The sequence below is a fragment of the Nilaparvata lugens genome, chromosome 10, assembly GCF_014356525.2.
Source record: "Nilaparvata lugens isolate BPH chromosome 10, ASM1435652v1, whole genome shotgun sequence".
NCBI lineage: Eukaryota > Metazoa > Arthropoda > Insecta > Hemiptera > Delphacidae > Nilaparvata > Nilaparvata lugens.
Genome location: NC_052513.1, coordinates 39,985,500 through 40,057,588, shown reverse-complemented (window position 1 = coordinate 40,057,588; position 72,089 = coordinate 39,985,500). Strand labels below are relative to the sequence as shown.

Genomic DNA, 72,089 nt, shown 5'->3' with positions numbered 1-72,089 from the left:
AAATTATTAAAATAATGATCAATAATATATCAAAATATTCAATGAAGATAGAAAAGGATAGTGCTAACTGCTTTTTTTGAATGATAGACAAGGATAGGTCTAGACAACGATTGAAACACCAATGGTACTTATCAAATATTATATATAACTCACTATATAATTATCATACATATTACCATACTACACAATTAAGGCTGTGCAAAGGCTAAAAATAAACTTTTTACTCGTGATATTTTTCAAAGTTTTTCGATTTGTAAATCATCAAGCTATCAAAATGAAAAATTTTTCTCAGGAAAACATTTTTTTTATAATCATTACTTTTTGTGATATGAGCGCCTAAAGTTTACATTTTTGGGACAGAACATTTCAAATTCGGTAAGAGATAAATATTAAAAATATCTATATTAAATAAGTATTTCTGAAAATATCAATTTCTAAGATAGTTATTCAATTTACTAAAAATAACCTAAAGTTTAAATTTTTGGGACAGAACATTTCAAATTCGGTAAGAGATAAATATTGAAAATATCTATATCAGATAAATATAAATATTTCTGAAAGTATCAATTTTTAAGATAGTTATTCAATTTACTAAAAATAACCAAAAATAACTTTTAGTTGAGCTATTTTTGGTAAATTGAATAACTTTTCCAAAAATTGATATTTTCAGAAAGTTTTGTTTTACTAGATCAACAATAAAATTAAGAAATACTTTTGATGATCCTCTAAATCTCATGGATTTATATCGTACCGAATTTGAAATGTTCTGTCCCAAAAATTCAAACTTCAGTCGCTCATATCTCAAAAAGTAATGATCAGAAAAAAAATATTTTCCTGAGAAAACTTTTTCATTTTGATAGCTTGATGATATACAAATCGAAAAACTTTGAAAAATATCACGAGTAAAAAGTTTATTTTTAGCCTTTGCACAGCCTTAAGATACTTTTGATGATCATCAGTATTATCAATGTTATTTAACTCAAAGTAGGCTATCACTTTCCTTCGAATAACTAAGTCTCTAAAACGGCAGTGAATCATCCACAATTTCTCCTCGTGTGGGCTGGTCTTAATTTCAGTATTCTGTGATCTTTTGACCTTTTAATTTCACCATATTAACATACATCTGTCATATGCTGTTAGCTCCAAATCTCGTTCAGTCGACGACAGCAATTATTGCAAACCAATGGTGTCATGATGTCATATTTATTACAGCTAGCATTTTTGCATAATAGGAACATGAATTGTAATTATATTAGCTTAGAATTAATGTAGGGTCCGTTGGCACAGTGTGAGTTGAAACCGAATCGGAAGAGCTAGTGTTCAGAATATATATTATTACATGAATTGGAGGTATTTATTTATTTATTTATTTATCCTTGGATACAATCACAAATCATATAAATATGATTAGGAAGAAGCAACAGGCCCTTATAACGTACCTTGTATGAGCACTTGTTTCAAGTGTTAGTGTTTTGTTTCAATGTGGGAATTAGTGAAGAATTGGAAAGTCGTAAATCAAATCAAATCATTCTTTATTGTTTTAAAAGTAAAACATTACAATAATGTTAAAAACAAACGTCATATAAGTTAAAAGAAAGTCAGTTATACAAAAGTCCAGAATTATACAAAAGAAATAAAGACGTCAAATTCCTAATAGCCTAGCTAGTCAAAGCAATCTTAAAATATAATATAACATTCAAGAACATCATATTTGTCAATAGTGATAACAATCTCAAGCAGGTACCTCATTGAATTATGAAAAAATTTTCATTGACTCCAATCTATTTCGAAATGTTCATCAACAGAATACAAACATTTCTTTATTAATATTTCTTTCATCATGCTCTTAAATTTATTCGGAGGCAGCAATTTGAAATTATCTGGAGTTATTTAATTTTACAGACATGAAGTGAACATTTTTTTGAGATTTTGTGTCAGTTTACTGCGCAATTCTAAGTTTGTGTTTATTTCTTGTGTTAAAATTGTGAAAATTACTGTTTATATTATACTTTTCCAAATTACTATGCACAGAACATACAACATATTAAACATACAATGAGGGTAGTGACAAAATTTTTAAATTTATAAAGAGAGGTTTACATTGTGTATTAAATGGAACATTGCTGATTATCCTTACAACCTTTTTTTTGTAGAACAAAAATAGATTTCGCTTTTACACTATTCCCCCAAAAATAACACCATAAGTGAGGAGACTTTGAAAATGAGCAAAATATACATTAAGCAGGATGGATGTACTCACTGTCACACTAAGTCTGCGAATCATGTAGGAACCTTTTGCTAATCTACCAGATGAGTAATCTAAATGCGCATCCCAAGACAAGTTTTCATCTAAATAGATACCCAAGAATTTAAGGGAATGCTCCCTTAACTCCCTAGTGAATCTAAAACTAATATCAGTGGTTTTACTCTTATTAAGTGGTAGATTGTTTGCTGCACACCAGTCATTTATAATTAAATCACCTGAGTTCGTCTCTCTTTCCAGCTCAATTTTGGACTGACAATTAATTTTTAAACCCAAGTCGTCAGCAAAAAGGTAGCCATCAATATGGATGCTATCAATATTACATGGTAGGTCATTAATGTAGACATTGAATAAAATCGGTCCAAGAATGAAACCTTGAGGTACTCCTTGTTTAACCCATCTATCATTCGACAAGTTTCCATTCTTACAAACAAACTGTTTTCTACCGCTCAAGTATGATATTATAAGCTTAACAGCACTAGGAGCAAAACCATAATAATGGAGTTTTTTCCCTAAAATATGATGCTGCACTGTATCGAAGGCCTTAGAAATATCATATGATCTGAAGCTTACAGAATTACCTTTATCCAAATTGTCAATTACCCCATTAACCACATTTATTACAGGAAGGTGAGTACTTCTACCAGGACGAAAACCGAACTGTTCGTCTGTAAAAATTCCATTGTTCTCAAAATATTCAGACATTTGTTCATGCATAATCATCTCATATGCCTTGGAGAAGATAGGTACAATAGATATAGGTCTAAAATTATTTATATCCTTTTTTGAACCTTTTTTATGCATGGGTAAAACCTTAACATTTTTCAGATCTTTTGGAAAAGTACTTTTGGTAATTATAAATTCATTAAACAAATGAGCCAATACCTCGCAAATATTTACAGCAGCAAGTTTCAAAATCATTGATTTAAATCCATAAATATCTAAACACATACTATTATTTAACTTTGAAATCACATTATACATTTTCTCCACTGTTACTGGCCTGAAAGAAAAACTTAAACTAGGTTGCTCTATTTATCTCTTTCCTGTATAGGGCTACTTGTAATATAAAAAAAAAATCTCAGTATTTCATAAGTATTTCTCAGTAATTCATATGAATTCATATCACTTGAAAATGGCATAAATGACCGAAACATGTTGTGATAAAATATTTTAAAAAAAGGGTTCTGAGATTTTTATTATCTTTATATTTAGGTTGTTCTAGTCTACTCAAATAAAAAGTGGTATCATTAACACTTTCAGGAATATTCATGCTGATTTGGGAAACGTGATCAACAAAGAAGTTATTAAAATCTTCAGAAGACATGTCATTACTTAATATATTGCACCACAGTTATGATTGGTTAGACTATTTACAATTTTCCACATGGATTTACTCTTGTTCAGAGAGCTACTAATTATATTATTGTAATAATTGATTCTAGTACTCTTTGTTTCTCTTCTATAACTTATGTCTTTCTAAATTCCTTGTAAGCATTAAGAATTTCAGTCATTTCAAAAGTCTTATATAGATTATACAGTTGAACACAGTGATCCTTCAATTTTCCTAAATTATTGGTATACCACTTATTAAATTTATTTTAAATAACCTTTATTTGGACAATTTATTTTATGAAATTGGAATGAAAAGAAGTTTTGGACTGTAGTCTGTTTCTTTGTCTTCAAGTTGATTGTAAATGATAAATAACATTGAGGAAGGAAAATTTGAAACAAAATACCTTGAAACTTTTCCATGCTATTATTTTATTAAAAATTCTCATTTTGTATCACAGAAACTTATATTTATTCTGTTTTTGTTGACAGTAATTTTTTATTGTTGTGTTTTGTGTTGATAGGAGTTCCTGAATACCGTAGTGGTGGCCATTCTATACTTCACAGCTTTTGTCATCCAGCTGACGGCTTGGTCTCCCAACTACCAACCTCAGTTCCGCAACCCCAACATCACTGCAGGGGTAAGAAAACGATTTCGAAAATTCTGTCGTCTTCTGATTAACATGATTTCTTCATTCTTTTATTCGATTTCCCAACTATATCATTGATAAGCAACTGGTAGAGAATAAGAATTAGAGTCAAGCCACACGAAGCGTTTTTCAGTACGGTCGACAGGGTAGGAAGCTCTCAGATTGACTGATTTATCAGCTGATCCTCGTACGCCAACCCAATCAGTCAATCAGAGAGCTTCCTACATTAGAGCCAAGCCACACAAAGCGTTTTTCAGGCGTTTTCAGGCGAGTCGGCAGGGTAGGAACCTCTCCGATTGACTGATGTATCAGCTGATCCTCGTTCGCCAACCCAATCAGTCAATCAGAGAGCTTCCTACCCTGTCGACTCGTCTGAAAACGCCTGAAAAAACGCTTTGTGTGGCTTGGCTCTAATGCTTTTGTTACACCTAGTTTATAATCTTAAAATAAATAATCCTTTACTGTATTGCAAAAGCAGAGAATTTCACAAATCCTACTATAGTCTGAGTAGATTATTGCCCACACCTTTCTCTATCAGAGTTCCCAGTGTCGCTCTGGGCCGGCTAAACTCAGTCGGCGACTGGGGAGGGCCGCGGCAGGGGACGGGAGTCTTGGTGGGGCGTCCGTCAACCACCCTCGCTCGGGTTGGGGGTTGAAACAGGGTTTTGAGTGCTTTGGAGGAATGTTTCCCTCTTTCAGGAAAGAGGGGCCGTGCTTTCGCACTGCCAAACAGGGTTGGTCGCGGGAAGAAGGGAACAGGAACCTTGCAGTGTTAGTCGTGAGAAAGGGCTTCGTGTCGGGACTAAGTCTTAGTCCTCGGGCACCGGGTGTCTTCCCGGGGTCCGGGTTGGTTGCGGAGCTCTGGTAAAGGCTTTCCCTGGCCTTCCCAGAGGTCCTCTTCCGGTTCCGCACTGGTTTGGTGCGCTGCGGCGGCCCGCGCTCTGGACTTCCCTAAGTCCTACTTGCCGGGCACCAGCTGTCCTCCTGGGGTCCGGATCGGCCGCGGAGTTGCGGGAAAGGCTTTTCCTGGCCTTCCTAGACGTCCTCTTGCGATCCCGCACTGGACTAGTGCGCTGCGGCGGCCAGCACTCTGGACTTTCCTAAGTCCTACTGGCCGGGCACTAGCTGTCCTCCTGGGGTCCGGATCGGCCGCGGAGTTGCGGGAAAGGCTTTTCCTGGCCTTCCTAGACGTCCTCTTGCGATCCCGCACTGGACTAGTGCGCTGCGGCGGCCAGCACTCTGGACTTTCCTAAGTCCTACTGGCCGGGCACCAGCTGTCCTCCTGGGGTCCGGATCGTCCGCGGAGTTGCGGGAAAGGCTTTTCCTGGCCTTCCTAGACGTCCTCTTGCGATCCCGCACTGGACTAGCGCGCTGCGGCGGCCAGCACTCTGGACTTTCCTAAGTCCTACTGGCCGGGCACTAGCTGTCCTCCTGGGGTCCGGATCGTCCGCGGAGTTGCGGGAAAGGCTTTTCCTGGCCTTCCTAGACGTCCTCTTGCGATCCCGCACTGGACCAGCACGCTGCGGCGGCCAGCACTCTGGACTTTCCTAAGTCCTACTGGCCGGGCACTAGCTGTCCTCCTGGGGTCCGGATCGTCCGCGGAGTTGCGGGAAAGGTCTTTCCTGACCTTCCTGGATGTCCTATCTCGCCTCGATGCCCCACTGGTGGCCTACCAATGGGGAGTCAGGTTTCGACCAAACCTGACGTGTTGTCGTTGGTCGAAACTGGCAACCCGTCGTCCAAACAGGTTAAGTGTCGTTTGACACTCGCCCAAACGAGTGTAGAGCAGTGGAGTTCACTGTGTGAGAGGCTAATCAACTTTAGCCTCGACACAACTCCCGGTCGCTGAAGAAATCGGAGTTCACGTAGTACGGGTGTACTGTGACGTTGCTAGCTGCTCGCTGCTTCCTTCTCACCTCTCTCGACCGCTCGACTTGGCTCTCCGAACTCGACTGCCTCTTGCTGGCCTTTCTCGAGCCTCCCTCAGTGACCGAGAGGGAGGGGTGAGAGGATGCGCAGCAACGCTGAGCGGTAGGCCAGTGGCTGGCTTGAACGTTGACCCCTCAGATTCTATGAAAGATAGCCGAGCGTCGAATAAATGAGCCCTAAATTCAATGCCTTTCTCTAGTTACGATATACATCGTGACAATAGAAAATAGAACATAAAATAATACCATAGAGAAACAATAGCGTAAGTAGATATCCCATGGTATAGGGCGTTTATGTCGCAACTTTTACTGTTATCTCAAGCCGATTACTGTTGATTATTGTCGAATTTTACTGTTTTGTTGGGGTGAGAGTGTATGAACGGCACAATATTGATTGATTGATTGATTGAGTACTTTATTTATGTAGATTACAATATATACTATATACACTTATATACAATAGATTACAATACAGCAAAATTATACATGAATTTACATAATATAGACTAAGGAAATAATTATTGAACTGTATATGATATGAAAAAGTAATTTGTAATATAATAACTATAGATAATTATATTGTTATGCATCTACATAAATTGGCGGAGCTTTGAACATATCAATGTCCATTCTTCGGAAAGAATATTACAAATATCCTCCCCACTAACTCTCTACCAATATGAGAGACTACTAGCGTCACACAGCTTCACGGGAAAGGATTACATGAACTAGCGGCTTGAGATAACAGTAAAAGTTGCGACATGAACGCCCTATACCATGGGATATCTACTTACGCTATTGTTTCTCTATGATAATACTATCAGGTCAGGTAAAACACAATATAATTATACAACATAGTAAGTTATATAGATAATTAGAAAAAAATGCCAATCTTCATGCCACTGGACATGTGTGAGATTTATAATTTTTCATATTAAATGAAGGAAGAAATCCTAATTTTTTCAAATTAATTTGTATTGAGAAAATTAACAATCGTTAACTATTATTATATTGATGTCTCCCTTATTTTATTATTTTCATGTTAAAATCCAAGGAAAATATGAGTTATCATAGTTTTTTTAAATTAGCTGACATTCTATCAATCGTGATAATATTCTATTCCAATCTATGTGAGTTACACGTTATTTTTACTTTCCTTGCCCTATTACCATAGGTAAGTAAAGTATTGCTTTCCGAAAAAAATTAAGGTACCTCAATTTCTAAATTTCTATACGTTTCAAGGTCCCCTGAGTCCAAAAAAGTGGTTTTTGGGTATTGGTATGTGTGTGTGTGTGTGTGTGTGTGTGTGTGTGTGTGTGTGTGTGTGTGTGTGTGTGTGTGTGTGTTGTGTGTGTGTGTGTATGAGTGTATGTGCGTCTGTGTACACGATATCTCATCTCTCAATGAACGGAATGACTTGAAATTTGGAACTTAAGGTCCTAACACTATAAGGATCCGACACGAACAATTCCGATCAAATGCAATTCAAGATGGCGGCTAAAATGGCGAAAATGTTGTCAAAAACAGGGTTTTTCGCGATTTTCTCGAAAACGGCTCCAACGATTTTGATCAAATTCATACCTAAAAAGTCATTGATAAGCTCTATCAACTACCACGAGTCCCATATCTGTAAAAATTTCAGGAGCTGCGCCCCATCTATGCAAAGTTTGATTTTAGATTCCCAATTATCAGGCTTCAGATACAGTTTAAACAAAAACTTTCAAGTGGAAAAGATTGTGCATGAAAATCTCTACAATTAATGTCCAGTTACATTTTCACCTAAAATTGAAAATAAGCTCGAAGTTCGAGAAAATAAGATTATTAAATTAAAAACTGTTGGAAACTGTTGATTCTATTAAATCATTCACTATGAAGAGATAGCAGACTTCGTGAGTCTGCAGCGTTATTGTCCTGTCACCAGCTGGCTTAGATCTTTAAATAGTAGACTTGAGTTGCGCGGGAACACTAGCGTCAGTTGATCAATTTCATAACGGCAAGGAAAGTTGTGTGAGTGCACCACACCAGATTTTCACTTCATGACTATTACAACGATATCAATACCTAATAATATTAAATTACAACAAGAATAAACAACTAGCAAAATTAGTACAAAAAAAAACAAAAATGTCCGTACAAGATGCTAATTCAGAATTTGGTGTAAAGGGGTGGGATTGAAGCTCTTCCAACTATGGTTACCCATGTACTAGGAAGGCTTTCAATCCTTGAGAGGGAAAATGAAGGATTAGGAAAAAGGTGAGGTGGGATGATAGGATAGTTAATTTAATAAAGAAAAATAAATAAAAAGGTCCACACTAGATTGGTAAGTGAGCACACAAAAACACTAAGTTCCTCTTTTACTTTGTTTAATTTACAGGTAGAAAAAATAGTTCGTTTTAATCCAAATACTAATATCATGTTTTATTTTTTAGTCAATTTGCGCAGCAGATATATTCTTCAGGAATTTTATTTATCAATTTAGTGCTTAAATATATAAGTTGTCTTCTGATGGTTTCAATGTTTGTATTGTACATAAGATACTTATTTGAGGAGGGTCTCAGATTGTACAGGTTATTGATTGTGTTATTTGTGCAAGGAAAATTAGCTTTATGTTTGATTATATATTTCGCTACATTTATTACGTACAACTGCCTAACTGTTAACACATTAAACTCTTTGAAAGTCAAGTCGGTTGGGTAAAGTCTGGGTTTATTTAAAATTGTTTTGATTATTGATTTTTGAATTATGAAAAGCTCTTCTAAGTGAGAATTATAACAGCCCCCCCATACGGATATACCATACTGAATTATGGACTGGACCAGTGCAAAGTAAACCATTTTTAGATGTTTTGAGTTCAGAATTTTTTTTGCTTCGTAGAATTTATAGGATAGATATCTCATTCTTCTGCAAATAAATTTTATGTGTATGTCCCACTTCAAATTTTCATCTATTTGGACACCTAGATATTTGGTACTTTTGACTCTTTTTATAGTAGGGCAGGTGCAGTTATTGTTGCAGTTTGAGTGGAGTTTCAGATTTAAATTCTCATCAGGTTTACCAGTTGTATTGAATGCGAAGGTGATGTAATTGGTTTTTTCAATGTTCAGGCTCAGGGTGTTTCTGTCCAACCAATTTTTTATGAGCAAACAGTTCTGTTCTGCAATTTCATGTACCCCAGTCCAAGATTCCCCATGGAAAATAGCTGCAGTGTCATCTGCGAATGATATAGTTGTGGCGTTTTTTAATTTCAGCTTTAATAAGTCATTGACATATAATATAAAGAGGATTGGTGATAGTACCGTTCCCTGAGGCAAACCGTAGGAGGTCATTTTGGAGACATCAGTAAGTCCGTCGATTGTTAAAGACTGGGTTCTATCTCTCAAGTAGCTCTTTATGAGTTCTAGAAATATTCCCCTAAAGCCATATCTTTCGAGTTTATTGTAAAGAAAACTATGTGGTATAGTATCAAAGGCTTTTTTAATATCCAGGAAAACTGCTATAGATTTGTAATTGGAATTCAAGTTTTGTGAAACAGTATTAGAAAATTCAATTAACGCATCTTCGGTACTTTTCGCAGTCTGGAATCCAAATTGATTCTTATCTATTATTTTATGCTTGTTCAAATACACAACTAATCTCTTCTTTATAATTTTCTCCATGATTTTTGCTAGATTACTAATAAGGCTGATTGGTCTGTAGTTACTTGGGTCCAAGGGATCTCCTTGCTTGAATAAAGGTTTTATCTTGGCGGTTTTGAAATGTTTAGGGAAGTAGCCTTGTTCAAAGCATTTGTTGAAAATCACGGAAAGCGGCTGTGAAATAGTGTGGCTTATATGTTTGAGTACTGTGTTATTGAGATTATCCAAGCCTGGGGTGCAGTTATTTTTCAGCTCTTTTATTGTCGCTTGAACTTCATTGAAGTTTGTCGGTCTCATAAAGAAGGAATTCGGTAGAGGAGTTTCAATTACATCGTTGTTGAAATTGAAATTTGGAGAGCTTGTGGGATCATTGTTTATAGTTTTAGCCTGTCTCTCCCCAACATTGGTGAAAAAGTCATTCAACCTCTCGGCGAGGAATATACTTCTCAGTTTTACTTGAATCCATAAAACCATTTATACGATCCACAAAATTGTCAACTAGGGTATCTATAGTATCATCATTTCCAAAAATAGTATTCCAATTTTCTTTTTCCGATTTTTCAGCAATTAGTTTGTAGTTGTATGCAATTTTAACGTTATTTGTAGGCCTGTTTCTATGTGAAGTGGTTTCAGGATTTTTCTCATTACCCAAGTGTAATAGTACAGAATAATGATCAGTTATTGTTGTTTTGAAAATATTTCCAAAAATATAGTTGAATTTGCTGTTATTTTTGAAAAATATGTGATCTATGCACGATTCAGTTGTGGTCGAGACTCTAGTACTCCCATTTATATAAGACTTATAACCTCTGCTCAGTAAAATATGCAGGTATTCCTGAACCTGTGTGCTAGTTGATTGAATATTAATATTTATATCACCAACCATGCAAACAGTTATTGAATTAGGTATATTATCGAGGAAGTTATTTAGACTGCTGATAAAATTCTCAGTGTTTTGATTTCTAGGTGATCTATAAATTCCTATAATTCTAAAAATTTTTTCATCCGACATTTTCAATTCCAAGCACAAAGAGTTGGCATCAACTATGTTACAGGCAATCTCACAGACATCAATATTATCTCTAACATAAATGCACAGACCGTCGCATTTGTTCATCTTTGAGCATTTATTTACTTCGGTGAAACCTGAGATCTTGTAAGTGAATGGCATGTTCTCGGTATGCCAAGTTTCGGTTAGAACAATTACATGTATATCAGTTTTTAAGCTGTTTATACAACAAATGAGCTGGTTGAAATTTGCATGGAGGCTACGGATATTAGTTGAAAAAATATTTAAAAATTCAACATTTTTTCCATTTATGGAAGGAACAAAATTAATGTAGTCATCGATTTCTGGAGTGAAGTTATCAGTTTCCAGTGATGTAAGGATTTCATCGATATCAGCCATGATCAATTTTGTTAGTATTAGCTTCTCCTTTCAACAACCTTTCTCGATTCCATGACAAAAGCTCTTCTCCTGTCCTGTCCTTCACTCTATCAATTATGTCCTGAACTGCATCATTGTAGCCTGTTGTTAGATACCTGAAACTTTCTGTATGCCTGGATATTGCAACAATAGCATGCGGCACACTGTTATAAATTGTATTGTCTCTTGTGTCAATTCTCACTAATACTACATCCTTTGATGTGAGCCCCTGTGCTTCGTGAATTGTGTTAATTCTTTGAGACTTATATTTTTTCATTGAATCACTTAGAATTTGTTTCTCTTTTTGCGTAAATGTCAGTATCAGAGTATCTTCCTTTAGCTGATGAGTTTCGCCGTTTTTGAAAGTTGGAAGTATAGATTTTATTTGGGGGTTTTTTGTGCTGATTTCGTGGTAGAATGATTGAAGGGCAAAACAGACATCTACAGGACACCGCTTAGTCATTGTTATATATTCCTCAGGCTCACAGAAATCTGAAATTTTGTTCCACTTGGTAACTACTGGAGATCTTTCTATGTAAGGTATCTGGTTGGAGTCACCTACTACTATAATTTCCGTTGCTCCACTCAATTCTGCAATAAATCCGATGTATCCCGCATGCATCATTAGTCCCTCATCAATGTAAACTTTTTCATATTTTTTGCCCGAATTATTAATTATGTAGGATGCTACTGTCCTATAATCTAATTTAAGCTGGATAGATAAGTTCTCTTTTGTGTAACGTCTTGAGACTGATTCTCTTATATCTTTAATGCTTGCTCTAGTTTGAGTTAATACTAGATCTTTTCCTGGCGTGTGTTCTCTTATGATATATGTAGATTTTCCACAGCCAGGTACTCCTTCTATCCAACTGACTTGTGGGAATAGAGGCTTGTTGATGTGTATTTTATTTATTTTAGTTATTAGCTCGCCATCCAGCATAAGTTCTGTATCTTTAGTGACTAATATGTATTTTTCAGTGGTTTTGAACTTATTTTCGGCTTCTAGGAATTCAACATATTTGCCTCCTTCTTCTAGACTATACCCCATTCTGTAAAAAGTGTTTGTTTTGAATAAAAATTTCTTCATATCATTATCAAATATGTTCATATTTTTTCTCTTCACAGCATCAATTGTTTTGTTCGTTACGTCTTTGTATATACTATTGAGAACTTCTTTATATATTTTAGCATTTTCAGCATCCGCCTTTTCAAGGAGATTACGCAGGTCTATCATTGTATTAATATATCTTTCGTACTTTGATATACCCTCAAAAAAACCAGCAGGATACTCAGTATCGCTGTTATTAAATTGACTGGGTATTTCCAAGTAATCAATATTTCTAATCCCTTGATTATAAAATACAAAGCGAAGGGCTTCATTTTCAAGGACAGAACTCAGCATACTTATTGACGGTATATTATCTTGAATTGAATAGTTAAAAATATCAATTCCTATTACTAAAGGGTAATTATCCAAACTCCACCTGTTAAGTAGAGCAAGCATATTATTAAATCTTAGTTGAGCTTGTTTGCTTGTTTCTACAATGAATACAGGACAGTGAGATTCTACAGAAAAGGCCTTAACATATTTTACCTCAGTGTTAGGAAGTTGTAACCATTCGTTAAAATCAATTTTGGAGCATTGTAAGAATTTTGAAAGCCCCTTAGATAACATCATGCTGTCTCCTTCTTTACATGCAAACGAGATAACTAAATCTACATATTCACCATAATTATAAACAAGATTGATTCTACTTTTTGGGGTTTTAACAGTCATGTTGAACATTTTAAATGTATCTAGTGTTTCACATATATTCTTATTGGTAATATTATTTTGTGTAACAATAGAAACTTTCTGTTTACTGAAGTGTTGCAAGGCACCGAGAAAAATCTTTTTAATACCCATAGTCGGTCTTTTCAACAACCTTCCTCAGCGCCTTTTCATACTCCGGACAGTTTTTGTCACTTACTTTGTGGTTAGCTGGATTGTTACGTTTTTTACAGTTTATACATACTGGTTGTTTATTTAGATTTGGACACGACTTGATATCATGATTGGTCTCTGCACAGTGGCTGCATGTGTTGTGTTCCTGGGAACAGAAACGTCCGATGTGGCCAAGTCCATTGCATTTGAAACACCTACTTACTGATACAAAGTCTTTTACATTGCTTGATGACCAGTCTATAAATACTCTTCTCATATTTTTTAATTTATTTCTAATATCTGCTGCGCATTCTACAACCCAGTTAACCTGCTTCCTATCTTTTGGGCCTATCTTGAAAATTGGTTTAAAAGAATTTCTGAATTTCTCAAGTGAAATATAATCTTGAAAGTTCCTATTGAAAATATCGCTAACTATTTCTTCTTGACTCCACTCGGCAGGGACATTGTATATTACCAATTTAGGTTTAATTTTAGGTGGCTCACTTACCTCGAATTTAGCATCTTGTAGCGTAGAATCGCTAAAAATTTTATTTTTATCTACACTAGAGTCCATCACAAGAAGTACTCCTCCGCCATTCACATTGATTGCTTTTTTAACTTTCAAAGAGTTCTCGATAGACATAGTTTTTTTAATAACTTTTTTCAGGTTCTCGCTGGTCTGTTTTTCCGTTCCCTGGATCTCCTTCGGCTTTATTAGGATAGTCTTATCCTTAGGAACCGGCCGGCTCCTCTGCTCACTGGATTTCTCCTTTGTTTCTCCTGGCTTCTTTTCTTCTTTCTTCTTGGGTAGTTGGACCATCTCGGCGTAGCTAGGCTTCTTGATTGGAGTTGAAACTATCAGACTTGATGAAAGCTTCTCAATTTGTTTTTCAATCATGTTAAGTCTTTCATCTACCTTTGTATTTTGCGCGTTTCCCTCACTGCTCACTTCGGTTTTCCCTGCGATTACTGCAAGATCCTCACAAAGCCCAAGAAATTCTTTATAGTCTGCTTGACATATTTTTTTCTTATCGTACAGATTTACGTGCCGCGAACATGAGCAATTCACTTTTAATCAGCTGATGCCAAGCTTTTTATATCTATATCTTATACCGTTTCTGTAAAAATGCAGATATAGTCAGCTGATTAAAGTGAATTGCTCATGTTCGCTGCGCGTATATCTGTACGCACCTTTAAGGACACATGGAATAATGAAAGAAGTCTTTATTCCATGGTGTACTATAATATGAAATATCATTTAATTATGTCTACATATATGGTTATCTGTGGATGCTATTCTTGAATAATTTTGTTAAACATGTAATGTAAATATTAATAAAAATAGAAATCTAAGCACCCTTTTGAAAATTGTTCACTCACAACATATTTCGGCTATATGATGTCATTTCGACTTGAAAATCCTATTATATTAAGCGAGCAATTTCTGTATTTATAAATCTGGTTATTTTTATATCTGGTTATTTATGTTCAACGGATCCCGAAAACGGCTCTAACGATTTTCACGAAATTTGGAACATACTAGGTTTATGATATAAAAATTCAATTGCACTAGGTCTCATCCTTGGGAAAACTTTCTGAACGACATTAAAAGGATAATTCATCCTTGGCTGAAACAGCTGTGGATAGTAAAAAAGTGAGTATGTGAAAAATCAAAATATCGCATCCCCGAAATTCATAAGATGACATATAGCCAGCTGTGAAATATAAACACGATCATTTTAGAGAATTGTGTTCTGTTTATCAATAAATAAAAATAACGAGCGAAGCTCGGTGCCCCGATATTGGCATATTATAGGCGAAACATGTTATAAACCATTTTAAAAAGGGTACCAAAGCTCCATTTATACCAAAGTTATCAACAAAATGTTTATTTCTCCGTCCTTACCGTATAGATTCTATTAGATTGAACATAATTTATCATACACATGATGAACATATGTGTTTGTCAAGTTCCGTTCAATCTTATAGAATCTATAAGGACGGAGAAAAAACATTTTGTTGATAACTTTGGTGTAAACGCTGCTTTAAGCTGCGTTTAAAACTTAAAGCAGCGTTCACACCAAAGTTATTAACAACATTTTTATTTTTCCGTCCTTATAGATTCTATTAGATTGAACGGAACTCAACAAACACATATGCACATCATGTGTATGATAAGTTATGTTCAATCTAATAGAATCTATACGGTAAGGACGGAGAAATAAACATTTTGTTAATAATTTTGGTGAAAACGCAGCTTTAGATTTATATTTTTATTTATATTCAAGATTAGCCCTTCGGAAAAATGGCAATTTGTTGAACATCTTATGTACACATGGAATAATGGAAATAGTCTTTATTTCATTGTCTTATTTATGAAATCTTATTCAATTATGTTGACATATCTGGCTATAAGTGGAATCACTGTAGTTAGAAAATCGATCAGTCATTTTATGTACAAATGAAACTGTATGATACATTTTCACGATAATCTATAATACTGTATAATAGAGTAAAGAATTGTCCCCCTCAAACTCAATATTTTACTAATTTTAGGTGTCTGATCTGATACAGAGGGGTGGAATTATTAAATCACTTTTCTGTTATTAAATGGTACAACGAGCAGTCAAATTTCTGAAGTCAATTAATTTATTCACTTACTAATAGCAATAATATCGAGTGACCTGGCTGGCTCAGGTCTGGTGTCAAAGTTTTCAGGTCGCAACTGATAAATACTACACTTTGGCTCAACTCACACTTACGCGACTCAGGTCGAGAAGAGACTCGACTCTAGTCGAGAGCATGTGTTTCTAAATGGTGACACTCAGTCCAGTCGATTCTAGTCTCTGCGACGTCTCCATTTTTGAAAACACAAGCTCTCGACTAGAGTTGAGTCTCTTCTCGACCTGAGTCGCGTAAGTGTGAGTTGAGCCTTGCTGTGACAATGGGATCTTTCAGTAGGTCCTGACCTGCAGGTTGTTCTATTTAATAACAAAAAAGTGATTTTATAGTAAGCAGTTCATGATGGATAACAACAATGAAGAATGGAATAAATTATTAATTCTGATAAACAGGAAATTTCAATAAATGCACATCGAACTAGCGTTATACAGACCTATGACAAGATGACAACTACAGTTTCCAATCCTCACTTTTAAGATCATAATTAGGAAAATAAATTAGGGCGAGGAACATTTTGGGCTTATCCTGTTGATTTCTTCCCAATCATTAATTGGATGTTGTAATTGTTGAATGAATAAAATAATAATACTTGTAACCCCTGTCTGAAACCGTTCACTAGGCTATATAAACTCATACAAAATAAATAAGACTGTAAATAGAAAAAGTAATTTAAAATATATATTTTATTTTTCACGTTATATTTTGTAAATAACTAGCTGTTCACTTCAAGTACAATACTCATAAAGCACTGTAAATTCTCATTTAATTCACATCTAATGTATAATGTTTATTAGATGATTTTCATATCGAAGTACTGTAATGCTAATGAAACTAATCAATAAATTTTTCTTGAATAATAAAACTACGCTGATAAAGCATTAATTTTGGCACATGTTGAGTTAGAAAATCGATCAGTCATTTTATGTACAAATGAAACTGTATGATACATTTTCACGATAATCTATAATACTGTATAATAGAGTAAAGAATTGTCCCCCTCAAACTCAATATTTTACTAATTTTAGGTGTCTGATCTGATACAGAGGGGTGGAATTATTAAATCACTTTTCTGTTATTAAATGGTACAACGAGCAGTCAAATTTCTGAAGTCAATTAATTTATTCACTTACTAATAGCAATAATATCGAGTGACCTGGCTGGCTCAGGTCTGGTGTCAAAGTTTTCAGGTCGCAACTGATAAATACTACACTTTGGCTCAACCCACACTTACGCGACTCAGGTCGAGAAGAGACTCGACTCTAGTCGAGAGCATGTGTTTCTAAATGGTGACACTCAGTCCAGTCGATTCTAGTCTCTGCGACGTCTCCATTTTTGAAAACACAAGCTCTCGACTAGAGTTGAGTCTCTTCTCGACCTGAGTCGCGTAAGTGTGAGTTGAGCCTTGCTGTGACAATGGGATCTTTCAGTAGGTCCTGACCTGCAGGTTGTTCTATTTAATAACAAAAAAGTGATTTTATAGTAAGCAGTTCATGATGGATAACAACAATGGAATAAATTATTAATTCTGATAAACAGGAAATTTCAATAAATGCACATCGAACTAGCGTTATACAGACCTATGACAAGATGACAACTACAGTTTCCAATCCTCACTTTTTAAGATCATAATTAGGAAAATAAATTAGGGCGAGGAACATTTTGGGCTTATCCTGTTGATTTCTTCCCAATCATTAATTGGATGTTGTAATTGTTGAATGAATAAAATAATAATACTTGTAACCCCTGTCTGAAACCGTTCACTAGGCTATATAAACTCATACAAAATAAATAAGACTGTAAATAGAAAAAGTAATTTAAAATATATATTTTATTTTTCACGTTATATTTTGTAAATAACTAGCTGTTCACTTCAAGTACAATACTCATAAAGCACTGTAAATTCTCATTTAATTCACATCTAATGTATAATGTTTATTAGATGATTTTCATATCGAAGTACTGTAATGCTAATGAAACTAATCAATATTTTTCTTGAATAATAAAACTACGCTGATAAAGCATTAATTTTGGCACATGTTGAGTTATAAGACGATTTTCACAAAGCATAATATCAAAGTACTGAAATGCTAGTGAAACTAATCAATATTTTTCTTGAATAATAAAATTACGCTGATAAAGCATTAATTTTGGCACATGTTAAACAATCAGGTTATATTGATTGTTGATACCTCTGTTTTGGATGGATAGATAATTTTGTTCCAAAAATGATATTTTTGAAATGTAATATGTTGTTTTAATATTGTCAATTGGATTTATTTCAACCCTGTTCCTCTTATCATTTTTAGTTGCATGTTTCCTGGAATATACAGATAGATTCCATACAGAGTCTATAGTGGAAGTCCACGTTATAATGGTAGTAGTACCGTATTTAACATATTGTTGTTTTTATCTTTGTCTAGCATTCGACAAAGCAGATAGCGCTTTCCTTTTCTACCTCTGCAACTTTGCCATATCGTTTTTTAACAATGTAGAAATATAATTGATTAAAATATTCAATCTCAATTATAAAAATCTATTATCTATGCATCAAAAATTTATTTTCTTGACGAATAAAATAATGTATCCTATGAATTACATCTTGTAATTCATCACTCTACATATTACTCTAAAAAGTTTATATTAAAATAAGATATACCAGTATCGGCTATCCTTTATAGAAGGCAGTGGCAAGGCAGAAAATCGGCAATCATGTTCTCCTATCTCTCTCTCCGCTGTCCGTGGACCTCACTGAAGTATTCTTACTATAGAATTATCTGACTCTACAAACAAAACATTTATTAAGAATGTGTCAAATGCAATAGATTTTAAAATACAAGGTGCGGCAGTCAATCGGGCGATTTTGCAACAGCGCTTGTGTTCGTTTGGCTGGAGTGGGGAGAACGATGTGAGAACGCCCATCGTGTGGAAAACTTCAAAGCATTTTAGTAGCAATGGAGTAGTGGACAGGAGCACAGCGTGCTTATGCCGTAAAAGCATTTTATAAAAACGGGGACAGCTATGTGATCGCTCAGCGTGAATTTAGAAGAGAGTTCGAGATTCATCGTAATAATGCTGTTCCATCAGCCAATGCCATAAAGACCTGGGCTCGTAACTTTGAGGCAACTGGTTCTACAGTGAAGAAGAGAGGGGGTAGTGCAAAAAAAGTGCGTACACCAGAGATATAGCGGTAGTTAGAGAGGCCTTTGAACGGAGTCCACGCCGCTTTTTCATCATTCTGTGGCACTTGGGCTTTCAGACCGCAGCGTTCGACGAATCTTACATCAAGATCTTCATTTCCATGCGTACAAAATTCAAATTGTTCATGCATTACAGGACCAAGACCATGGAAACAGACTTCAATTTTGTGAGACACTTCTGCAGTTGATTAATGGAAACCAGAATCTTATTAACAACTTACTGATGAGCGACGAAGCACATTTCCATTTGTCAGGATACGTTAACAAGCAAAATTTCCGCTATTGGTCAGACGCAAACATGTACGAAATCCACGAGAAACCAGTCCATAGCTTGAAAGTTACTGTATGGTGTGCGATATCCTCTTTTGCAATTATTGGTCCCTACTTCTTTGAAGATGAGAGGGAAAGGGCTGCAACTGTGACAGGGGAACGCTATGTCCAAATGTTGCAGAATTTCTTAGCTCCTGCAATTGCTCATCTTCCTGTGAACGAAGACACGTTCTTCCAACAAGATGGGGCTACCAGTCGCACTGCAAGAAAGTCCATGGCAACTGTAAGGAACATGTTTCCCAATCATGTAATCTCGAGACATGGGGATATCGGATGGCCGGCCAGATCCCCCGATCTTTCAGCCTGCGATTTTTTTCTGTGGGGCTACTTAAAAGGAAAAGTGTTTATGTCTCCAGCACCACACACAATTCAGGAGTTGAAAAATCGAATTCAGAATGAAATTGAACAAATTCCAGTGGAGATGCTGCAACGTGTAATGAGCGATGTTAGCAGAAGACTTACTGAGTGCATACATAGGAATGGTGGACATCTGACAGATGTTATTTTTCGAAAATAAGACTTTTCTTTTCTATTTTTTTAGTTTTTTGAGTTTTTAAACTAAATGCTACTACCTTTACTCTGTATTTTTGTATGTTTCATGTCAATAAATCTAATCATTCACTCTTAATAACGCTTTTAAAATCGCCCGATTGACTGCCGCACTCTGTATTAGCCTATTGATTATAAGTATGTTCTTCCTTACGAAATGCTGTCAGTTTAAATTAAAAGTTGAAACATATTACGTATGGAAAATAAATGTTAAGAAGACTATTTAAGGATACAAGGAATATCATTAGATTCGCAAATGTCTTCTAATATTTTAAGGATAATGGGGGTTGAAAATGAAACTCACACAATCAACTATGTGCATATATTTTCGAAGCAAATACATAATATGTGCTACATACCATATTCATGTACTGTACCGTCTAGTCTATTGAATATAGAAATGTTACATTTTTCGACTAGATCGGTCTTCTAAATGTTTTATAATAATTTTGTTCGATTACACAACAGTTCTCTAACATAAATACATTTTCAGTAAAAAATACAACCGTCTACGATTTTACTGCTCTCCCCTAATTATACATTCTAAGTATAATTTTTAGTTGATTAGTTTGTCACAAATTTCTACTGAATATGATTTTGTTGTGATTATATGATCTTGGAGATTTAATCAAGTTAATGGGATCTCAAAAATAATACTGATTGTTGTGATTAATATTATTTTTTAAAATTCAATTAAAAGAAACTTAGTCTCATCTTTTCATGGAGTTATGTCAGTCCTCTCAATTGATTGAATATGGGTGTCATCAATGAATAACGTACATTCTATAATAATTATATAATTTTATTACCACCAGTGTACCGGTATGTATAATTCATAAGGAATTATCTGTTTAATGGAAGGATTTATAAGTCCTATCAGTTTCTTCAATGATGAGCTCAAAATTGAAACTGTTTTAATCTTTATTCAGTTATTAATGGAATCTAAGTTATTTTGAAGTTGCTATGAATTAGTCTGAATATGATCCTTTACATTTTCATTTAGCTGGATTTTACAGAATACCGCATTTTATTATAGTTACATTTTTATAATAATTCAATCATATCATTGATGCTATTTGAACAATCTTTTTTCCATATTTCTTGTTTCTTCCTTGGAAAAATATAATACACTAGGGGCCGCTTGCACAAAAGTCTGTTAAATTTCAACCGTGATTGATTCCACAAGAACCAATCAGAGATGCCGTCCTATCAAAAAGGCCTTCTCTGATTAGTTCCTATGAAATTAATTACTGTTTAAATTTAACCGGGCCTATGAGGAAGAATGGTGGAACAAGAATTATAACGTTGAGCGATCAAGTCACCATATTAAACAGACAGATCTATTTGAGGTTATGTTTATATTATTTTTCAATGATGTTCTAGTCTGTTTGGTAGAGGCTTTTTTAAAGGATTTTAGTGAATTTTCAGTACCTATACTTAAATTCAATAAAATATGTTGCATTAGGAGGTCATGAGAGGTCGGTGAGAAATGTGCCTTTAATGTTTCATGATAAAGCATCATGTGTAAATTAGTGGTTATGAACTCAATATTTCCAGTACCGGTATTACAATTTACCATGTTTTTTGGTTCTATTTAAGTTTTTTGTTTAGTTGCATTCAATTCAATGAATATTTTATACCTGAAAAATTGTTTCTATTTGATATAACCTTCTAATTATTGGATAGAAGGTCCAAACTTTCAGGTATTCTATGACGCTCTTGGTTTGTATGCATTTCAGGTTTTGAGGGTCAAATTATCATTGGATATAATTAATTGAGGAATATTTATATTCTATATGAATGGAATGTTCACAAAGGAATAATGTTAGTATATTTATAACTATTCTCTTGTCAGTAAAATAATGCAACTCATTGGTTTGGGAACATGAGGGTCACGGTCACGGATGTGCCTCAAAACGCTCAACGTGTAAAGTCTGTAAAGGAATTGAAATATAATATATTTAACAACATATCTATCAGATAAATTTTATTCACATTAGGGTAGATAGGGGCCTACTCATAGTTAGTTACTGAATGTATCATTGAAATACATTTATTGTATGTTATTATAGGCCTACGGTACTCAAGATAAACAGAGCTAGGTACTTCATTTTACTTTTATCTGGAATCATAAATGCGTGTATCCTTCAGTTTACCTATAGTTCTGAAATCAATATTTTAAATGCATTGAAGCCTTGAGGTTTACCAATATTTCTCGCCAATTCAATCCGAAATCAATAGATAAAATATTATCTGATATAGATAAATTTCGCTCTTTTTAGATAGGAGAAGAGAAACCTTATTTTGTTCTCTCTAATTAATATTTTTTCTGTGTCTCACCTTAAACTCTATCATTTCTCGATAATGTCCTAATAATACTGTTTTACAATTCCATTTATTTAACAGATTACATCTTTTTTCCTTCATAATTTATCCTTCAACTCTTCGTTCACATTAATGACAATATTACAATAGACTATCTGGTAGTAAACAATATGGATTGAAATCTATATCACATACACAATTCCATTTAGGCCAATATTATAATGACTGGATACTGTTGTTATGAATAATTTTCGAATAAATTTTATCCACGAAAATACATCGAATATCCTTTGGAGTTAGTTTTAGCAGAAAAATAAATATCATGCGGAAATCAACTAACATTAAAATGCTGATTACTCGTGTAGATATTTTGCTGTACTAAGATTACTGTAACAGATTGTAAAAAATATTCTGTTCTAAGATCACAACAATTGACAAAATATACATCCAATATATAAGAATAAAGTAATTGGAATATCTATTAGTTTTGGAAAATTGACTACATACATATACGATCACATGAAAAGCGTTCAATGTATTACAACAATATTTAATTATGAGTATTATTGATAGATAAACGAAATCAGTTTTTGTAGGTATTATAACGCTGAATGAGACAATGATTACATTATTTATTACAGTATTGACGTTATTTTTCAAGAAGTACATACTTGTATATACATAAATATTATGGAAATTGTATAGTGATGCGACCATTGTTCATACATCATAGAAACTTACGCAAACAATTAATTATCAAGATGTCTTTAAAGCTTTAGAGAGGGCTTTCCACAATACAGCTGAGCATTATTAATCTTGGTATACATTGACATTGACATATTGACTGCAAGGACTTGTAATAAACTGACACTGAATATTATTATTAAACACAGATTATTTGAAAACACATTTAGATACGTCTTCACATTGACAAGCTTTACAGTTGGATGCTTTGAGTAAGTTAACATTGAGTACACTTAGAAGGAAGATTCATGTTGAAAACATGAAACAAGTTTTAAATTTATACACTATATATTATCAGAGAGGTGATTTGCTACAATGAATCAGAGGAAAATGAGCAGTTTACCTATTTAAATTTTCCACATATTTGACAAGAAATGATAAATTCTTGGTGAGTAAGCAGCTCACCTTATAATTTACGCTATTATTTTATTGGTCAACTAAAATTTTTCTTGTTAGAAACTCTATTTTCATTTGTTTTTTTATCTCAATTCCTTCTCCCTCTCCTTCAAAAAATGAGCAGGGAACTTATATTCGAATTTTTCACATATTTGACTAGAGATGATTTATTGTTAGTAAACAATAACTTACCTTATGATTCAGGATATTATTTTATTGGTCAACTAAAATTTTCCTTGTCAGAATCTCTATTTTCATTTGTTTTTTTATCTTAACTCCTTCTTCTTTTCCTTCGAAATATATGACATTTCTTCCTATCAACGTTTAAGATTTCCATCCTTCTCCATTTAACATTTTGCATTAACATGTCCCTTTTAAATTCGGCCTTCACTATACTTCTTACTACAGTATTTAAAGAATTTATTTTTTATGAGCTCATTGAATCAATTTTTGATAACTACTGGGAGAGAATATGATCATTATCAATGTTTTTATAATTTGTGAGAAGAGTGAGAATATTTTTACATGAAACTGTAACTGTTTTTTTGAAAGTTAATTTCCAATTTCTTCAATAATTCAGTAATAATATCCCATTCTCTGAGATAATATAATCATTATCAATGTTTTTATAATATCTTGAATATGATCATTATCATTCTTTGATCATTTCTGAGTGAAAATATCTTGAGAATATTTTTACATAAATTTGAAACTGTTTTTTTTTAAGTTAATTTCCAATTTCTTCAATAATTCAGTAATAATATCCCATTCTCTGAGATAATATAATCATTATCAATGTTTATATAATTTTTTCTGAGTGAGAATATTTTTAATATCTAAGAATATGGCCATTATCAATTTCTGATTATTTCTGAGTGAGAATATTTTTCTACATAAAACTGAAACTGTTTTTTGAATGTTAATTCCTAATTTCTTCAATGATTCAGTAATCATCTTCAATTTCTGAAGATGTTTGTGTATTACCCCCTACCTTCCTTACCCCCAATATTCCAACATTACATTCATGAGATAGGCTACATCAATGTAATCAGAATGTATGCATATAAACTTTATGTTTATATAAACTGTATTTAAGCTTATAAACTTTAGATTCACCTCCATTATTCTATCAATCTAGTTGCTCATTTCCCTCTGATTCAGGTAGTTGATAGAAATTAGAATACAATTGTTATTCTTATAGTAATCAAGCATTAAATGCAGAAATAATTGATATTTTAATTGAATCGATTGCAGTCATATATTGTTGGCATTCTCATTCTTCTTCAAGGAAGATTTTCTCCACTTCAATCTTCAGTGTTTCGAGTTTTGTTCTGGAAAAAAATGTTGAAAGATTAATAAAATAGTAGTTAATCAGGGAAGTAAGACAGAAATACAAATTAGTGAATCAAATTTGAATAGTAAGGCCCGGTTGCACAACAGCCGGTTAAATTTTAACCGTGATTAATTTCACGAGAACCAATCAGAGAAACCGTCTTTTCAAAAACGCCTTCTCTGATTGGTTCTCGTGAAATTAATCACGGTTAAAATTTAGCCGGCTGTTGTGCAACCGGGCCTATGTGTACCCATAGTACCTCCATCCTCTAATACTATTTTTTTTTGTAATGGTGTTATCATAAAAGTGTTGTAAGTAGCCGACATGATAGTTCGTGAAATATCATAACTAGTAGTTCTGTGAACAGTAGACCTCACGCAGTATTCTCATCCACAAGTACCTGATTGAAACTATAGACCTTATGGAAATACAGCAATAGACTGGCTTCTCCACACATCTGTGTAATCACTTGTCAGCTGATTTATGATGAATAATTCTATAGTCTGATTTTTACTCTAATATTGGCGTATAAAGGAGGCTCCTTTTTCCTTTCATATTATCCTTGAAATGCAAAATTTCCAAAAACCTTGTATATAAGTCGACGCGCAATTAAAAAAAGAACATACCTGTCAAATTTCATGAAAATCTATTACCGCGTTTCGCCGTAAATGCGCAACATAAAAACATATAAACATTTAAACATTAAGAGAAATGCCAAACCGTCGACTTGAATCTTAGACCTCACTTCGCTCGGTCAATTACTCCAGTATTCAAGAAATAACACTGAGTTACTGCTCATAACTCAGTTCTGCATAGAAATTGGTCAAACATATAGTAGGTCCACTAATAACAAGTTTATTCATGAAAATTTAGACTTTTTGAATAATAATTAAGTTACTGTTCTAGATTTTTTAATTTTACACTCTAATAGTATCTATTTGATTCACAATTTGCTTGTTTATCTGAGTATTGAAGAGCGTAAATTGTATTTTGAAAAGTGAAAGTGACATATCCAACATTTTGATTTGGACAGTATAGTATAAATTGGAGATGGGACAGTTTTGGGCATGAGCCTGTTGTGCCTCTACTCATGTTAAGTTTTTGTACACAATGTGATAAAAATAAATAAACAAATTAGAATAAAATTTGATTAAATTTTATTCATGGATGTTTGTTTTATTACATAGAACATGGCATCTACATGATATAGTCTCATTATAAATTATTCTATAATCTAGGAGTTGTAACTGACCTTTCTGTTGTTTACTGCTCTTGGACTTCTCTGACTTTTCCGGCTTATCTGATTGAGTTTCAGTCTTTTCCTTGTCAGGGCTGTCTTTGCTTTCAGATTTCCCTGCTAAATAGAGGAAATTATCTAAAATATTCAGTCAGAAATTATTGGGTATATCACGTAAATTCATTACAAGATAAAAACACTTTAATTCCATGGGCTACTTTTATACAAATTAATAAAAACAATATAAAAACCTTGTAGTACCCTTTATTGTTATAAACTTTAAAATAGTTCAACGACTAGTTCCGACACTAACTTACGTTATTTTCAACTTGAAAGTATTTTAAAGTTTTTAATAATAAGGGTACTACAAGGGTTTCATTACAAGATGTATGCGATTGTAGGTTTTTGGAGGTCATTGAATGAAGGCAAAAAATTTCAAAAATAATTAAACCAATGAATGAAGTCAGAAAATGATAAATGATAATTATTTAACGAAAATCCAAAGCTGAATGCAGTACAGTAAATCACCCCGAAGACTTCTGCTACTGCAAATATTGACAACAGGGTTAACAGCTATAGTGAGGTCCACGTTATAATGGCAGTGTTTGATTAGCAATGGTATTGCTATCCTTGTCTATCATTCAACAAAGGGGATAGCGCTATCAATGAGAGATACCATCAAAAAATTATTTGCCATCCCGGGAATCAGGTTACATTCAAACTCACCCTAGGGTGAGCATACCTGACTAGCAATTAGGAGGTACCGGGTTCGATTCCAGGGCTGGCAAATAAATCTTGGATAGTAGCTCTCATGATTTCCATCAAGCTGTTAACTCTGTTGTCAATATTTGCAGCAGCATAAGTCTTCTGGGTGGTTTACAGCATTAAACTTTGAATTTACGTTCAATAATAATTATTTATCGATTAGCATTTGAATAAATTCAATTCTCCATCAATTGCCGTTTGTAAAATCTCATAGATATTGCAATTATCGATGGATTATCTGAAATATTACTTCGGAAAGCAAGTATTTTATATAAATTTATTAGATGTAGATGTATGCAATCGTAGTTTAAATTACAGTAATGGAAGAAGCAATATAATAGTATTTATTAATTATTATTAAACGAAATTCCAATTAAATGCTGTGAATCACCCCGAAGACTTCTGCTACTGCAAATATTGACAACTGGGTAAACAGCTAGATGGAAATGATGAGAGCTACACACTATACAAAAATTATTTGTCAGCCCGGGAATCGAACCCAGTACCTCCTAATTGCCGGTCAGGAATGCTTACCCTTACACCAAACTGACAACCTCTGGATAGCAGCGCTCATTTCATACAATTTATTGTATAAATATTTTATATATTTATTTGTTAGTTTTCACTTTTAAAGCAGAAGCTGTTCAAGTACAAGCCCCATTTATTCAATTTGTAATTTTAATTGAAATGAAATTGTAGATGGATATTCTATAATATAATAGAGGAAAGAATTTGCTTATACAGGTACTGGATAGGAAATTCATGAATGACATATCATCACGTCTGAACAACAAAACTGATTAACTTGAGATTTTGCATAAAGATTATTAATTAAACTTGAATTTTAAAAAACACTTTTGAAGTAAAAATGCACTTACTTTTGTAGTGACGATCGTTTCGACCCGACCTGTTGTTGGTCATCAGACTGTGGGAATTTACTCAGATGACAAGGCTATGTGTGGTAAGGGATGAAGGTTGTGGAATAGGTTGTTGTGGGGGTTGGGTTGGTGGATACTTAGTGAGGCGGTAATTTTGAACACTGTGGATTATTTTGTCAAAGAGTGTGTGGGAAGAGAAATTTATTTGATCATTTAGGAGACTGTTGGGAAACTGATTTGTGTGGTTGTAAATTTCGTATTGTTCCAATACATTGAGTTTTCTGCTTTTTTGTGAGATATGGAGGATTTCAAGATTGGTGGCGATGTCGGTGTATGTGTGGTCTGTTGATATAATATGGTCAGCAAAGTTTGAGTGGCTATGTGGTTTATTAATGTGCTCAATGTGTTCTTTGTATCTTGTCTGAAAGTCACGTCCAGTCTGTCCGATATACAGTTTACTACAATCATTACATTTCAATTTGTAGATGCCTGGTTGCTCAAATCTCTGTTTGTTTGTTTGGTAATTTTGAAAATTTTTTCTCAGTGAATTTGTTGTTTTAAAGGCAATTCTGTATTTGAGTTACTTAAAAGATGATGCTACTTTCTGTGATTTTTTGTTGTAGTATGTGAGTGTGATGAATTTTTGGTCATTTTCCATATTATTCTTGGTTGATGATTTTGTTCACACAAAATCATCAACCAAGATGATTTGTTCTCCACAAAATGAGAACAATTTATAATGAATAAATTCAAGATTTCAGTAGGTCAAATTTCAGTTTTCCTATTGGAAAAGTTTTTAATTGGACCCTTGGTGAGTGCTAGTCATAAATAAATTATTCAGTACTATTCCACCCACCTTTTTGTTTATTCTTGCTTTTGTCAGGAGGAATATCGGACCTCTCTTTCTCAGGACTGTCCTTGCTCTCAGATTTGCCTGAAAAATTCATCAAGAATGATTAGTATGCTAGTTATCTACCAAACTCTGTTTAAATTTGCCTGGAGAAAATCGTTGATCACATAATTAGAAAATCTAGATACCGTATTCATTTAGTTATTCGTATTATTTTAAGATCTGTATCATTCATTTCTATGGTTTATGATCTTCTTTTCATATCGTATTATTCAAAATAATATCACTAAACTTAGTTATAGCATAGAGAAACAATAGCATAAGTAGATATCCCATGATATAGGGCGTTTATGTCGCAACTTTTACTGTTATCTCAAGCTGATAGTCCACGTAGTTCTTTCCTGTGAAGCATTATGACGCTGGTAGTCTCTCATGTTGTGCCGTTCATACACTCTTATCCGGTCAAAACAGTAAAAATCGACAGTAATCGGCTTGAGATAACAGTAAAAATTGAGGCATGAACGCCCTGTACCATGGGATATCTACTTACGTAGATATTTGTTTCTCTATGGTTATAGTTATAGTTACATACTGGTCGCCAGATCTGGTTCTATATTGTCTTATTTCTTTAGGGCTACTTTTAATATAAATAAAAATATAAATCTCAGTACCCTTTTCAGCATTATTTAGTCACAACATGGTTCGGACATTAATGCAATTTTATTACATGGTTCTATATCTATATTCTAGGCTATGCCCATAAAAAATTATCAACTATAATATATCCTTTGATATTTGAGTTCTTAACCCTAAAGAGACACACTGGGGTGTTCCACACCCCAGGGATTTTTTTTCGGTTCTGCAGTTGACAATATCAAACAGATGGAAATTTTTGTCCAGTCTAAATTAGGTTTGTAGTATTGTCAACTACTCTCCACCACTTCCAGTCAGTAATAGCATTCTACAAGGTCACCAGCTCATCTTGTTCTTCGTTTGGGGTGTCTAACATCCCAGAGTGTCTTTTACGTAGGACTTTTAACAAACACTTTTATTACAAAGATTTACTTGTATTGTCACTACGAGTGTGGTATGGGATGATGATGGATCAGATTGGAATAAATGCTATGATTCTCTATAACTTGAGATTTGAAACAATAAAATGAAGAGACGTGAGTTTTTGATGAAGTTGTCATTGGCAATGATCAAGCCATTCGTTCAAACCGGATTTGGAGCTCCGTGTTGTAGGCCTAAGTGTTTTAGGCGGAACATACGTACTTCTAAAATTAGTATAAATATTGATAAGCAGTGCTTCACTTTCGATTTCTGTATGCACTTGGAACAAAAATGATAAGAAATGATGAAGTATGGGCTAAGTACTTGTTTTCTTCATATTTTTTAAAGAAAAATGAAAAATTAAATTGGGGTGTTCAACACCTCAGTGTGTCTACTGTGTTAGCATAAAGTAAATGTGTCTGTAGGGTTAATAATTAATTATTTACCCATTCATTTTCATTCCCTAAAAGCAATCAGTAACGATGCTTATAAAATTAGAAGCTATAGGATCACAAAATACAAAATAATTCTGGTATGTGCTTAATCAATAACAGGTCCAAGTTCTAAGGCTCTAAGAAAACTAAAGTCCGTACAAAATTACTAAAGGAATAAAAAACTAAAGTCAGTACAATATTACTTCTGACTTGGAGGAATATGCCGCGCAGAGAAGTGGAGGGAGATCAGCAAACTACAGTGATTAATAGTCATAGGTAGAAGCGCAGTTGCCAATTTTTTAGTCGTCTGACCGCTTTCAGACAGGAAACTTCGAATGTGTAGCATGAGCACTTGAACAGTCACTAGAAGTTGGAGAACGCTGGCCGCTTCAAAACGGCAACATCGCGCCTCTGTATCCCTCCCGCTGTATGCTTTCTCTGTTGCGCATGTCCATCCCAAGTAAGAAGTAATTTTGTACAGAGTATAAGTTACTATAAGTTTCGACGATAAATTATTAGTACTCATTTGAGCAGAGACCATAATATACAATCTAATAGGCTACCTACATAGAATATATAATCTACAAAGCTATTTGAGAAAACTCTAGGCCTAGGTCTATTTGAACCAGGCTAAAATTAAACCAATAAGCTTATTTTGAGAATACTTGAAAAAACTATTCGCCTCTGCTGCATAAATTTACTGGCTATTTATTAGACAAAATATTTACAGCACTGAAAATTGAGAAGCTAGAAACTGATTTCGGCTGAATTGACCTTCTGTAACTTATAACTCTTCAAATTTTTAAAATTTCACACATTACAAGCTAGAAGCTATACCCCAAACTACAGATATATTGAACAAAAAACACAAAAATAACTCTTCAAATTTTTAAAATTTCACACATTACGAGCTAGAAGCTATACCCCAAACTACAGATATATTGAACAGAAAACACAAAAATTGATACGGTATGGTGATTCTATGATTGCAGAATTTAAATTTAAATTGGAAGCCATTATAAAAATTAATCGCAGAAATTCTATTTCATTTCATTAGATTTGTAGAAAGTGGGATCATAACCTAAAGTAGATCGATGACTTTCTTTTACAAAAATTTTCTAAAGTAATCAATGAATAAGTTGATGAATGCTCAAGACGTTGATGCTAATATTATTTATTATATAGAAATAGACTTAGAACGTTGTCAAAAATCCACTTTAATTAAATCAAAATTGAAAATTAATATTAGTTGTAACTTACAGCTGATGATGTGTGAGCACACACGAAAGCATGCTCCTGTAAAATATTAATTTTTAATTTTTATTTAATTAAAGTGGAGTTTTGACAACGTTCTAAGTCTATTCAATTATGGAAAAGTTCCACAACATTCACGCTACAAACTTAATTATTATATAGGTATTAGAAATTGATTGTGGTATCAAAAAGTCTTAACACGAATATTTACATAATCAGTGTTGGTTCTCAATTATTTATAATTATAAAAACGTGTAGTGGTAACATTAACAGTGAAGAAAACGTTCATAGTGCTCAATATTAGAAAAGTGCTTCAAACATGTGAAAGAATGAAGATATATCACGAAATGTAAATGTGATGCATATGATATGAGTTACCGGGTATGAGGTATGAGGTGAGGTATAGAATAGAATAGAATATTATGACTGCCTTTATTTTTCCTAGAGAGCGAAGTTAGTGCGCAAGGGATAGTTAATTAAGGACTGAAAATTTTGTGAAGTGGACAACAACAAGACTTAACCTATTTCGGACTATGTGTTAAGGTGCGTACATATTTATATTTACGCGCCGCGAACATGAGCAATTCACTTTTAATCAGCTGATGCCAAGCTTTTTATATCTCTATTTTACCGTTTCTGTAAAAATACAGATATAGTCAGCTGATTGAAAGTGAATTGCTCATGTTCGCGGCGCGTATATCTGTACGCATCTTAACCTTATATAAATTTGGGAAAGGAATAGCACAAGGTTACCTTATATTTTCTTTCCCTATCATTTTAATGATGTACTTATTGTTTTTATATCTGTATCTTACCGTTTCTGTAAAGATACAGATATAGTCAGCTGATTAAAAGTGAATTGCTCATGTTCGCGGCGCGTATATCTGTACGCACCTCAACTTTTCTATTTTGATAAGAAGAAAGCTTTCAAACTGGGTTATCCTACCGTCGGTATCTAAAAGCTATGCTAAAATATACACTTTCAATATATACATACAATAATACAAGTGTTGAAGGCATTTTTACAGTGAATTGTTTTTCATTTTGAAACTTTTAGAGGGCAAAGAAAAACTACCACTGTAACAGGAGATTAATATTTTTTAAGGAAGGGGAATATTCATTTTTCATTCAGATGCTAAAGATTAAATGATAAGTGTAGAAAGGAAAGTTAGATAAGCTCTACACTGCACCGTTAGTTGATTAAATACCTAAGAAAAAACGTTCTAGAGATCTAGAGAGAATATCAGCTTGAGAGAATAATATCTAAACTATCTACAGTATCTACAGTACCGGTATCTATTTATCTACTGTGCTAAAAAAATCATATTTTATTTAAAAAAATCCATTTGTCTCCCATTCATAAAATTGATAAATTATATAAGTTTCAGAGTCCAGTTCCATAGAGAAACAATAGCATAAGTAGATATCCCATGATATAGGGCGTTTATGTCGCAACTTTTACTATTATCTCAAGCCGATAGTTCATGTAATTCTTTCCCGTAAAGCTGTGTGATACTTGTAGTCTCTCATATTGTGCCGTTCATACACTCTCACCCCAACAAAACAGTGAAATTCGACAATAATCAACAGTAAACGGCTTGAGATAACAGTAAAAGTTGCGACATAAACGCCCTATACCATGGGATATCTACTTACGCTATTGTTTATCTATGAAAGTACTCTAGTAGGACTACCTTACTGAGGATAGTATATTTATAGCTATTCTTGCTACAATATCGTACTACTTTTTTGGAAGGAATCTCCAAATAAATACTTTTGTCTACAACTATGAATGTTCTAAACTGGAGTTTGGATATAGTGTTGGGATTTAGAGTATAGAGTATATTTTGGAGTTTTGGAGTATAGAGTTTGGAGTTTGTATATTTATGAGAGCTACTTGGTTGTATTATCAACAAAATTTATATTAAGGCCTGGTTGCACAACAGCCGTTAAATCTTAACCGTGATTAATTTCTCGAGGACCAATCAGAGAAGGCGTTTTTGAAAAGACGACTTCTCTGATTGGTTCTTGTGAAAAGAAATATTAATCACGGTTAATATTTAACCGGCTGTTGTGCAACCGGCACTAGGTCTAATAATGTACGTTTTTTCTAGGGCGACTTGGTATATTATTACGTCTACAACCAAGAATAAGGGTCAAAACTATTATTCAAATACAATATTTTCAATAATGATTAGGGGTTCAATCTATTTACATATCAGAAGAAGAAGGAAGATTATTGACTGTGCCATAGTCTTAAGTTCTTTGAAGATTATAGGGTTATTTATAGGGGTATGTGCAAAGGAGTAAACTGTATAGACAAAGACAGACAAATAAATTTGAAGGGTTTTCGGTCATTGGTCATACTTTTCTTGAAAAAAATGGTAGCTAACTAATTTCGTGGACTGTGAGAACGATCTTAATTTTCTTTAAATTAGCAAATATTGGACAGGTTTTCATATTACAACTTGCATTATATACGGTAGTGTGAAAGTTGTTGTATTATTCTGCAAAAATCACATTTGATGGAATAATTGTTAAGTATTCTTGATCAATTTGATATACAGTTATAATGACTATAGTTAAAATGTTATTGGTTTGAATAAAAATGTAGTGTTAGTATGCAATGAGTCTTGCAAGACCTGGCAATACGTTGTCATTTGTGATAAATAATCAATCAATCAATCTATGGCTAATTTGCTACTTGATTACTGCGCATGCGTTTCATATTCTTCCATGACATCTAACGTCTTAATTTACAAATTTAGGCTTTAATCAAATATGCTTGAAGCTTATATGCCAGATTGCACTTTGCAGTAGTAAGTAGCTTCAATAACTATAAGATCAACTTTAAATTTAAATCTCGAAAAAATTGAATGGCAAAAGCTGCACAAACCAAGATGAATTATGTTCATAATACTTGTTGATCCATTATTAAATATAACAAATTATTGAAATTATTAAAATTCATGTTTAATTAATTCGATTATTTCAAAAAAGGTTACCAGCTCAAAAAAGGCTCTATAAAAGCTTCAATCTAGGAAAACTCGACTAATTCTACTTTTTCAATCATCAAACATTAAAATTCTAAAGCTGCGTTTACACCAAAGTTAATAGCAAAATGTTAATAACTTAATCCTTATAGATTCTATTAGATTGAACATATCTTATCATACACATGATGTGCATATGTGTTTGTCAAGCTCCGTTTAATCTAATAGAATCCATAAGGATTAAGTTATTAACATTTTGTTGATAACTTTGGTGTAACCCCAGCTGTAGTTTCTGTTGTTTTTAAGTGAAAATGAACTAAATTTCAGAGAAGTGAAATCATAACCATATTTCGGATTTGTTATCTAAATTTGGGAGAGAAATAGTAACAAGGAGTATCCTTAGTTTTTCTCTCTCGGTCAGTGTTCTCTTGTAAAAATGATAAATAAAATAACTAGCCAAAAACAATACTGTAATATTAATTTTCCACGTTTTATAAAATCTATCAAAATCTTCTAGTCGATCAAAATCAACCAGGGTTTAGATTGAATTAGTTGGGTTGTTAGAAAAGGGTAGAATTTAGTCAGGGCAGATTAAGTTAGGGCCAAGCCACATAAAGCGTTTTCAGACGAGACAGCTCTATGATTGGTTAGTCATCATCTGATTCCCAAACGGGTTGGCGTGCGGAAATCAGCTGATAATCAGCTGATTGTAGAGCTTTCTGCCCTGCCGAATCGTCTGAAAACGACTAGAAAAAACGCTTCGTGTGGTGTGGCCCTGAAGGTAGACTAGGTACGTTCTCGCTAATGCAATCGCGGTCGACGACTGAGAAAATATATTCTACCTACTTTTGGGTTTGTTCATGCATTTTGACATTGAACATCTGTGAACACTCCCATAATAATTAATGATATTCTTTCGTGATTGTCGGCCACGGTTACATGAGCGAAAACACAACTTAGGCTCAACTCACACTTACGCGACTCAGGTCGAGAAGAGACTCGACTCTAGTCGAGAGCTTGTGTTTTCAAATGGTGACGTCGCGGAGACTAGAGTCGACTGGTCTGAGTGTCACCATTTGGAAACAAATGCTCTCGACTAGAGTCGAGTCTCTTCTCGACCTGAGTCGCGTAAGTGTGAGTTGAGCCAAAGTGTCATATTTATCAGTTGCGACCTGAAAACTGACACCAGACCTGAGCCTTAAAGCTAGATTCCCACGTGTCAGTGAAATGTTACCGGTACAGTGAAAATATTATTCCCATAAAGTCTAATGGGACCATTCATACTCGCTAGGCCGTGCTGAGTGGGAACAGTCCAATAAAAACTTATGGAAATTATTATTATAATTTCACTGTGCCGGTCAGTTTCAATGTCACTGATATGGTAATTAGGTGTTTCTTATTGATTCTGATTGTAAATATTGTGAGTTTGAATAAATAAAAGTTTATTTGAATTTAAGAAAAGCATGACCAAGATTGATTGCAAGACTTAAGGGTTTTTGGCAGCATGAGAAGCTTCTGTACTCACTTCGAGACTGGTGCGCCAATTTCTTGGCACAAGAGGCGTGGTTATGGCTATGTCCGGACTGATGGTCATAGTTCGCATTTCCGCCGCCGTGATCGTGTAGCGCTAGTGTCGGAAACACAGCTGCAACACAATATACATCAGCTCTCAGCTCTTATTTAACTCTACATTCATTATTTTAACTTTATATTGTCAATTTCAAATAATTATGTATAATATATTTTAATGGGGCTCCTTCAAAGTTTAATATTATACTGTAACATTTATTTTCTTTTAGAAACGATTAGTTTGGGAAAATCATAATATTTACTATATTCATCATCAATTTATATTATTGATTTGTTAATTTCATAATTATTTATTATCATTAAACTATTTCCTCTCCACTTTATCATTATTATTAACGTCGAGCGCTTAGCTCTAGGGACAAACTAATTCCGCTAGATCGCTCCAGCTGTACTATTCACTTGCTGCCCGAGCATAGCAGGCGTAAAACCGTGCTTTAAAGGTACACATACCAGTCTATAAAAGAAGTTTGAGCATCAACTTTGTTCATCAACATCAGCGCTACAAATTGCTATGAATTTGAAGTCTATAGAACGAACATTGAATTTGAAAAAAGGAGTTTAAAATGCATAAAAATTTAATTTTTTTCAGATTTTCAAAAACAAAGTTTACGTAATTTTTGCTATATTGAAGAGGAGACTTGCATATTTTACTCAAATTTTCTGACCAGTAGTTTTTGTAGGGTATGTGTACCATCTGCCTCAAAAAAGTGACTTTTGAAGCCCTATTGTTAGCTAACAGAAGCTGATAAAAATATTTCAACTGTATAGATTATGTCCTAAGAACCTGTCCAATAGATTAGAAAAAGGAAATAATTTTTTTTTCAAAGAAAAGATTATTGAATGCATAACCTTAATATGGCAATTGGGCTAATAATTATAAGCAGCATATTATGAAATTTTAAAGTTTGGTTAAAACTCTGCCATGGAAAATCATTGTGAAGAAACATAATATATACTGTACTTGAAGGTATGTTAGTCTTTGGAGAATATATTATTAGGACATTTCTGTGGGTAGATGACACAAGCTGATAAGTCATGATTTGTAAACTTTTCAGGAGAGCAATTTGAAAGTTTGGCATAGCTGCAAACATTATCTATAATATTTTTTCTTACCCATTTTACACTAATATAATCAGCTGATCCTCGACTATTTAAATATAAAATATCAAGGGATAAAACAATTTATTTAAATTAACTATTGAGAATTTTTGCAAGTGATGTCAGAGATATCATGTTTTGCCATCTGCCAAATGTTTCAAATCACAATGTAACAGTATAGGGAATATCTTAAAAATCGATTTTATAGAAATTTGAATATATTTTTTAAAAATTAATTGATATTATTCACAAGTATTGATCAAGTTAACCAAACTTGAACTGTTTGCAAAGTTGTATGGGTTATGTAGTTCTCAATATGGGTTATTGATTTTCAGATTTTATAATAGCCTACCAGTACATACACTAAAGCTGTGTTTTCGTAACGGGCAGAAGCAGAATCGATTGCAGCGCACCCAGGCGGGCAGAAACAGTAACACTCAAAGTGATTCACTAGTTCTTTTACTAGAAACTAGTAACTAGTTCTTTGACATGAATTTTGCTTTATGTGTTATGGGTAATGAACTTTTTGGGTTGTCCAAAAGGTAATTCTAAAATTATTATTGGATATTTAATTCAATAAAGTGAATAAATTGCTTTTTATAACTCAGATAACTTTTCCACAATTATTAGTTACTTCAATTATGCTAAATTTTATGCTTTATAGGCATGTCAATCAAAGAGTTTACTTTTCATTTCCTATGCTTGAAATTTGTAAGGGTGAATTATTTGAAGTAACTGATTGTATTTCATTATTAATAAGATATTATTTTATTAACTAGAAGCATTCCATTATTAATAATATATATTATTATATTATTTTATTAACTAGAATCATTTGCCTTCAGAGTCAATGCGTGTTCTTTGAATCACATCGTGTATAGGTAGGCCTACCTACTATGAGTACCGTATTCAACTTCAAAGGCCTATTGAAGCTCTATCGAAAAAAAAAAATCAAATTAATAAATGAGTGTTTTACTTTTGGCATTTTTGGAATCTACGGGTTATATTACACCAAGAGAAATAAATATTGTAAACGTTTTTTAGGCAATTTTATTTTAGCAGTCCCCTTTTTGATCATTGGATAGGTACGGTCCCGGCTGATATACTTAAATAAGAATCGTGAGGCCCATTGCCTGCCTAAATCAATATGCCTTTTCAGGCAAGGTTGAATTAGGGACTCCTCACCAGTAAAAGCTATACGAATATTAAAAATTATTATTATTATAGATTACTGTAACACATATGACATGTACAAAGTGTATTCAAACAGGCAAACTAATTCTAATAATCATTGTTGATATAACTATATATTGCTAGAATAAACAGGTTCTGTTATGGTACCTACTTAAAAAACACATAGCCTATTTTAAAATAGATAAATATCTATTAATTATAAAAGGTAACTAGTACCTTGTGATATTCCAAAATGAAACATGATTAGTTTCGACTTGTTCAATAAGGACTCTCTGACAATGACATAATTAGAAACTGCATGCTCATGCTTATTTTGAATATTTTAGGGTAGGCCTACTAGTTATTTTCTATAATTAAACATTAAAGTTGCCCTATCAAAATTAATACTCTATTAGGGTATTAATTAGAACTAGAGTAGCCATTCAAACTCCTTATTTACTATAATGTTCTAAAAGCTTATTAATTTTAATCAAAGCCTTGGAAATATAGCCTAGAAGGTAGAATTGAAAGTCATTATATTTGATGTGGCTTGGAACATAATATTTTCAACTTTTGCTTGAGTTATTTTTCATATTCAAAGAATTATTACCCCTTCAATGCAGTACATAAGTACTATTACTTAATCTTAATGCAATACATAATTGTGATACCCTATTTTATATCCAATTCAAGTCTATTATTTAACACACGTTACCTCTAGCATTTGCTAGTCAGCAATGTTAAATAATGTTATTATTTCCAAAAAAAGTAGAAGCCTTACAGAACCAATAAAGTTGTTAATAAGAGTTCGATGCTGTTGGGTTGAATATAATTTTAAAAATCCCTCAAGTATAAACCATCAAAACTCATTTTATTAGCTTCATGTCACTTGCTGTTTTATTCAAAACTACCTGAATTGAAGCAGTTTGCAGGAGCGATCAGAAGAAGAAGATATTATTATGAATAACATGAAATAAAAACATCAAGATGTACTGAAAAAATGAATATATTCTTAGATTAGTCCATCTCTTTCTTCTGTAGGTTACTACATCATACATGAATCATATCCATGGAATATTATTCATAGTTGATTTTCTTTGTCATCCTCTACTTCTGGCTGGTACACCTCTAGGCCTGAAATCAAAAAGTTATTGATAATTATTTATTATTCATTATAAAAAAAACTTTGCAAAGTGAATTCTGAAATTGATTGTTTGTAATCTGTATAAGTTTTTAATTATATTTCTTGGGAAGAAACCCCCCAATAATGACAAAGTAATATTATATGAGAAATTCCAATAAACCAACAATCAGTTGAATTATTATTGGCATCAATCTGTAAGTTGTGTAATTCTGAATGATTGATTGAATAAATAAATAAATCTCCATGCAGGAATTGGGATTAATCAGTGAGCCCCAAGGTCAAAAGAACTTGTTGGTGAACAACATATTTTTGGATACCATGAACAATTCATTTATTTCTGTGGTCAGTAGGCCTACTTCTCAACCGTTTGGTTTACTAAACTCTTCCAAAATGTACTGCATGAAGTATTATTAGTTCTACATTCAGAGAAACAAGTTTAATGAAACAAATGGGAATAATCAATAAATTAATTGCTTAATCTGAAATGATGATTATCTACAACACTCATTATAAGTAGAACTAAGTGATTTGAAAATAAATACCAAACTGTAAATACATAAATCTCTCAAAATGATGCAGGTATTTCATGAATTCAATCATAAATTTTAAAAGGTGGAATCACTGTCATTAAAGCTATTATTCAGTGTTTTCTACCAGCACTTGCTGAGTGAATTTTTGAAGTCATCTATTCATAGTTCTAATGTATGTATGGTCATTCATAAAGTTCAAAATTCACTCAAGATCAAGATGGACAGTTGAGAAGATTGTTTTAAAAACAATGTATTCACTTATCATTCAGGGAATAGAGCTGTTCATAATATTTGGGATTCCTTCCATAAAGAAATAATTTATGTAACAGAATCTAATAATGTGATAACATTAAATACATAATTTGATGTTAAAATGTTATCACATTATTAGATTTTGTTACATAAATTATTTCTTTATGGAAGGAATCCCAAATATTATGAACAGCTCTATTCCCTGAATGATAAGTGAATACATTGTTTTTTAACACTCTTCTCAACTGTCCATCTTGATCTCATGTGGTTTCACGTTGTTTTGAAATATTGTATACTGTAAGCTATTAATGATTTCAAAATTCAGTCAGTTTTTTATTATTTTAGTCACATACCATAGCTTTATGTCTTACTAATTGAATAACTAACATCAGATCGATAATAAAACATCGAAGTGGATAAACTTTTTTAAAAAATGTGAAACTGTATAAAATGACATCGCCTATATAAAGTTTAAAAAATGAGTGGAATTTTATCTTACCTAACTTATTCTTATTCTAACTATGAGTTCCAATGACTTTTTCCATCCTGGTCAACAAAAAAGAATTCATATGAATTTCCTTTCGAGCACATTCTCTTCAATATTTTGTTTGTAAATGGTACCTGAAAAAAGAAACATATTTAATCTTTCAACATATATCCATTTTGGAGATAAAGTGAAGTTAATCATCAATGATAATACATAGTTTGGACTTTGAATAAATTAGAAGTAACTATTACAGTCAATAAACTATAATACATAGTGTATAGTATACTATAGCCTACTTACATTAGGCTATATACTATAGCCTACTTACAAGTATATAGCCTACTTACATTTGTAGCACATAACAGAAAACACTTTAAAGTTTTATAATATAAATTAAAACAGGAGACACATGACATGGATAGATTAAAAACACTAAAAAACTTACATTACACACTCTCTGCTCAGTCGAGAAAAGGGACACAGTTCCTCGAAAATTTCCGATTCTAATGTAAGTTTTTCAGTGTTTTTAATCCATCTATGTTGTGTGTCTCCTGTTTTAATTTATACTATTCACATTGATATACCTGAGATCACGCAATATATTGATCAATAGAGCATGAATAAGTGTTTCAAATACATTACTATTTTAGTTTTAAATGAGTTTGGTAGCAATTGTCAACCAGAAAAATAGTACCATTTCATCTTTTTTCAATGGCAGTCTTTCAATATTCAATTACACTGACTCTGATCAAGTTATTTCTTTAACAATCTATGTAATTTTGTTTCCAAGTAAATTTAAATTAACTAAAAGAAGATTAATTTATGGATAGGTACCAAAGACAAAGTAAATGTTCTCATAGTCAGGTTAGTTTTGTTATTGTATTGATAAACTATGGGTTGAAATATTTTGAGGTGCAACAATGATAATGGAATTTTAGGACTTAGAATGTAAGGAATACTTCAAAGTCAAATGATGATGTTATTTTCAATAAATCGGTTTGTGAAAACTACTAGCTGCATTATAAAAATGTATTTTGTGATTAGGACAACTCAATGAAAGTGTAAAAGATTGTTAGCATGAAATGCTATCTTATCTTATCATGTAAAATTCAAAATGTTATCTTGGTTGAATAATGTTTTGAATCTGATCATTTCATGTTAATTTAATCAAGCAAGCTTGAATGAGTTTAAATCTAAATAGTTGATTAGATTTCTCTCTTTCTTGTGATAATTCTCTACCATACACAAACTGGCTAGTCTAGGCTTTACATTATTATTAAATACTAGAAGTTATACTTCAAATAAATAATAAAAATTCGTCAATTTCTAACTTCTTGAAAAATGAAAGATAGCAATTTAGACCTAGAGACTAGGTTATTAAGGCCTACTAAAGTAGACTACCTGAATAAAAATTGTAAACATGCTGGTAGGCTACTTATAAAAATTATATTAAATTGTGTACGGTAGATCTAGCCTACTTTATTATGAGAATTTAAGTCTACTTACTTGAATCCTCTATCACATCAGCAATTTTTAACCATTTTCTATTTTTCAAATAGGTAATTCGTTGTGCAGGTCTGGAAAGTACAAAACTTTGAACTGTCGCATCAATTTATAACGAATTTTACGCCTTTCGGTTGTAAATCCATTTTCAATTTCTCTTGTAAAAATTATAAAAATAAAGAAACCAATGGAAATATTTTATACCTCAATTTTCTACTACAAATTAATTTCACAGTATAATAGTAGCAATCCGAAATCTGACAACCAACAGCAAAATAATATATCAAAACAAACCATCCAAAAATTAAAGATTGAGGTTAAAAAGAACATGGCGTCTGATCCAGAGAAAGATTCTTCTGCCGGTGTCACGTGATCAGAGCAGAAAAATATTTCGAAGCTGTCTGTTCCCGTCGACAGAATCCCGATATTAGTTCTTTTTCGACAAAACGGTTCACGAGCAGTGATCGGTCGAAGCAAAATAGCATTGTGATGATAGGCCTTAAAATGAACGGCGAAATGAACGACAGTTCGTCTCTGATTTGAACAGTTCTTTTTTTCTGCTCAACTTTCTGCCGATGGGTGAACACTCCCATAAGAACAAATGTTAATTTAAAGTGAATTCTGTCGTCTGCCCGTTACGAAAACACACCTTTATCAAATTTTGTCATCTTTTGATAATTGGATTATAATACAAACCGGTAGAAGAGTGTTGAGATATATGTACTTATCAATATTTGTCAACTTGGGGTTTGGAAGAAAATGCACTATCAGGCTTAAGCAAGGCCTATATCTCAGCTATTTAAAAAGGTACAACATATTTAGTTATACCATCTTATAGATCTAATTTTCTGAACACAACCATATGCATAACTCAATATGGTCAAAAATGTAACTTATCAACTTGTGTCATCTACCCACAGATTTTTAAAAGTCATCTTTGGAAAACTACATTTTATGGTGATAATTAATTGCTCTTAGCTCATTTTCAAGCAGTTTTGGAATATTTCATCTTCAGTTTCATTGTTTATCAGATATATAAGGTTAGCTTATCTCTTCGTGTTCAATTTGTAATGAAAATTCATTGGAATGAGATGTGATTTTTCATCGGCTATTCATTCTCATTGGTCTATGTATTAATTGGAATGGAGCTCCATAAGTTTAGAGATTTTTTGTGATCGTTATAAGTATACATTTCATATTTTGTTGATAAATTTTTCTATATCTGTGACCTTCATTCACCCTACTGTTACCGATTTTCCAAGCAATTTTTCTCACAAATCCTTGATTACACCTAGTAACTTTTTGATTACACCTTAACTAACCTTGATTACACCTTTAACTAATGTGCGAGATAAATTACTTTTAACATGAAGAGGAGAAACCCATTTCTCCCTCCACTGTTTGTAGCATAGTCACAGACGACATCCTGTGCACAATTGGATGCACTGTGTCATTTCGCTTCAGGTTCTTGTGATGAACACATCTGCGATGATACACAATCATATCACTTTGGAACATTGCCAGTGGAGGGGAGCTAAGCGTTACAAAGCTCTCTCACACAGACACAAAAGAAGGAGAATGCTGCTAGGTATTGGCTATTGGGAGTGATTAGTGGAGGATAGAGCATCGGACCTCTCCGTCTTTGAGAAAGAGCCGTGTTAAAAGAAATTTATCTCACACTTTAGTTCTTCATGGGAAGCTTTTATGTTCACGTGATATCATGACTTGCTATGACATGTTAGGATGCCAAGTGCTTGAACCTATATCATTTATAAGCACATGCCATAATAATAACAGGAGAAATTCACTTTAAACTGTGAGGATTGGTTGGATGTGAGACGTGGGTGTTATTAATGGGGAATACAATACTGACAGTTTATCGAGATTCACTTTAAATCGACACTAGTTGAATGGGTAGTGTAGGTGTTACTTATAAGAAATGATGACAGTTTAAAGTGAATCTGACTGTGATGAGCTGCTGAATCACACGCTATTATGTGATGCACTTTTCAGACTCGGCACGGCAATTTAGATGTGAATAATTAATTATTTTTGAACGGTGTGACGTCACAGCATGTCTTTCAACGCCTACGGTGACATGAGAGTGGGAAACCGGGGAAGGGAAGTGGATTGAGTGGAGGGGGAAGAATGAGGGAGAATGGTTAGAAAAAATAAGGAAGGAGGGGGAAAAGAAGAATGAGGAAAGAAGAAGAAAAAAGAACAAGGGTGGAGAAGAATGGAGGAACAGGGATATAAGAAGAATGAGCGAGGAGGAGAATGTAGGAGGTGGAGGAGCCAGTGAGAAGAAGAGAGGACGTGGGAAAAGTGAGTGGAGAGGACATTTGCGAATAAAATATGAAGAAGTGTGAAAATATCAAATATAAAAGGAAGATATAAGATGTAGCTAGGTGAAGAAGAAGGGAATAAAAGGGGTGGGAAAGGAAGGGAAAAAGAAGAGAAATAAAGAAGTTTGGAAATCAAGATAAGCTGTAGCAAGGGGAAGAAAAAGGGAATAAAAGGGGTAGGAAAGAAAGGGAAAATAGAAGTTTTGAAATCAAGATAAGCTGTAGCAAGGGGAAGAAAAAGGGAATAAAACGGGTAGGAAAGGAAGGGAAAAAGAAGAGAAATATAGAAGTTTTGGAAATCAAGATAAGCTGTAGCAAGGGAGAAAAGGGGAATAAAAAGGGTAGGAAATGAAGGAAGAAAGAAGAGAAAAATAGATGTTTGAAATCAAGATGAGAAGAACGAGATAAATAATTGAACGACATAGTGAGTTTCTACTTTTGACTTGCGTCTTGAGTTATTGTCCTTTTGTGGAATTGTATGTTCGACAATAACTTTAGAATGCTTTCATCAAATCTTGAAAACATTTTCTTTGAACCAATATGTGATGTTGAAGATGGAAGAGGAAGTGATAAAATAGGTGGTGAGGGGGAAGAAATTGATTGTTAAATAAAGCACAGATAATGGAGGATTGGAAAATGGTGGTGTATGTGGGATAAGGTAGGAGAGATACCATACGTTGCTTTCGAAAAAATATGTACAGTATAATGAGAAAAAGGTTTAATGTAAAGAAGAGGCAAATGAAGTAGAAAGGGAGGAGAAAATGAGTGAGAAGATGGAAGGAGAGATGGAACGATGAAGAAGAAGAGAGGAAGTAGAAGAAGAGGAAGAAGAAAAAGAAGATGGAGAAGAAGAAGAAGAAGAAGAAGAAGAAGAAGAAGAAAGAGGAAAATTAGAACTTCAGGGAACATTCTAAATTGGGGCAGCAAAATGTCGGGTGTGTGTATGCACAGTAGTTAAAAGCAGACAGACAGACGAGATACCGTGTTGTCTGGTAATTTGTCTCGAAACTTTGTCGACTTGTTTGATAAATCGATCGGACACCTTCGAGACTGAATTAATAGAGTGGACATTATGCAAATTAGGACAACCCCATTAAAGAGTGGCACAAAGTGCACCACTCTATTAACTTATCGAAATCTATTTAACTGAATTCGTCGTCAGCTGTTTAGTTCCGCTGTCAGAGGTGGAAAGGTTTCATTAATTTCAAAACTTTAATCAGAGAGAAGAGAGTTATGATATTTATATTATTTTATTATTATATATTTAATCTCTGCTTCAATAAAGTTGTAATTTTATTTTCATAATTTCAATGAAGTTATAATAATGTTTTGGTCATGAGATGATCTAGAGAAATAATTCAGATGAGGTATAATAATTTTGGGAGAGGTGGGTCTCATTTTTGACCCAATTAGAATATAATTATTATGTTAATGACGTGATATTTTCAAGCTCAAAATTAAATTGGTTTTATTCTTTAATTTGTAAATTTGAAGTTTGTTTCATGTTTTTCTAAATTTAAAATTGTTTGTTTTATTTTTATTTATATTTTTAGATTGATGATTTGGTGTAGAAATTTTAATGAACATAACCTATGTATAATATTTGGACAATTTGAAACTAAATTAGGAAATTGAAGAAGTTTTGGGCAATAGCCTGTTTTTTCTTTTCCGATCATTGTATTGTTTCTGCTAATCTAATAAATAAATGTTTAACGAAAAATAAAATTAAACCCACAAATATATCTAGATCTATCATATATCTATGTTCAGAAGATCCAAGGAAACGAATCCGACTTGTAGTCCTCACATATAAAGACCTACTTCTACAAACACTAGAATACTCTTATGAAATTGATCTTATATTCATAGCTATATCGATTCTCTGGAAACAATACTACAATAACATTATATGGGACACAGTTGGGTTTCAAATAAACACCGGTCTAGTCGAGTTTTGTTGAGCCATAGAGTTTTATTGCTTTTGACTCATTCTTCTGCTTCAGTACAATCTTTTATAGCTGCTACACTTCCTATTAAAACCAACTGATACGAGATTTTCTCTTCCGCTTTTCTCATTTTCTTACTGTGTTCTTCCTTATTTTTCTGATTATTTTCTGATCTCTTTCTTCTTCTCCCGCCAACTTATCATTTTCTTGCTCCTCTCTGCTCTCTCACTCATTTTGTTATCTCTTTCTTGTTTTCTTCTCTCGGCATATTATTTCAGAATTTAATCTGAGTTCTTTGATTCTTTTGTTCTTTCAGATTACGTTTTTCATATCCACCTGCTCCGCATACGTTTTTTCCTTATTTTCTCATTCCTATTCCTCCTCATTCTCCTTCTTCTTCTTCTTCTTCTTCTTCTTCTTCTTCTTCTTCTTCTTCTTCTCCTCCTCCCCTTCCTCCTTCTCTTTCCCTTCATCCTCCTGTTCCCGCTTCTTTTCTTCCTCTTAAACTTATTATCCACCACTATATTACTTATCTTTTTCCACTTTTCTATCTCTTCTTCATTTTCCTTCACCTCCTCCTCCTCCTCCTGCTCCTCCACCATCGCCTCCTCCTCCTCCTCCTTGTCCTCCACCTCCTCCAGCATCTCCTCCTCCTCCTCCTCCTCCTTCTTCTCCTCCTCCTCTTTGGTAGAGAGTTAGTGGGAAGGATACTTCGAATATTCTTTCCGAAGAATGGACATTGATATGTCCAAAGCTCCGCCAATTCATGTAGATGCATAACAATATTATCTATTTTATCTAAAGTTATTCAAATTGATGTTTTTCATATCATATACAGCTCAATAATTATCTTCTTAACTTATATTTTGTAAATTCATCTACAATCTTTCTGTATTGTAAGCTATTGTATATAAGTGTATAAGCCAGCATATATTGTAATCTACATAAATAAAGTACTCAATCAATCAATCCTCATCCTCATTCTCCTCATTCATCTCCTCCTCCTCCACCTCCTACTCCACCTCCAGCGGAAGCAGACAACTTCGCAGTTAGCAAATCGGGGTCAAGCTTGTAAAAAATGGCTCCCTGACAAAAGAACACAAAACTAAGGCCTTCCAATGTATATATATATACGGCTAGGCGCCACATTTCAAAAATACCCCCGCTTTGACTCATGGGGGGCTGAACCCATTCCTCAGTGTGGTGAACCCCATTACACCCCTGCTTTGACAGGCGGGGGGATTGAACCCCTTACCCCGTGTGGTAAACCCCATTACAAAGAACTCCCTTTCAAGACCCCCTACCAGGATTAAAAGCCCTCGGACATGTGACATCATTAGACGGAAATCCCCCTCTTACCCCCTCCTTTCCTTTATCCCCTCTAGGTCTCCCTCCAACGCACCCCGCCCCTACCAAAAACCATCTGATCTACTGACCTACTAAGATGTATTTGAGAAGGGTATAATACCCTTGTATTATTGTTGCAGTGCCAAGTATTAGGTCACAAGGCTTACTCACGATTGTGCAAGTTGGTGTAACTTGCTGATTGGGACATGTTGCGACCTAGAAATGTAGTTTATCATGCAGTTTATTATGAGATTTGCTGCATTATGAACTCTATTATTATGAGCTATATTATGAGATTTGCTGTATTATGAACTCTACTATTATGAGCTATATTATGAGAGTTTTCAAATTTTATAATTGTCGCCACACACCGATTTCGCGTCATAATGGAAACAGCCAATGAGAGTTGTTGAGTTTGAGGGAGAATTCATCTTATCACAAGCTAACCAATTGGAGAGCAAAGATTTCGTCATCATGGAGACAGCCAATGGGAGTTCAGCAAGTGTGAACTCAACCAATCACAAACTAACCAATGAGAGAGCAAGGATTTTATTGTCATGGCAAGGAGTTGAGTCAAAGAGGATTCAACCAATAAGAGAGCAGTAGTAGTCATGAGCAAACATGAATTATTGTGTATGACAAATCTGAAAATCGTCGATTTCAAGAAAATCATAGAATTTACAGTCACGTTTAGTCGTCTACAAAATGTTGTTCATAAATAGTTTTTATTTTAAAGAGTTGTCAATTTTTTCTGTAGAAAAGAAGTTGAAGTTGAATGTTGAAAACAAGAAATTTGCAATAAATTGTCGAAATTTATTGAAATCTTATTTGACAACTCTGGTGTAAACGTGGCTTTAGAACAAATCTCAAACTGATAGTAAACTGTTATTAAACTGGCGGTCAACTGATAGTCAACTGTTATTAAACTGGTAGTCAACTGTTATTAAACTGGTAGTCAACTGTTATAAAACTGGTAGTCAACTGTTATTAAACTGGTAGTCAACTTGATTGAATGAAAAAGACTAAGAAATTGTCAAAAAACCACAGATTTATTGATAAACTCTGAGTTTATCAGAGATTGACAATGGTGTAATAACCGAAACCGGTCTTTCTAAGTATCAATAAATCTGTGGTTTTTTGACAATTTCTTAGTCTTTTTCATTCAATATGAATAATTACCACAATATCAACTTCTCAACTACACAAAAAGTGGTGGTCAACTGTTATCAAACTGGTAGTCAACTGTTATCAAACTGGTATTTAACTGATCGTCAATTAATTATTCAGAGAGACTGCTTTCAAATGACGTCATATCTATTTTTGTAAGCATTAATGCTCAAAAAGACAAGACTAGACAATAATCAAGTTCAAAATAGCACATTGATGAATGACAACGTGAATCATGAATGAGGATTAAAGTTCTTCCGCCATAAAATAATGAATGGCGAGAATACTGTTCATTGAGAATCAAACTTTCGAGTACTTTGTTCTTTGAACGGATATATAAGGCACGGAAAAGTTTAGTCAATGAAATATCGAACTATTATGATGTATAAATTATAAGATGGCGAAGAAAATGGGAGAAAATTATACGTCAGTTTGTTTCTATGACGTGAATAATAGACTAATGACAACCTAAAATAGAATCATGGGTTATCGAAGTAAACTCGGAAGTTTATGAATAAAAAATAATATTGGGAGGAGAAAAATCTGGTGTGGCGCACTCACACAACTTTCCTTGCCGTTATGAAAATTGATCACCTGACGCTAGTGTTCCCGCGCATCTAAGTCTACTATTCAAAGATTTAAGCCAGTTAGTGCCAGGGGAAAAACGCTGGAAACACACATGAGGTCTGCTATCTCTTCATAGTGAATGATTTAATAGAATCAACAATAATTTGCAATTGAATAATCACATTTTCTCGAATTTAAAGCTTATTTTCAATTTTAGGTGAAAATGTTACTGAACATTAATTGTAGAGATTTTCATGCTCAATCTACTCCACTTGATTTTTTTCGTTTCAATTGTATCTGAAGCCTGATAATTGGGAATCTATCTGCATTGATGGGGCGAAGCTCCTGGAATTTTTACAGATATGGGACTTGTGGCAGTTGATAGAGCTTATCGTTGACTATTCCAGGTATAACTTTAATCAAAATCGATGGAGCCGTTTTCGAGAAAATCGCGAAAAACCCTGTTTTTGACAACATTTTCTCCATTTTAGCCGCCATCTTGAATCGCATTTGATCGAAATTGTTCGTGTCGGATCCTTATATTGTAAGGGATATTATATTGTTAATTGGGAGATGAGATATCGTGTACACATACACTCATACACACACACACACACACACACACACACACACACACACACACACACACACACACACACACACACACACACACACACACACACACACACACACACACACACACATACAGACCAATACCCAAAAACCACTTTTTTGGACTCAGGGGACCTTGAAACGTATAGCAATTTAGAAATTTGGGTACCTTAATTTTTTTCAGAAAGCAATACTTTCCTTACCTATGGTAATAGGGCAAGGAAAGTAAAAATAATACTGGGAGGAGGAAAATAATAGTGAAAACTAAAGATGAAGCAACAGGTTTGTTTTCCTGACGTGAATCATAAACTAATGATATCCAAAAATAGAATAATGTGTTAACGAAGAAAACTTGGACGTTAGTACATAAATAATTTGAGGGAGAAAAATATCTGAAAATAATACGTCAACTGTATTGTGAGATCATAATGTAAAACTGTCAGCATTTAAAATAATAATATAGCATTGATTGGATAGGATACTTAACTTAGATGTTATTCACAAGGAACTCCATCTTAATTTATGTAATTTCTATTTATATTACTGACAGATGAAAGTATTATGAATAACTAACTATAACTATACATACATCAGGTCCACGTTATAATGGCAGTGGAGAAGATAGGAGAACTGCGTTGCCGATTCTCTGCCTTGCAACTACCTAGCTGATAGAGGATATATCTAGAGCTGATACCGGTATATCTCTTGGAATATTAGCTGTGCATTCATGTTTGAAATGATTAATTATATTTTATTCGCCAAGAAAATTTATTTTTTAATGATTATGTAATACATTTTCTCAATTAAGATTAAATATTTTGTTAATTATATTACCACATTGTTAAAAACGATCTGCCAAAGTTGCGGAGCTAGAAAAGGATAGCGCTATCTGCTTTGTCGAATGATAGACAAGGATAGCAACACTAATATTAATCAAATACTGCCATTATAACGTGAACCTCACTATAGATGAAAGTACTGTATCATGGGAAACTAACAAGAATGAAGCAACAGGTTCATATCTCTCATGTAAATAATACAGAAATTGCTTCCAAAAATAGAATTATGGATTACCACAATAAGAAGAAAAATGGGTTCCCAAAATAAAATATTCTTCCAGAATAGAACAAAACTTTGCTTTATTTGAAGACTATTGGTCACGCAACGGATAGACGCTTTAAATGCGATGCAGTTTTTAACCCTGATTTTCTCTGGTTCAATGCAATTTGGGGTCAGGGTTAATCTAGATTCCAGTTTATAAGTATATATATACTTTTGGGTCGATTCTGATACCTCAAATTTCAAATATTGTTTACTAGCCGTCAGGCTCGCTTCGCTCGCCATATCCGTCTAGCCAGGGGGCTCCGCCCCCTGGACCCCCGACTGGATCGTCCAAGAATGAGATCAGCAGGCTCGCTTCCCTCGCCTGCATTTTTATCATATGTTAGCATGATCCAGTCGGGGGTCCAGACTAAACGGATATGGCGAGCGAAGCGCGCCTGACGGCCAGTAATATAATATTCCCAGGAATTCACAGTCACGTTTACACCAGAGTCGTCAGTAAAATTTTGTTCACAAATAGTTTTTTTTTCAAAAAAGTTGTCATTTTTTCTGTAAAAAACAAGTCAAATGTTGCTGTGCTTTACAAGAAATTGGAAACAGATTGTCGAAGTTTGTTGAAACTTAGTTGGTTGACAACTCTGGTGTAAACGTGGCTTTAGAAGAAATCTCAAACTGATAGTAACCTGTTATTAAACTGGCGGTCAACTGTTATTAAACTGGTAGTCAACTGTTATTAAACTGGTAGTCAACTTGATTGAATGAAAAAGACTAAGAAATTGTCAAAAAACCACAGATTTATTGATAAACTCTGAGTTTATCAGAGATTGACAATGGTGTAATAACCGAAACTGGTCTTTCTAAGTATCAATAAATATGTGGTTTTTTGACAATTTCTTAGTCTTTTTCATTACCACAATATCAACTTCTCAACTACACAAAAAGTGGTGGTCAACTGTTATCAAACTGGTAGTCAACTGTTATCAAACTGGTAGTTAACTGATCGTCAATTAAATTATTCAGAGAGACTGCTTTCAAATGACGTTATATCTATTTTTGTAAGCATTAATGCTCAAAAAGACAAGACTAGACAATAATCAAGTTCAAAATAGCACATTGATGAATGACAACTTGATTCATGAATGAGTATTAAAAGCTCTTCCGTCATGAAATAATGAATGACAAGAATACTGGTCATTGAGAATCAAACTTTCGAGTACTTTGTTCTTTGAACGGATATATAAGGCACGGAAAAGTTCAGTCAATGAAATATCGAACTATTAGGATGTATAAATTATAAGATGGCGAAGAAAATGGGAGGAAATTATACGTCAGTTTGTTTCTATGACGTGAATAATAGACTAATGACAACCTAAAATAGAATCATGGGTTATCGAAGTAAACTCGGAAGTTTATGAATAAAAAATAATATTGGGAGGAGAAAAATAATAGTGAAAACCAAAGATGAAGCAACAGGTTTGTTTTCCGGACGTGAATCATAAACTAATGACATCCTAAAATAGAGTTATGTGTTAACGAAGAAAACTTGGACGTTAGTGCATCAATAATTTGAGGGAGAAAAATATATGAAAATAATACGTCAACTCTATTGTGAGATCATAATGTAAAACTGTCAGCATTAAAAATAATAATATAGCATTGATTGGATAGGATACTTAGATGTTGTTCACAAGGAACTCTATCTTAATTTATGTAATTTCTATTTATATTACTGACAGATGAAAGTATTATGAATAACTATAACTATACGTGAGGTCCACGTTATAATGGCAGTGGAGAAGATAGGAGAACTGCGTTGCCGATTCTCTGCCTTGCAATTACCTAGCTGATAGAGGATATATCTAGAGCTGATACCGGTATATCTCTTGGAAATATTAGCTGTGCATTCATGTTTGAAATGATTAATTATATTCGTCAAGAAAATTAATTTTTCAATGATTAGGTAATACATTTTCTCAATTAAGATTAAAATATTTTGTTAATTATATTACCACATTGTTAAAAACGATCTGCCAAAGTTGCGGAGCTAGAACAGGATAGCTCTATATGCTTTGTCGAATGATAGACAAGGATAGCAACACCAAGTTGATCAAATACTGCCATTATAACGTGAACCTCACTATAGATGAAAGTACTGTATTATGGAAAACTAACAAGAATGAAGCAACAGATTCATATCTCTCATGTAAATAATAGATAAATGGCTTCCGAATATAGAAGTATGGATTACCAAAATAAGAAGAAAAATTGGCTCCCAAAATAAAATGTTTTTCCAGAATAGAACAAAACTTTGCTTTATTTGAAGACTATTGGTCACGCAACGGATAGAAGCAGCTTTGAATGCGATGCAGTTTTTAACCCTGGTTTTCTCTGGTTCAATGCAATTTGGGGTCAGGGTTAATCTAGATTCCAGTTTATAAGTATATATATATACTTTTGGGTCGATTCTGATACCTCAAATTTAAAATACAGTATTCTTTACTAGCCGTCAGGCTTGCTTCGCTCGCCATATCCGTCTAGCCAGGGGGCGGAGCCCCTTGGACCCCCGACTGGATCGTCCGAGAATGAAATCAGCAGGCTCGCGCCTGCATTTTTCATTTGAGCATTTTTATCATATATTAGGACGATCCAGTCGGGGGTCCAGACTAAGCGTCTGGCTAAACGGATATGGCGAGCGAAGCGAGCCTGACGGCCAGAAATATAATATTCCCAGGAATAGCTCTGATTGAAGTAGCAGTGCCCAATCAATTTTTCCGCGATAAATGCATTTCAATCTTCAAATTTGGTGCCAACCTAACAAAATCAACTCAACTCAATGCCAACCTGACAAAATTATTTATTTAGTTACCAGTTAACAACTGTTTCGAAGAGGTACTCTCTTTAGATTATAGTTCTATATTAACATAATTATGGTATGGACATTTTTCAATTATAATTAAGAGAATAAGAAGAATATACATGCTAAAAGACGAACTTTAAACCCTTAAATACCACCCTTAGAGTTAAAATATTCCCAAAAGATTTCTTAGTGCGCCTCTAAAGGGCCAGCTGAACATACCTACCAAATTTGAACGTTTTTGGTCGGGTAGATTTTTAGTTCTGCGAGTGAGTGAGTGAGTGAGTCAGTCAGTGAGTGGGTGCCATTTCGCTTTTATATATATATATATATATAGATTCCTTACAAAATACAGGTTACATTGTAATACAGAGCATGTTTTACTGGATTACCCCTACAAGACTATTCGTCTGAGTGTAGCTTTTGCAGTGAACTACTCCTAAAATTATCATCAATTACAAGGGGTTTCGTTGAATATTCTAGGCTCAGCTCCTGTGTATTGTGATAACTTTTTGTCTTCTCTAGAATTTAGTTCTAGAGTTTCTTTCTAGAAGGAAACTCCTTGAATTGGTAGTTTAATTCTGGACTCACGGTATCTTTGAACTAAATTGATCCTCTATTTCTAAAATAATAAACTTACCAAATATAATAATAATAATAATAATAATAATATCGAGTGACCTGGATGGCTAAGGTCTGGTGTCAGAGTTCTCAGGTCGCAACTGATCAATTTCAGGGCCTCTGGCAGGGCTTCAGCCGGGGCGAACGTTGGTACGTGTCCATCCAAATATTATGATATCGATCAATAAATATCAACAATATTAATGTGGAATCCCATTGTAAGCTGCTAAATCTTCTACATTGTCATACCCTTATGAAACCCTTCATACCCTCATACCCTCATACCCTTCTATGAAACCCTTAGTTTCATAGTTTTCAACTGCTTTTCAACGTTCAACAATATTATAAATTGAAGTTGATCTCTCCTTCCTCTGATGTGACATTGGTAATATTTCCTGTTTTTTTTTTTACATTGTAAAGCTTCGTTTACACCAAAGTTATTAACAAAATGTTAATAAATTAATCCTTATAGATTCTATTAGATTGAACGAAACTTGACAAACACATTATGTTCATCATGATATTATGTTCAATCTAAAAGAATCTATCCTATACTATCAAACGAGCAACTTCTGCTTTTATGTTTGGATGTTTGTATTTCACCAGATCTCGAAAACGGCTCTAACGATTCTCACGAAATTCAGAACATAGTAGGTTTATAATGTAAAGATTCGATTGAACTAGGTCTCATCCCTGGAAAAACTCGCTGAAGGACATTAAAATGATCATTATTATTCATCCTTGAGAAAACAGTTGATAATAATTATTTCGTCGTCTGTTGGTGATGGAAGTGAGTGAGCGAGTTCATGTGTGGTGGACTGTGTCGAAATTATGACTCAGCTGTTGAACTTTTGTAATTGTTCAATCAGGTACTTAGTGCCGGTTGCAAAAAAGCCGGGTTATTTTAAATCCTGATTAATTCCAGTAGATCCATCTTTTTGAAATGGTCTTCTCTGATTTGGTTCACGTGAAGTTAATCAGGATTAAAATCTAACCGGCTTTTGTGCAACTGGGCCTTTATGAGGGAAATTTTTGTATTCCTCTGGGAATTAATCTCAATTTACTGTGATTAGATAGAACATTTCTGTATGAATGTTATTATAATTTCTTCTTCTTCCGTAATATATTTTTTATGCTTTTGTACTCCAGAGCGAAGCTCGGTCCCCGATATTAAGAATTAAGTTATTAACATTTTGTTAATAACTTTGGTTTAAACGCATCTTAAGAGCTTACCAGTACCCATGCCCGGTAATGTTCATTAAATTTAATCGTAATCAACTACATATCAGTTCGTTGATAAACTCTAACCGTAATTAACTGCAGATCAATGACGTCTTCCACTTATCACCTTGCTTTATGTTAGATGACGTCATTTAATCACAGTTAAAATCAATAGAAGTACATGAAACTGGAACTCAGAGTTCGATCAAAAATATATTCACCAAATCTTCATTCTTAGAAACTGTCCAGACTCTTCCATTACAAAAATGTCGTATAAGAAGCTTTGAATAGCTTATCTCCAAAGATTGATTGGATCCTAATGCAATCCAAAATCATGCCTCTATTTATTTATTTATCGTTTGGCAGATACACAACATATATATATACAACATATATATGGCAGACTAGCCGTCAGGCTCGCTTCGCTCGCCATAGCCGTCTAGCCAGGGGGCTCCGCCCCCTGGACCCCCGACTGGATCGTCCAGGAATGAGATCAGCAGGCTCGCTTCGCTCGCCTGCATTTTTCATTTGAGCATTTTATCATATGTTAGAACAATCCAGTCGGGGGTCCAGACTAAACGTCTGGCTAAACGGATATGGCGAGCGAAGCGAGCCTGACGGTTAGAAATATAATATTCCCAGGATTGAAGTAGCAGTGCCCAATCAATTTTTCCGCGATAAATGCATTTAAATCTTCAACTTGGTGCCAACCTAACAAAGTCAACTCAACTTAATGCCAACCTGACAAAATTATTAATTTAGTTGCCAGTTAACAACTGTTTCGAAGAGGTACTCTATCTAGATTATAGTTCTATAGTAACATATGATATGGAAATTTCAATTATAATTATTAAGAGATTGGGAGAAGAAGAATATACATGCTAAAATACGAACTTTAAACCCTTAAAAACAACCCTTAGAGTTAAAATATTGCCAAAAGATTTCTTAATGCGCCTCTAAAGGGCCAACTGAACATACCTACCAAATTTGAATGTTTTTGGTCCGGTAGATTTTTTAGTTATGCGAGTGAGTGAGTGAGTCAGTGCCATTTCGCTTTTATATATAGATATACATATAAAGCTCATGAGTCTCAAATGTCTACATATAATATACTATATTTTTTCGATTTCTTCAAGATGTTGTGTAGTTTTTGGTCAGGAGAACATAAGTTTGTCTGACTGCCATTATGCTAGTCCATTTAGCGTTACCATAAAGAAACGAAAGCATAAGTAGATATCCCATGGTATAGGGCGTTTATGTCGCAACTTTTACTGTTATCTCAAGCCGATAGTTCACCTAGCTCTTTCCTATGCAGCTGTGTGACGCTGGTAGTCTCTCAAATTGTGCCGTTCATACACTATCACCCCAACAAAACAGTAAAAATCGACAATAATCGACAGTAATCGGCTTGAGATAACAGTAAAAGTTGCGACATGAATTCTCTATACCATGGGATATCTACTTACGCTATTGTTTCTCTATGGCGTTACCCAATGTGCACCATGCCTCTAAATAGTGATATTCTATGTTAGTAATTTACTTGATATATCTTTCCCTAGAATAGTCCGGATGCAAATGACATGAAAAAGGCATAACGTCAAAAAGACTAGAAAGAATAATGTAAAGTTGTAATAAAAGTGTTGTAGTGATGAAACTACGCTTCTTATTAGCTTTAACGCAGTTTGTTATACTAGTAAAATAGTCAAGAAATCAAGAAATTCATTGAAAATTGAAGGAATTTACAATTTAAGGGCCGTTTGCACAGTCAAAGCTTAAACTCGATTTAATCAGCTGGTGGCTTAAACTCAAAATGAAACACATTATAACAAACTAGACTTGATACGGATTTAATCCAGTTTAAAATGAAATTTAGTTTAAACTGTAACTGTGCAAACGGCCCGGACTAACAACGTAATTAACTCAACCTACTTTTTTATTACTGTGCATACATAGTATTTTCAGTTTATTCCAAATATTACATACTGAGAATATGATTCAAATCCAAGATATTACTCTAATCTTCAGTTTTACAAAATATTCTTAATCTAAACAATCTCTTTTTCTTGAAAGCTAGTCGGTTTCTTCAATTTTTTGAAAATTTTCTGAAAGGTTTGCAAAAGCAACGGCAGCCATTGTTACACCATTGTTGACATAGCAGAATGACATCAATTTCTGGAGAAAAAAAATTGAAAATTTTCGAAATTACCCACCTTTTTTTCCACCTCCTGGCATGACATAGCTGGGCCTTGCCGTGGGGGCGGAAGTACTCAACCAACGATAAACTTTTGATAGACTGGCTGAATCTTACAAGTTGTGTGGAAAATCGTTGATACTCTGCCATCATCGTTTGCACTACGAATTTCCCGTTCGAGTTTCGCTTTTCCAGGGCTGGAAAAGCGTCACCGCGCAAGCGTGATGCCCCCTAGATTTCCCGCCTGCCCGGTTTTTCCACTGAGGGAGGGTTTTGGAAACCCCACCACCGGAATACCCTCCCTCCCACACTCCGGTACAAATATAGAATCGTTTCTCCATGCAAGGGGGAGAATGGTACCCTTTTTATCCCCTTTTTAACCCTCTTCTCAACCTCCTTTTACCCCCTCCCCCTAATACCGACAACCTGAATTTTCTCGGACTGCATTGACAAGTAGGAATTGCATTGATGAATCATACTGTAGGTCGTAATGACGTCACTGTATTCGTTCGTGACTATTACTGGGAGAAAAATAGAATAGAATGATTCTAGTATTCTTCAATGTTGTTTTCCATCAGGAACTGCTTATTATTAAATCACTTTTTGCTATTAAAAAGAACGACTAACAGTCAGTTCTGATTTGAAGAAGCATTTGTATATAGTCAGTTCTGACTTCTGACTGCTAGTCGTTCTTTTTAATAGCAAAAAGTGACTTCTAGTAATAATTTCTATTCTATTTCTATTTAGAAACCAATAACATTATTTCATAAATATATATTCTAATAGAAATGTAATAATATTTATCTAATAATTCTTATAGCTATTCAATCTATTCCAATCATCTATATTCTAATATTTCATTTCATTTCATTCATTTATTGTATAAAATACTATAATCATAATACAATTATGACATTGGAGGAAAAACTAGGCTGAGCCTGTACTATTTCTCTCCAAAAATTTTGATAAAATGTTAATGTTATCCAAAAGATAAGGTTATGTAATCACACACTGCTTCGTTACTTGATTTTCGGTCCAGGAATGATGATTTAAAATTTTGAATTTTGAAGGTTGATTTTATACTCCAAATGAATCACAGAATGTATCACAATAAATTAAAAACTTGAGAAATATTGCACTCATTTAAAAAAATTTAATACAAAATCAATAACCTACTCATTATTTGTTATTCACAGCTGAAAACTCAAGAACACAAATATAAGAAACCAAGAACACTCTTTCGTAAATTTTATTATAAACCACTATTCTAATTATCCTATACTATTAAACGAGCAATTTCTGTTTATATGCTTAGATGTTTAGATGTTTATATGTTTGGATATTTAGATGTTTATATGTTTATATTCCACCGGATCTCGAAAACGGCTCTAACGATTCTCACGAAATTCAGAACATAGTAGGTTTATAATATAAAAATTCGATTGCACTAGGTCTCATCCCTGGAAAAACTCGCTGAAGGACATTAAAAGGATAATTATTATTCATCCTTGGATAAACAGCTGATAATAATTATTTCGTCGTCTGTTGATGATGGAAGTGAGTGAGCGAGTTCATGTGTGTGGGACTGTGTCAAAATTATGACTCAGCTGTTGAACTTTTGTAATCATTCAATCAGGTACTTAGTGCCGGTTGCAAAAAAGCCGGGCTATTTTCAATCCTGATTAATTCCAGTAGATCCATCTTTTTGAAATGGTCTTCTCTGATTTGGTTCACGTGAAGTTAATCAGGATTAAAATTTAATCAGCTTATGTGTAACCGGGCCTTTGTGAGGGAAATTTTTGCATTCCTCTGGGAATTAAACTCAATTTACTGTGATTAGATAGAACATTTCTGTATGAATGTTATTATAATTTCATCTTTCGTAATAAATTGGTTATGCTTTTGTACTCCATAGCGAAGCTCGGTCCCCGATATTCCATTTAGAAACCAAGAACATCCTTCCGTAAATGTTATTATACATATCTATTCTAATTATCTATTACAATAATAAATCAAAAACATTATTTCGTAAATTTTATTATCATCAATTATTCTTATTATCGATTCTATTTAGAAACCGAGAACATTTTTCCGTAAATGTTTTGCGTTTTTCTTCATTTTCTCTTCTTGCCTTCGCATGTACCAATGGACCATGATCGTCTTTAAATCACGATTCTGACGATCGTTTATGTTTTCAGAAATGCCAGTATCGGAGTCATCAAAAATCGACTCAAAATCATCTGATGATGCAGAATCTCCTTCTAGATGAGGAAGAACTGCGGCCTCTGTAGGAAGGATGTAGAGAGAGGATGCCTGGTCAAAAAGAGAGAGTAACAGAGACAAAAATATGATAACAAACTGAGGTAAGAACAAAAAGATTACAACTTTACAAGAGTAAATGCCGGCACAGATCTGTGTTAACCTAATATCTATGGTGCCGGTCGCACAAAAGCCTGTTAAATTTTAACCATGATTTATTCCAAGAGAACCCTTCTTTCAAAAATAAGCACGAATAACATGTTTTGGATTTTTGTATGTAAATTAAATTGTAATATTGTTTTGGCAAAATAAAGCTTATTTGATTATAAATAGCCGTCTCTTAAGCCGTGTCTACACGGAAAAAATGTTCGACATACATGTTCGGCAAACATGTTTGTTGAGGAGCTCAGGGACAAACATTTCAAAAAGTTTGGACAATCATTGTTTGTCAAACAAAAAATACTGTTTTTCCAACATCTTCAGTGTTTGCTGTAAAACATAAAAAACCTGTTCTCATAAAAAACCTGTTAAAACATTGTTTGTCAAACATAATAAAATTTGCCCAAACTATTTCAACAAAAATGTTTGTCAAACATAATAAAATTTGCCCAAACTATTTCAACAAAAATGTTTGTCAAACATAATAAAATTTGCCCAAACTATTTCAACAAAAATGTTTGTCAAACATAATAAAATTTGCCCAAATTATTTCAACAAAAATGTTTGTCAAACATTTGTTCAGTGTGGACACGTTTTTATTGTTCTTGTGTATTTAATCATGATTAACATTTAACAGGCTTTTGTGCAACCGGGCTCTAGAATACAAGAGCTATCTTGTCCTTACAAGAAAAACAAAATAACATTACAAAAGATGATTGTGAGAAATCATTGTCTTGATTAATTTAATTAGGGCCAAGCTACACTTAGCGTTTTCTCAGGCGTTTTCAGACGTGTCGGCAGGGTAGGAAGCTCTCCGATTGGCTGATTGGGTTGGCGTTCGGGAATCAGCTGATAATCAGCCAATCGGAGGGTTTCCTGCCCTGCCGACTCGTCTGAAAACGCCTGAAAAAACGTTTTGTATGGTTTGGTCCCTAGTTTGTTTTGTCTTCTCCATACTCAATCGAGCATCAAATAAATTTCCAAATACATATTTTTCATTCATGTGAACAATTTGGATAAACAAAAAGATTAATACATCTTGGCAAGATATTTTCTCGGGCCACTCCCGTGTTTCGGATGGACACGTTAAGCCGTCGGTCCCGGCTGCCTAAAAAGCAGTCGTTAGGTCATGTCAGAGGCCCTGAAATTGATCAGTTGCGACCTGAAAACTCTGACACCAGACCTGAGCCAGCCAGGTCACTCGATATTATTATTATTTAATACATCTTCTTTGCTCAAAATTAAACAAACTGCACAACAGAGAACTCATGCTGGGAACGCAAATAAAATAATATTTCAATATTATAGTAAAAAAAATAAAATTATTTATTTATTATTAAAATAAAATTATTATTTTATTTTATTTTCAATATTATAGTTATTGATTCGGGAATTTCCATTTTAAATTAGAAATTGAAAGTGAAGCCATAGCCACCTCTAATACAGAGGTATATTAGAGGTGGCTATGTTGAAGCCTATGCAACAGCTATAAGATGTCAAGTCAGAGTTTACTCAAGTGTACTAGCTTAATGAGTCCTTACTCACTTGGTGCCGGTTGCACAAAAGCCAGTTAAATTCTAACCGTGTTTAATTTCACGAGAACCAATCAGAGAAGCTGTCTTTCCTAAAAGGCCATCTCTGGTTCTCATGAAATTAATCACGGTTAAAATTTACCCGGATTTTGTGCAACCTGCACATAGAGTTGATATTATTGTGAGAGATCTTGTATCCATTCTTGAAGAAAATAATGAATAACTTGGAAAAACTTATAAAACAGCTCTATCATGCACTTTTTGCACTGAGAACTGTGAGGACTGCATCCACTATAAAGACAGCTCAGAAGGTGTATCATGGATATTTTTTAGCCCTAATACGCTACAGCATCTTCTTTTGGGGGAATAGTAAAAATAACTTATATACAATATTTAAGATGCAAAAGAAAGCTGTTCGTGTTTTGGAGGGCTTGCGGCCATCCAATTCATGTAGGCCCATTTTTAGAAAATACAGGTTTCTCACGGTCCCAGCATTCCACTTCCTTGAGACTGTAAATTTTGTCTTCAGAAATTCAGAGAGATTTGAGGGAAATGTAGTTTGCCATGGCTATAGCACAAGAGCAAAGAGTTCAGCTGTATATCAGTACCCCGCTCATAGACTGACACTTTTTGAAAAAGGACCATATTATTCGGGACTGAAGCTCTTCGATTGTCTACCTGAAAGAATACGGTTATGTGGTAGTCATAGGCTTTTCTTGTCTTCAATTACTAATGTACTTGTGGAAGCGTGTCCCTATACAATGGAGGAATGTTGTGGTGCCTTCATACTTTGAGTTTATACAGATGCATACACTTTGCATAGAAAAATGTTCATGACATGTTACATGCCACTTGAGCTCTGCTCAGATTTGTGGCTTCACGTAACAAATGACAATAATAATAATAATAATATAATAATAATAATAATAATAATAATACTAATACAGTACACCATAGTACTTGATTCTTCAAGCATTCGAATTGATGATTGATTAAGTAATACACAGGTCAATGAAGTATTAGGATATAAATAAAAATAGAAATCTAAGTTACCTGTTTAAAATTGTTTTAACATGTTGTGAGTAAACTATTTTAAAAAGGGTACTTAGATTTATATTTTTATTTATATTCAACAGTAGCCCTAACTGAAAAAAGACAAGTATTAGGATATATGAATAATTATTTACAGCACTATAGGCCTACTTGATTAAATTCGTTACTAAAGTAAATTCGTATGGCTTTTGTTGGTGGGTAGTCCCTTGCGGGAAGGTCCCACCGCCTGAATATATAATTTAAGCCGTCAATGGGCCTTACGAATGTCATACTTCAGCCGGGACCGACAGTTTACCGTGCCCATCCGATAATTCGTTACTATAAGTACTTGATTTGTCGTGCATGAAAATTGATGATCGATTAGGTAAAAGCATGGTTAATGAGGTATTATGGTATTTGCACTATTTACGTACCAAAAACACTACACATAGAGTCGATACCAATAGAAGAGTCCTTGTATCCATTCTTGCATCCAAATGTGAAATAATTGAAGTCCGATCCTAACTTATCTAATCGCTCTATTAGACTTGAAAGCGCCGTATGCACGTCCTTTTATAAACTCTGTAGCCGATGCTTAATAAGTTTTATTTTTTAAGTTTACATAGCACAGTTGCAGGAATTTTTCAATCGATATTATTTTTATTAAGCTGGTAGGAAATTAAAACTTTCAGAGAGAAGAGCTGGTCATAAAAATGAGATCCGTTGTTTAGTCTGTGCATCCCATTTGAAAATAAATCAGTTCGCTATTTACATTGAACTGCGATGCATGATAATCCATTTAATTATAATCCATTTATTGTATGAAATACTATAATCATAATACAATTATGACATTGGAGGAAAAACTAGGCTGAGCCTGTACTATTTCTCTCCAAAAATTTTGATAAAATGTTTGTGTTGTCCAAAAGATAAGGTTATGTAATCACACACTGCTTCGTTACTTGATTTTCGGTCCAGGAATGATGATTTAAAATTTTGAATTTTGAAGGTTGATTTTATACTCTAAATGAATCACAGAATATATTGATGTTATTATATAATATATTGTAGCTGACAAATGGAATTGATGCTTATTATTTGTAAAACTCTATTATTTTGAACCAAAGCATCTTAAGGTACAGAAGGTTAGAGGAGGTCAGGGGACATAAAAATTAAGTGAAAGACAGAAAAAATATTGGAGGAGAATGATCAAGAAATGAGTGAGGAGATGAAAAAGAGAGTGAGAGGAAGAAGAAGGAATACCATTCTAGTGGTCTATTCTATTTAGAAACCTAGAACATCATTCCGTAAATGTTACTATGCATATCTATTCTAATCTATTTATAAAAAAATAAATGTCTGTGTGTTTGTTTGTTTGTTTCCTATAGACTTAAAAACTACTTGACAGAACGGCATGAAACTTTGGGAATATGTTTTGTGAATATTGGGGATGGTTTCTGACTAGAAATTTCAATAGGGGGGCTAATAATAATTATCTATTAATCCATTTTACAGACCTATGTTTTCGTACTTGCCAGTCAATCGGCTACAGAAGAACGGGAAGATGATCATGATTCAAGATCATGTTGTGATAATATGATTTAGCATCTAAAGTTATCAGCTGTAATAAACAGGTCACCCGTGCTTAACACGGTAGTTTGGAGTTGGAGTGTAGTTGATTGGTACCAGCTGTAGATAATGGTTCCTTAGAAGACCTATACAATACTAGCCGTCAGGCTCGCTTCGCTCGCCATATCCGTCTAGCCAGGGGGCTCCGCCCCTAGACCCCCGACTGGATCGTCCAAGAATGAGATTAGCAGGCTCGCTTCGCTCGCCTGCATTTTTATTATGTTAGGACAATCCAGTCGGGGGTCCAGACTAAACGTCTGGCTAAACGGATATGGCGAGCGAAGCGAGCCTGACGGCTAGTAATATTATATTCCCAGGATTGAAGTAGCAGTGCCCAATCAATTTTTCCGCGATAAATGCATTAAAATATTCAACTTGGTGCCAACCTAACAAAGTCAACTCAACTTAATGCCAACCTGTCAAAATTATTAATTAGTTGCAGTTAACAACTGTTTCGAAGAGGTACTCTATCTAGTTTATAGTTCTATAGTAACATATGATATGGGAATTTCAATTATAATTAAGAGATTGGGAGAAGAAGAATATACATGCTACAAGACGAACTTTAGACCCTTAAAAACAACCCTTGGAGTTGAAATATTGCCAAAAGATTCTTAGTGCGCCTCTAAAGGGCCAACTGAACATACCTACCAAATTTGAACGTTTTTGGTCCGGTAGATTTTTAGTTATGCGAGTGAGTGAGTCAGTCAGTCAGTCAGTCAGTCAGTGAGTGAGTGCCATTTCGCTTTTATATATATAGATTATCAGTCCCCTATCATTGAGAGACTGGAAAAAAAATGATTTACTTAATGAAAGAAAGTTGTTCGTATTCCATTCATTAATTACTAAAGAATGATAGATTTTTTTAAATTTAGCTCAGTTGATATTCATCCTAAAATGGAAGATGGAAAGAATATGGAATTTTGTGTGATTCATCGTATATCGTATACTTCTTGGACCATCTATTGACAATCAACAACTATTAACTCATTAAATTCATCTTTGAAACACTGATTCAACCTATCCATTTTTTTTAAACACTTTACTGATAGATATAACTACCAATTGATTGAGAAGAATATGTTTTTGGAATAATAAATGCTGCATGACTAAGCACATAGTAAGTACGTATCGAGATGTAAATGAAAATATTGATTGTCAGGAGAATTTCATGATTCACCAAACAAAGTCAAGTATGACATGAGATACATTGACTTTTTGGCGGTACGAAGTACGCCGGGCTTGCTAGTAAGAATGAAAAAAAACATTATTTAGTAAATTTTATTATCATCAATTTTTTTATTATCTATTCTATTTAGAAACTGAGAACTTTCTTCCCAAAATGTTTTGCGTTTTTCTTCATTTTCTCTTCTTGCCTTCGCATGTACCATTTTAAAAACCACGACTTCAAACCACGAATCTGACGATCGTTTATGTTTTCAGAAATGCCAGTATCGGAGTCATCAAGAATCGACTCAAAATCATCTGATGATGCAGAATCTTCTTCTAAAGGAGAGAGAACTGCAGCCTCTGTAGGATGAATGTAGAGAGAGGATGCCTGGTCAAAAAGAGAGAGTAACAGAGACAAAAATATGAGAACAAAATGAGGTAAGAACAAAAAGATTACAACTTTATAAGAGTAAGTGCCGGCACAGATCTCTGTTTATCTAATCTTTGGTGTCGGTTGCACAGAAGCCTGTTAAATTTTAACCGTGATTAATTCCAAGAGAACCCTTCTTTCAAAAATAAGCACGAATAATCTGTTCTGGATTTGTTGTTATGTGATTTGATTGGTAATTTTTTTTGGCAAAATACAACTGATTTATTTACAATAGCCTTCTCTTATTGTTCTCGTGTTCAGTTCTTAATCATGATTAGAATTTAACAGGCTTTTGTGCGACCGAGCTTAAGAATACAAGAGCTATCTTGTTCTTACAAGCATATAAAATGAACATTACAAAGGAATGTGAGAAATTGTTGGGCCATATGAATAAAAACAGAGCATATGTTTATGAGCAAGAGCATGGAGCATGAGGTTTTGCTCATGAGCATTAGGTAGAAGCATAAGCATTTGCTCAGTTTTATATGGATAAGCTTTACCTTATACTCTTACCCAATGTATCTGGAATACTCGTTGTATTACCTTATGCTTGCTCTTACCTTATGCTCCTCAACTCTGGAGCAAATGTTCACGTATTTCAAAGATTTTTCATCAGCTAATTGGCCTTATTTTGTTTTTATAGTGAAAGGTTAGAATGTGCTACTCAAGTAAGCGCTAAATATGCAAGTATAGACACCGCTTGTGTTTTGTCGTCTGCTCTGTTCTCTATTTATGAATCGAGTTTAAGGTTAGTTGAGTTCTGAATTTTGAAATAATAGTGTGAAAAAATGTCATCTCTATAAATAATCTTCAGCGTAATCTTGTAATCTCAATAGCCTTCTTATAATCTTCTTCACTCTCATCTTCTTAAATGCCTATTTCCTATTCTGTGATGGCTATGTTTATATCTGATAGGTATCTTTTGTATTTATTCTTTTGTAGGAATAATGGAAATATATATCATGGTTGAATCTAAAAAGAGTTTTATAGTTCTCAACTATTGGTTGTGATCATATCTGGTATAGTTTCCTTTTCCTCACACAAATTATTTGAGCCATTTTACTGAGAGCAAAAAGTGAAAGCTGCTCTAGACTAGTCTAATCTTTCTTGAAGCATTTGCTTTAAAAGTTGAGCAAATACTCTAGTTTATTCATAACATTTTGAGTATAAGCTTTTACTTTTGAGCAAATGCTCAAACAATTTTTTTTTTTGATGAGCATGAGCAAAAGGTTTTGCTCACGTTTATTTATAAAAAATGAAGCATATGCTCCATATTTTAGAAGTATAAGTAAATGCTCAACTTTATTCATATGGCCCATTGTCTTGATTTAGTTAGGGCCAAGCTACACAAAGCGTTTTTTTCAGGCGTTTTCAGACGAGTCGGCAGGGTAGGAAGCTCTCCGATTGGCTGATTGGGTTGGCGTTAGGGAATCAGCTGATAATCAGCCAATGGGAGAGGCTTCTGCACTGCCGACTGGTCTGAAAAAGCAGGTCCCAGTATGAGTACTCTCTTGTACAGTTTGTTGAATTTTGAGCAAATATAACGATTAATCTCTTCTTTTCAAAATTGTTTTCGTAAATGAACAAAATATGCATTTGAAAATTTATTGGAAGGTCAATTGAGTATGGTGAAGACGAAACAAAATAAGGGCTAAACCATACAAAGCGTTTTCTCTAACATTTTCAGACGATTCGGTAGTGCAGGAAGCTCTCCGATTGGCTAATTGGGTTGGCGTTCGGGAATCAGCTGATACTCAGCCAATCATAGAGGTTTCTGTCCTGCCCACTCATCTGAAAAAAACATTACGGCTTGGCCCTTTGTTAGTTTTGTCTTCACCATAGTCAAAATCAATCTTCAAATGCATATTTTTCAGTTTTTGCTATTAACAAGAACGACTACCAGTCAGAATTTTTTACTATCCTATTATATTAAGCGAGCAATTTCTGTATATTTATATGGTTATGTGGTTATATAGTTATATGGGTATATATTTATGTTCAACGGATCTCGTAAACGGCTCTAACGATTTTCACGAAATTTGTAACAAAGTAGGTTTATGATATGAAGATTCGATTGCACTAGGTCTCAACTCTTGGATAACTTATTAAAAGGATATTAAAAGGATAAATACGTCCTTGGAAAAACAGCTCGAAATTTTGTCGTCTGTCGATACCGTAATGGAAAAGAGTGAACGAGTGCATGTGTGTGGGATCATCCAGCTGATCTCACGAGAAGAAAAATTTAGCAAGAGAAACTTATTTTTGTTTATTTCTCTTTTTTTAAAAATCATGTTTACTTAAGAAAGTCCAAAATAGTTACTAGATGCTGTTAGTGATACATAGTATATTAACAAATATTGTAGCAAACATAGTATATAATTCTAAATCGAATTCATTGACCAAGCGAAGTGAGGTCTAAAGCTACGTACACATATTCGCGCTTCCAACCCGCACCGAGCACGCTCCTTCCTCGTACCGCCCTCGTACCACCATCGAACCACAGTCGCTCCGCCCACGCACCCATCATGAACGTTACGAAAGATGTTAGATCTTCTCGCGTTCCCCGGTCGAACCACTGTTGCTCCCCGGTCGATCATCAATCGCTCTGCTGGAGTGACGTTCGGTTGCGGAGCAGAGCGAAAGTCTGTACGCACCTTTAGATTCAAGTGGACGGTTTGACATTTCTCTTAATGTTTAAATGTTTGAATGTTTATATGTTGCGCATTTACGGCGAAACGCGGTAATAGATTATCATGAAATTTGACAGGTATGTTCCTTTTTAAATTACGCGTCGACGTATATACAAGGTTTTTGAAAATTTTGCATTTCAAGAATAATATAAAAGGTAAAAGGAGCCTTTTTCATACACCAATATTAGAGCAACAGTAGAGTTATTTAGGATTTTTCCTAGACATTTTAAATTGATAAATTATTTATTAATTTTTGAGAAAACAAAACAACAGGTCAATGTAACTTACTGAGCGCGAGGTCTTCTGTTCACAGAACTACTAGTAGTATATCTATTTGTAATTTATGATGTGTTTGTTTTTTGAAGTGTGAATAAATTGTTATTTTGATGAGTGATTGTAGCTTAACCTAGATTTTGATTTGGACTGTAGTATAAATTTGAAAAGGGACAGTTTTGGGCGATAAGCCTGTTGTGCCTCCTCATATTACTGTAACAATAATTGTACGACTGAGAAAATTAATAAATAAAATATGAACTATAAATTCAATCTTCCGTCACAAATTTCTATGATTTTACACTCCAGAGCAAACCTCGGTCCCCCCGATATTAAATGAATTAATCACTCACTGTGACAACGAGATATTTCAGCTACAACAACCAGGAAGATGGCGGACCTGCCGAAAAATCTCGTTATCACAGTGAGTGATTAATTCATTTATTGTTTTAAATTCTGACTGGTAGTCATTCTTTTTAATAGCAAAAAGTGATTTAATAATAAGCAGTTCCTGATGGAAAATAACATTGAAAAAAGAATTACTCTTTTTTTTGTGTAGTTGAGAAGTTGATATTGTGGTAATTATTGATATTGAACGAAAGAGACTAAGAAATTCTCAAAAAACCACAGATTTATTGATACTCAGAAAGACCGGTTATTACACCATTGTCAATCTCTGATATCACAGATTTATTGATACTTAGAAAGACCGGTTTTGGTTATTACACCATTGTCAATCTCTGATAAACTTTGGAGTTTATCAGAGATTGACAATGGTGTAATAACCGAAACCGGTCTTTCTAAGTATCAATAAATCTGTGGTTTTTTGACAATTTCTTAGTCTTTTCTATTCAATACTTGCTCTTGTATCCATTCTTGAAGAAAATAATGAATACAGTGTGCGCCATAGTACTTGATTTTTCAAGCATTCGAATTGATGATTGATTAGGTAATATACAGTTCAATGAAGTATTAGGATATAAATTAAAATAGAAATCTAAGTTCCCTTTTTACTTTCCTTGCCCTATTACCGTAGGTAAGGAAAGTATTGCTTTCCAAAAAAATTTATGGTACCCTAATTTCATGTTTTCTATACGTTTCAAGGTCCCCTGAGTCCAAAAACATGATTTTTGGGTGTTGGTGTGTGTGTGTGTGTGTGTGTGTGTGTGTGGTGTGTGTGTGTGTGTGGTGTGTGTGTGTGGTGTGTGTGTGTGTGTGTGTGTCTGTGAACACGATAACTCCACTCCTAATTAACCGATTGACTTGAAATTTTAAACTTAAGGTCCTTATACCATGAGGATCCGACAATAAGAAATTCAATTCAAAATGGCGGAAAAAATGGCGGATAATGGCTAAAAAACCATGTTTTTCACGGTTTTCTCGAAAACGGCTCTAACGATTTTTTTCAAATTTATACACTATATAGCTATTTATAAGCCCTATCAACTGACATGAGTCTCATTACTGGGAAAATTGCAGGAGCTCCGTAATATTCCTGAGAAGAATGAATTTTGTTAAATTTCTATCACGATTTTCTCAAAAATGACTTGACCGATTTTTTCCAAATTCATACCCTGTATAGTTATATATCAGCTCTATCAACTGACATGAGTCTCCTCCCTGAGAAATTAACAGGGGGTCCACCCCATCCTTGAGAAATTTACTTTGAAATTTCCTTCTCGTACGTGAGGTAGGTAGGTAGAGCAGTTTATTCAAAAGAACACATGCCGATATTTTATTTGTAGAACAGCTGTTTTGACAACTTTTAAAGAATCCTCAAATTTCATAATTCAAACAAAGGAAAATGTGCTCTGAACACAATAACAATAGTATAATCGTAGTTTTAACTATTTAGCCGCCAATCGGCATAATGTTATTCCCCTAAATTATCCTCGTTAATGAGGCTTATAGATCAATGAGCAAGGAAAGTTGTGTGAGTGTACCACACCAGATTTTTAAAATTGTTCACTCAACATGTTTTGGCTATATGATGCCTTCATAAAGACAATATATTTAAGAGTAGCCTAACGGAAAAAGACAAGTATTAGGATATTTATGAATAATTATTTACGTACCAAAACCACTATACCATGTAGGCCTACTTGAATTAATTCATACTTATAAGTACTTGATTTGTCGTGCTTTAAAGTTGATGATTGATTAGGTAGGTGATATCACACGTCAATAGAATATTAGGCTATATGAATTATTTACGTACCAAAAACACCACACATAGAGTCGATATCAATAGAAGAGTCCTTGTATCCATTCTTGCATCCAAATGTAAAATAATTGAAGTCTGATCCTATCTTATCTTTCTATAAGACTTGAAAGCGCCGTATGCACGTCCTTTTATAAACTCAGTAACCGATGCTTACCAAGTTTTATTTTCTAAGTTTACATAGCACAGTTGCAGGAATTTTTCGATCGATGTTATTATAATAAATCTGGTAGGAAATTAAAACTTTCAGAGCTCAGCGCTGGTCATAAAAATAAGCTCCTTTGTTTAGTCTGTGCATCCCATTTGAAAATTATTCAGTTCGCTATTTACAATTTATTTTATTTATTCACAATGCAAATGACACTAATGTAATAACATTGAAAGATAAAATAATAAGGTAGTCTGTGCATCTTATTTTAAAATTATTCAGTTCGCTATTTACAATTTATTTTATTCATTCACAATGCAAATGACACTAGTGTAATAACATTGAAAGATAAAATAATAAGGTAGTCCTTGTGCTATTTTTCTTCCAAATTTATAGGTGACAAAGTCCAAGATAAGGTTAGAATTTCACGTGTACAATTTTTATAAAATTTTGGTCCAAAATAAACATTAAAACTATAAATTTTGAATTTAGATGGCTTAAATTGATAAATTATTTAGAAATATTCCACTCAATTACCACTTTTAACGAATAATATTGAGTTATTTGAGAAAATTTGGAACTATTCAAGAAACACAAACTAGTAAACACTAAAGCTCAGCTGAACTGCGATAATATATTGTAGCTGTCAGATAGAATT

At 33.8% G+C, this 72,089-nt stretch overlaps 2 protein-coding genes and 1 long non-coding RNA gene across 4 annotated transcripts in view; 1 reads left to right on the top strand and 2 right to left on the bottom strand.

Moving 5' to 3' along the window:
- Positions 1-4,323, top strand: part of LOC111046873 — a 73,779-nt gene extending 69,456 nt beyond the window's left edge. Inside the window, exon 4 of the mRNA XM_039436019.1 lies at positions 4,120-4,323. Within this exon, the coding sequence (XP_039291953.1) occupies positions 4,120-4,323 (204 nt within the window). The remainder of the gene's footprint in view (positions 1-4,119) is intronic.
- Positions 4,324-20,224: 15,901 nt separating this feature from the next.
- Positions 20,225-58,082, bottom strand: LOC111046864 (protein starmaker). Of its 2 annotated transcripts, none has more exons than XM_022332501.2 (5): positions 57,908-58,082; positions 35,704-35,823; positions 28,451-28,528; positions 25,967-26,071; positions 20,225-24,712 (listed from the first exon to the last, which is right to left on the bottom strand). In XM_022332501.2, exons 1-5 carry the CDS (start codon positions 57,927-57,929, stop codon positions 24,693-24,695), a joined length of 345 nt encoding a protein of 114 aa, XP_022188193.1. In that variant the 5' UTR covers positions 57,930-58,082; the 3' UTR covers positions 20,225-24,692. The 2 variants fall into 2 exon arrangements, with proteins under 2 accessions (XP_022188193.1, XP_022188194.1); XM_022332502.2 differs by having other exon boundaries at positions 25,967-26,068.
- LOC120353375 lies at positions 39,033-42,612 on the bottom strand. Its single transcript, XR_005572322.1, has 3 exons — positions 41,959-42,612; positions 40,465-40,586; positions 39,033-39,173 (listed from the first exon to the last, which is right to left on the bottom strand). It is a non-coding gene; the product is annotated as an uncharacterized LOC120353375 (long non-coding RNA).
- Positions 58,083-72,089: the final 14,007 nt, after the last annotated feature.

Coding starts and splice junctions, on each gene's coding strand:
- LOC111046864 (XM_022332501.2), bottom strand. CDS start 57,929: ATGCCAGGAGGTGGAAAAAAAG. Junction 28,529..35,703: donor ATTGGCGCACCAGTCTCGAA/GTGAGTACAGAA, acceptor TGAATTTTTCAG/GCAAATCTGAGAGCAAGGAC. Junction 24,713..25,966: donor GAGCAGTAAACAACAGAAAG/GTCAGTTACAAC, acceptor ATTTTTTTCCAG/AACAAAACTCGAAACACTGA.